Source organism: Python bivittatus, unplaced genomic scaffold (genome assembly GCF_059951505.1).
Source record: "Python bivittatus isolate LINGU-HERP-01145 unplaced genomic scaffold, Pbiv_v1 ctg000210_np1212, whole genome shotgun sequence".
NCBI classification, from domain to species: Eukaryota; Metazoa; Chordata; class Lepidosauria; order Squamata; family Pythonidae; genus Python; species Python bivittatus.
The window spans coordinates 18,224,201-18,296,289 of NW_028277053.1; positions in this window are offsets into that span (position 1 = coordinate 18,224,201).

Genomic DNA, 72,089 nt, shown 5'->3' on the forward strand with positions numbered 1-72,089 from the left:
TTTTTAAATTTTAGAGTGTTCGTGAGAAAAGTACAACATAGCCATGATTTTTCATGTGAGAAGTTAAACAAACAGTTGTGGAGCAAATCCCTTACGAAGCACTGATATGGGACTTCAGAAGAGGAGGCGTCACACACGTTTTCCCTTAAGACATACGAGCATTTCATACTCAACTCTTTCACTTCAAAGGACTCCGTGCATTCGAGCTAGGCCCATCTTTCCCAACGCATTATCTCTGCCTCTGTGTTTCTGCCTTCTGCTTTTGATTATCTGTAACAAGGGGAAGCAAACAACACCCTGCGCAAAGCACAAGAGCATGGCATAAGTTTTATTGTTAATCACAAAGCCTTAATAAAAGTGGTTCGTATTTTTATCTGTGTCCCTGCGCCTTGTTAGTGATAATGAGAGCCAGGCAGGACATACTGCTCACACCTATATCCTGAAGCAGTGGTCTGTGGCCAAAGACTACAGCTGAGGGGCAGTTAGTCAGAAAAACTGCTTAAATTAATTTCCTACAAGCTGCCAAATTGATCTAAGCAGATTAAGGATGGTAATAGCCATAAGCCATCAATGAACATTAAACAACATCTTCTAGCTGTTAGCCATACAAAGCCCCAGTGATCTCTTTGTGTTCCCTGATACGGCGCAATAGGACTCCTTTCTGAAATAAAACAAAACAACCGGATAGTACCAGCAGAAAATGCAGCATTTGTCTTAGTTCAATTAGAAAAAAAGAAAACAATAGACCCTTAATGTTTATTCCTAGTTCTGTTTCAGCCATCTCATTCCATCACAGTTAAATTGCTTTGTTCACCTTACTATAGCCTACTGTCCTTGCATGAATTTGAATTAGGGTCACCAAATATTTTAAATTATGCCATATATCATAATAACGTCCTAGGGAAGTCATTCTGATATACTGGACGAGGCTCTTATGGAGCCGTTAATACACCAACACTGTGCACTGGGAACTCAAGACCCGTACAGCTAGCGGAAAACGCTGCCTCTCTCAACGTAATAGAGCATCCTCCAATTAGGAACAAGGTTCAGAAATACCATTTCATTATGCTTCTTTTAAGATCACTGTTACTTTTTTTTTATTTATACGAAAAGCTGGAATTCTGTGACTTTTCAAAAATACAAATCACGCAACTACTCTAAAAGAATAGTTTAAATCTTATTTCTCCGTCATTGATGTCTAAAATCGATGCAGTCCTGTTGGATCTTGGCTTACAGTTGGGAATAGTTAAGGAAAACCTTTATTAGGAGCAATCTGTTTTCTCAAAAATAATGTAGCAAATTGGTGGTCTCTACAGATCTCTTTGAACTACGCAGTGAAAGAGGGAGATGATCTTCAGCTGCCATTTCTTTTAGACTGTTTAATTCAGGACAGTTTCTTGTGAAAGAAGTGATGCTACTGAGACAAAGAGGAAGATATGCAAATGGTTTTAACATTTTGTAAACCATTTCTCAGAAGTCACAGATTACCTGCAGGACTAAGGGGCAAAGTATCACCTCTTCCCTGGCAGTACCAAAGCTTTGCCTTGAACTGTGCATGAAAATGGTTACATTGGCAAAGTCCGAGATTAGAACTGGAGGGCGCACAGTGTAATGGTAGGCAAAGGGGCCTCATTGTTTAGATGCTTGGAAAATTTTTCCCGTATCAGCCCCATCACGAACGTGGCTTCCTTGCTTGCTGGCCAGGCTGGGACATTCAACCTACTTTCCCAAGAGGAGAGAGCTAGTAAGTGCACAAAGACAGGTGACCCCCAGTGTCTCCCTCTGTAAGTTATAGAGAAAATGGTGGTTGTTTTAAAACTTGGAGCAGAAGGGGAAACCCTGTGAATAGAGCTAAAATTTGGCATTTCCAAGAAAGGGGGAGATGCAGGAGGAGAGCCAGAAGATTCTTTTGCACCAGAAGCATGCTTCCTCAGAAGAAATACAGTAGGTATGTATCCAGAATGGTTATATCAGATGTTTCAGTGTCAAGGTCTTATGATCTCATTTGTCTTTACAAGTTAGAAGAATGATTTTATTCCATCTTGAATCATATCTTGGATGGATGGATGGATGGATGGATGGATGGATGGATGGATGGATGGATAGATAGATAGATAGATAGATAGATAGATAGATAGATAGATAGATAGATAGATAGATAGATACTGAGAAAACATCATAAGAGTGTCTCTGTAGTCACCAGAAGTCAAGCTCAACTTGTGGGAATCTTTATCTTCATTAAGTATCTAAACCAACCTACAGTTCATCAGATTTCTAAACAGAGAGAAGCACCATTAAACCAACTTGACAGTCCAATAATAAACACAATTTATTCTGAATAAGCTCTTTCTAGAACTAATCTCTGCATAAGGATGCTTAGGATTGGATTGAAAGTGTGTAGAATAGATACAGCTTCAATATGTATTATATCATTATCTATTTTTACTCAGCCCTATTTCATCTATTCTGATTTGGAAAAGTGAAGACAATGGGCTTTTCGACATGGATGACATACATTAATTTTGAAATTTTAAATATAGCTTGACTGCTAATATGAAAACATCATCCATAAATGCTACTGAAAGAACGCTTAATTAGTCATACGTGTTCTCCAAACACTTACAGATGGATTTGCCAGCTATTTCAACTGGCTAATCATCATGAGGCATAATTTAAAATTTCATTTATGGCTACATCACACGTCTTAAGGTCTGGAGATGAAAATGTGAGTTGACTATGGAGAATCATGACAAATTCACCGAAGAAGTCTGGCTTGGAAGTCACCAAGGTAGCTGTTGCTAGAAAAGATGGATGGGACAGTGTTTGGGGAGAGGCATCTCCACGGTTCCTGCCCTCTTTATGCCCAATGGCCAGTTAGGCTGCACTTTCTACAGATCTAATCATGGGATGGAAGTAGTGTGGAGCCTCTATACAGAGTCAGCTGCCTGAGACGAACAGTTAAAAGAGAGGGAGGGACTGTCTGCATCACAGTCTTTTATTGTAGACATACCAAGGAAAGTCTGCCACAGTGACTGAGTTCCCACCATTTTCTCACTTCAAGAACAAAAAGGAAGAAGGAATAGAGGGTTTTTGCTTTGTTTTGTTTTCTAAGTACCAAAAAAAAAAAAAGAAAGAAAGAAACCCTCCCTCCTTCTCCCAGAGAGATTGGAGTTCTATTTTTCTGAATTACCCTCCAGACCTAGGAAATAATTTGTAATGACTCAGGATGGATTCTGTACTTTGCAGCTACAAATGCAGTCTTCAGAACTGACCGAGCAGACTCTGTGTGTCCTAATAAATATGGGGAGGGGGGAGCTGTTTTTCCTCTGCACAGTCAGCTAAAGACGTGTATAGTTGCCACTGTGATTTTTCTCCTTCCTCTACGCGCTCAGTACATGGCTTTCAAAACTGTTGAAGCAGATCTCATGGGCTTTTTCGTTCATTAGGCTCCTTTCCCTCCTAGGGAGATTTCAACGTGCAGCAACTGGGATGAGGGGAAACTCGAAAAACCCTTTTTCAGAGGCCATGGAGTCATACGGCTAATGCCAAGACTCTGGAACATAGCACCCTTTCTGATATTGGGCAATAGAGTTGCAATTAAGGTCCAAACATGATGGGTTAATATCTTTTCCAGTTCCATTACCACATGGGGGAAAAAATCATGCCTGAAGGTATTTATGGAACTTACTTCCTTATATCTATGTGATGGCTGTCAAGACTGATGGATTCCAGCAAAATTTGCAGAACACAGTATTTGTGCAGAGCAGGTCCCATTCTGAATGAGGTCCTCAGTTCCATGCTCTCTAGCTCTACAAGTGAGTCATTAGGAAGGTAAGATACATAATTAGAAAGGGTGTGTATTCCGAGACCCTGAACATGTGGCAGAATGGAGGAAGAGCCGCTGCAAAGCAAAAAAGCACCATAATAATCAGGCACATTGATTTTGGAGACAATGGAAGTCAGCACTTCTGGCAGATTTACAGGCCCCAGGCATATATAAATAAATGTCTATTGTACATTCTCACTATATTTCTGTCCCTGTCTCTGAATATACATCATGATTATGTATGGAATGGAATTGGGGTGAGTATTTATGAGGGAAGCCAAGTTACAAATTTCTACAGGGCTCCTGAAAATGGTGTTTGGGCACTAGGTAAAAATACTCAGGCTGTACAGTTTGAAACTGACCAAGGGAGGAGAGAAGAACAGAACAGAACAGAACAGAAAAGAAAAGAGAAGAAAAGAAAAGAAAAGAAAAGAAATCTGTTGGAGGGATTAGAAATCAGTTCCTGTTGTTCTCTTACTATTTTGTTTTTACTACTGGCTTCTTCTATCCCTACCTGCTTCTGGCTGGCTCAACTTGCAGATTTATAAGTAAAGAAATATATCATAGGATATTATTTAAGTCTCCAATATGCTTTTCTACAAAGGAAACTGACCTTGTAAAGTTGCTCTGAAATTTCCCATGGCTTGGGGATATGCGGTGAAGCAATGCAGCTTTTCTCTCTAATCTGGCAGAGCAGGCTATGAATGATAAGGAGGAAAAGGCTGTGAAAAATAGGATGTGAAATAAAGAACTATGCTTTATTGTTGCTCAGAAAGAGCCCCTCCCTCAATCACTGGGCAGTGCAAAAGGCATGTCTTATGCTCTTAATAGAATTAGACATCATGACTGTGGTCAACGCAGACACACTGCTCAGCATCATAAAAATGGGAGAACTGTCAGAGGGTACATTCCCCTACAACTTTCCTTAAGCTTTTTGACCCCTTGGACTTATTTCCACCTTGAGTCTTGGCTATGGTAGAGAATTTAAGGTAGCTTAGGAAGGGGAGTGGGAGGAAGAGGAAGCAGACCGAGGAAGATTTAATCACTCCGAGCCCTCCTCTTGGAATCTGTTCAGTACAGAAATTACTGGGAGCACACTTTTTCCTTTTTGTAATTCCCCTCTCTCTTCGTATATTAGAAAAGCAGAAACTTGTTCTATTGTTTGAGTAGCTACAAAATGGTCAGGGTCAGTACAATCAGGCAGCATTTTGCCAAAACTGAGTCTGCCCATCTGGTTTGAATGTCTTCAGAGAACTACATGGAAGGTGCATGAGATGGGGGCCCTCTTCTGATGTGCCCTCCATGTTTTGGAACTTGCTATGCCCCCCCCCCCATCTTGTAATTTGTCAAGTAGCAAAACCAATGTTATTCTACTGAGCTTTCAGCTTCAATGTAATTGTTTTGGGTGTTCATTAGGGTGACTGATTTGCGCCCAATTTGGTTTGGTTTTCGTTTGTTTACATATACTTCGTTGAGTCTTCAGATCAGGCCAGATTGCAAACATTGTAAAATGGAATGGAATATTACAAATCAAGAGGAAGGATTAGTTAAAATCTCATTGGCAGACCTCTTCTTCCAAGGGTTCCTCAGGCCAGGGAATCTCCTCTCACCCTCTAGTTTGTCCAGCTGGGGAGTTCTGGGCCCTTTCACCAGGACTTCTCCCTTCTGCAGAACTCCAGGAAAGTAGAAAGGGAGCCATTTGGGATCTTCCTGCCTGAAGCCCAGAAATACAGCACTTAGTAAACTTTGAGCCAGACTCGAAACACAAGGAATAGCTGTGCAACTGTGCAGCCTAAATCAAGACACAGTATTGGACTCACCCACCAGGTCAACACTAAATTATATTTCAAGGGTTTAAAAGATTCTCACTAACTAATTTAATGTCACTGCAGACTCCAGTTTGTGAAGTTTATGATTAACCACCTATTGGAGCATAATTTGGAGTTTAAGGGCTTGTGAAGTTTATTAAGGGCCCAACTACCTTCCCCCACCCCATAATTAGAGTTCTGATTTACCCCTTTCCATCACAGCTCTTTGGAGGTGAAGAGCTTTAAAAATCAATGCTCCATGGACTTCCCACAATCATGTTTCAGTCTCCAGCTAAGTTAAATGACCCAGCAGTTTGATTTGTGTACTCCAGATATGCCCATCATCGTATTGCAAGCCAGTCTATTGCCTGCACACACTCACACAGGCTATGGCTGATGGATTGTACCTTGGGAGGATGGTGAGATGAGGAAGGTCAGCTGAGATAAAGAATCATGCAAAGAATCTTAAGAAGTATTGCAGTAGCTCCTAGTTCTTCTTTTTCACAGCTGCTGCTTTGTCTACCTCTTACCTTGGCTCCTGTCCAAGAACAGTCCATGAACTGATTTCATCAATAATGAAGCCTCCTGTTACACTCTCAATGTCACCTGGAAAGGAGAGTTTCTGAAGAGCGAATTGAGCAGCAGCTGACTAACAGAGAAGAAAACTAGCAACTTAGCAACTGTACGTTTCTATAAACCTTAATCGTTGAAAAGGGTCTGACTGGAGCAGGCAAAATGGAAGTGTCTGCTTCTATGCTGTTCAAGCATTTTTCAACCCTTGTTTACACAAGAGAGTGCTATTTTATTTCCTAAAAGCTACGAACACTTTAAAAATGTCAGTTAGCTTGGCTCAGATCAGAATATCTGTATTGGTGAGCGAGAGACATCTTTCAAGGAGTCGGATAATTTTTTGACAGTTTTTATAAGATGTTCACACAGGTTTTATGGATGTAGACAGGAGTGCATAAAGAGTTATTTGTCTGGGGAAAGCTGATTTGAAATAATCCCTATCCTTGTAGGATGTTTGAAGAGACCATATTAGCCAAAGAAAAGATTCGGAGAATTGTATTTGTATCCAAACTTTCTAAAGAGATTTGGGGATTGCCCCTCATTTCTCAAAGTCTTTTATTTTTATAATCCTGTGAATTGCGCTAGGCTAGGCAGAAAATGTAGGACTGATTTAATGGACTGCTGGAAATAGCTGAGAAGGGATTTGAATCATGAACTTCCCAAAGCCCAACCCTGCAAACGTTTGATCCACACAATAAGATATAACATCTATTTATGGACTTTATGGATTAGCTTCTTTCGGTGAAGTATGGAGTTTGGAAACCTTGTATCCCGGTCTCCCAACAAAATGCTGCAGACATATTGGAAGTACAGCTTCAAGATTTTCAGGGCATCTGACTTGGAATTCTGGCAATTACAATCCAAACATATCGAGGGGGTGAAAGGTTTTGCTCCATGCTTGCAGTATTCCTATATCAACTTGCTTTCTTTTAAATCTATGGGAAGGTCAGTGTCATGGGTTGTAATGTAATGTGGCTGTTTCTGTACATGTTGCTGTTGTTTTCCAATGCAAAACAACACTGGGCAATTCATGTACATTGGAAATCTTACTATACTCTTGAACTTTCAGGCTGCAAATGCACAAGCCCACAATGTGGGCAGAGGAATATACATGTTGCTTTTCATCTTGTTCATGATTGTGTCGAAGTGAGTCACTGTTTTTGGGGGGTGGGGGCAGGGCCAAATTATTTTGCTTCTTATGCAGGTGATGCCTAGTGCCTTACCACCTACTTTTGTAGCCAGCAGACAAAAAATGAATGAGAAGATTGGCATAACATTCAAATATTACTAGTTTTTGGTCAATCCAACACCTGCACTGTGCACACCTTATTATTTCCTGCATACTCATTTTCTAGCTGAATTGCCCATCTTCTCAAAAATGCCTTATAGATAACTTCTAATGCCCAAAATGAATGTTGGCATCACAGAAATCGTATCATGACAGAAAGGGAAGAACTTGGCTTCAGGAGCTGAAATGTATCAAAGTATGAAAGATAGAAGAGATACAACACCAGCTGAAATCCAACAAAAAGGAAAACGTGTTAAGAACCTCTCTCAAAATTTAAACATGCAGTTCATTATCTAATTGATACAACTTAATCGGCTCCCCAGAATCACCTCAGCTCCACACCGAACATTTCCTATGAAATGCACGTGCCAACGTTGTGCAGCCAGATCTGAACTTCTTAAAAAAAGAAGAAACTTGATAGTGGGGAGAGACGAGGAGCTGACATTTTTCATTAAAAGATCTCCTTCTCCCAGATGCAAATTGGGGTAATGTTGATCTTGTCAAGCTGCTCAAATACATCAACTATTGTAACTTGACTTCCAGCTGGTGCCATAAATCTGCATTTAAATTCAAGTCCAGCCAATCAAACTGACACAGTTGTTGTGTATGATAAGCTCAGGACATGTACAGTTCTGCATTTATAAAGCCTTCGTTTACAAGTCTCTCTGACATACATTGGATGTACCTGAAGGCAGATGACATGATACACAACCTAGCCTCTCCCTCCCATGTCTTCCAAAATAGCAATTTGCCCTTTCAGGACCTGCTATTCTGTCCCTGCTCTGCTGATTAAACAAGGGGAGTCTCAGATAATGATGTTTCATTCACTCAGATTGGCAGCAGCACAAAGAATTTAAATAAAAATAAACTCCTCTTCCAGTTGCATCTTGGACCAATTGCCAGTGGATGGAGAAAAAATACAATCTGAAACACAGGCTGACTAACATACTCAGGAATCTGCTCTGAGAAACAGCTAATATCTATAGCAATCCATTTAAAAACCATACGTTGAACCAGGATTATTGGATTGCGCTTGTGCATTGTCACCAGAGATGCATCCTCCCTGCCTTCATTACAGGTAAATCAAAGCAGAATTTTACTTTAATAGTCTTGCACGGTTAGGGTAAGTGAATGGAAGGAGCAGTTGGTGTGTTATAATCCATCGATCAGATACAACATTAAAAGAGGCAGATCTAGTTTCAACCTGAATTTCTGGCACTTGGCTGGAATGTTGGCCATGTTCTAGTTGCAAAGTGTAGTTTCTGCACTGAGGAGGGAGGGATTGACGATCAGAAGAAAAAAAATTAAGTAAAATAAAACTCCCTATTCATCCACCAGAATTACCTGTTATCCCCCTTTTTTCCCTCATTGGAATTGCATGCGATTGAATTTTCAGTATCTTTTGTTTTAGAGGTACCCAACTTTCTGGCACCCCTTTTGACCTGAGGACTTCTGTCTGTGGGATCCCACCTAGTATTTCTCACAGCTTCTTGAAAGGGCCTCTCCTGAAAGCTAATATCCTGCACAACTCAACTCCAATTTCTCTTTCTGTAGTGTCTTGAACTGCAAGAAGATATAGCCACTTTCTTCCCAAGTTCCCCTTCCTTTCGCCTCTCCAACCAGTTCTTCCCTCTTACGATCTGCTCTAAGAGATCTAGTAGCACCCTGTTACACAAGGAAAATGCCTAATCTGGCTGATGAAGAACCCTTTTAAGGCAGAGCATTCACATCGAGATAACTTTTGTCCCAATATGCTCAAGGGTGGCATAGGCTGAGAGCAGATTGTACCCTTGGGCTGGAAGCTCTGCCCTTTTGTTCCTGGGTCATTATGTCCCTTGCACAAACAAAAGGGGTGGAACCAGTGTAGGATCTTGCAGATGCCTCTGGTCAGGACTGTACCCTTTTGGATTGAGGGTCCTCTGATCTATGGACCTGAAACAGTGCTTTTGCATCTGGGCTATAACATGATGATAAACAAAATAAAATTCAAAAGGTGTAATATTCACCTATTTCCTCTTTAATTGCATTGCATTAAAAGTGTCCTGAACTTTCCATACTTTTCCAATATTATTTCTTTCATATTTTCCCCACTTCTGGCAAGTTGTAGTTTAGATAAAAATATAAAGATTAGGTCCGCTGTTCTCCATCCTGTCACGGACTTTAAAATTTTTCTCTAGTGATTTTATATGAACACTTTTATATGAACAAACTATAGTTCATAATCAGATGATCATTCATGATTATGATATAATAGATGCACAAGATGAACTACAGTTGTTATATTCTGTTTCGCCATTTTAAGGTCCATTTACTGAAAACAAAACACAAATTCTAACATCACAAGAGATAGAAAATTGAGACTTTGCTGCTAATTAAAGACAACATACATTATATTAGTTTTGAGAGTGTGACAGATTCAAGCTTCTTTGAATTCCTGAAAGACAATTCATCTTACTTAGATTATTTTGTTTTAAAAAAAACAGCAATTACACTAATTGGGAAACAAGAGCCCAATCTGTTGTTCTCTTTATTTTAGTAATCACTGCAAATCTCAAGTGTTAATTAAGACAGTTCAAGGATGGCCATAGTCTCAAAATTCTGCTTAGTTACAGACTGCAACAGGAAAACTAAGTGTAATTAAACCACAGGATGAGTTAATGATATTGGGCACAGCTTAGCCAAAAGTATGGGCCTTTAAGTGCTACTGATGTTAATGAAAGAGATTTTAGCCCATGTTTTATTTTTCCATTAAAATCTGTTGAACGAAAACATGTTCCGCTTCTGCTGATTCGTGTCTCATAATAAGAATAAAACTAGGCATAAAACGTTCCCTTTAGTTAGGCAGCTTGGACTAATTTACGTTCAAACTCAGTTAAGACAGTAACAGTGCAGAATTGTGTGAGTGAGGCAACATCTTTAACTCCTTGGTTAGCCCTTGAGGTGGTAGGAATATATGTTCTGCCCAAATCATGGCTGTTGACAAGAGCCATGGATAGTGGGAGTGCTACCCAGGTTCAAGGGGAACTGATGAGTATCTGATAACCAATTCAAGCATAAATAGCATAACCCAGTCTGGGCAGTCAACATGCAGACAGCCACTGGTGGTAGCAAAGAGATCCCAAAACCTCTATCACTGGCGGACAGCTGGAGTTTTGCAGCTAAATCTGGTCACCCTAGAAGTACGTTGTTCCGAGGTTGGCTAATGATTGTTTTGAGGTGAGAAAAGTAATTGATGGCATGGTGAGAACCTTAGCAGGGGTCAGGAACAATCTGAAGCGTTCCTATAGGCAAGATTGGATACTTTAAAAATGCCTATTTTAAGAATACACAATTGTATTTACTGTTATATTTTACCATAATCAGATTTTATGAATCATCGCATGAATCCCCAAGGATTAGGCAAGCAGATAGATCTTTCAATGTTTTCCTCCCTGCCAAATAATCTACCAGGGAGTGAGACAGAGTCTATAAATTGTCCGAGAAACCAGATCTGAATTTTCTTGGGAAACGAGGCAAAAACTCTGATACCTGGTTAGAGGAGGATGAAGAATGAATCCACTTTCCCCCATTAAACTGGCTCCAGTTTACTTACTTCATCACTCAAAGCTGCCCTAAACTAGATGGGTGTCACCAGCATAGATTGGACTACAGCTGTCTCCACAATGACTCACTCTGAAGGAGGAGAAGAAGAATTAATCTGCACTATTGATACGTTTAAATTTGCTCCCAGTTTTTATTCTTGCCCTTTGAAACCTGCTATCGACAGTTGGTAGCCTGGTTGTGGAGTGCTTCAGATTCAGTCTCCAAAAAGAGCTTTGGCAGACTTGTAAGCAGAAATGTAGCACGTGCCTTCCAAAATCTTTTCCCTAGATCCCATATTCCTGCAGTCAGGTGGTACATCTAGTGTCCTGGGTGCTCCAAAGCTCCTTTTTGAGATTAGAACTGAAACCCAGCACAGCCCTAGTGACTAGTAAACAATACAGTTTTACAGGCACCTTTACAACAAGCAAGAAACCTTGAAGAAAGTTTCTAAAAATTTCAACTACCCACGGAAGAAAACAAACAGGCTCAAAACAGAATTAAAATTGTTGCACCAGAAAATGATGGTATTTTCTCCAATGGGTCAAAGAAGGTTACTGTGAAAGTTCTCATCACCAACCTTTCCAGATGCTGGAACCAGAATTCTGAGGCTCTGCCCTCTAAAAATGAGATAAGGTACCAGTGCAATGCCACTTCTCCATCCTTTCTCGTTTGGAAGGTCTCCAGATTCGTTAAAATAACTGGCTGGAATATTCAAAGTGTTCTTTAACATCCAAATAAAAACTGGCCTTGTGATTCATTTGCAATTTACTTCTGAAAGAAAGAAAAGCTCTCGGGAGATATTTCTTGGCCTTCAAGTTTAGCCTTGTTTAATCTCAGTTATATTCTTTCGATAGACGCAAAGAAATATAATACAATATATGCTGCCACCTAGCCAGATATGTGAGAAAGTGCAGGCTCCTCATGCTTAGGGATTGTCAAAGTTTAGGAAAATCAGTCTGGGGAAAGCTTTGCATGGGTAAAGTTATCTTCTCTCACTGAGAATAGATTCCTGGCCTTGTAGCATCCCTGCTGTGGAAGGTCAGATTCCAGGAGACATTTAGAGATGTTGTAAAAGTCCTGCATTTCTGGAACATTACAATCAGCTAAATAACACACTAAGTACCTGAGCAAATTACTGTAATAAAGCAAAAAAAAATAAATAAAAATGAAGACTTTACTCTGCTTTTTGATAGTATTATCCATACCTAATCATGCCGGTTAATCAAGCGGGGAAAAAAATACATTCAAAAACAAGAAGAAATGGACCAAGTCCTTAAAGGAACTTAAAACATTAAAAATCCTCTTGTACATTTTTCAGGCCAGCTTCTCTTGCCATGAAAACCCTGCAGGTGAAATACAGAAGTAATTAATACATCCCTTGAAGACATTTTAGTTCCTATTCTGCTAGAGAGCCATGAAAGGAAGCAGCAAGCAAACTAGGAGCTCTTTGCTCCTGAAACCTGCTGGAGGTGCTGAATTCTCACAGACCATCAGCATTTTTCTTTCAACTGATTGTTAAGATAATGAGAAGTTCCATTTTTATCCACACGGCACTTCCAGAATGCCACTGTTGATCCTGTGGTCTTAATCTTTGGTAGCAATTTCATAACGAAGTCGACTTTTGTGGGAAGCGAGGGGAACTGTTCCACATTTACAGGTGTGTTACTAATGATTCGGACAGAATTACGAGCTACATTCCTTGACACAGGGCAGCTCTGCGTGGAATTAAAAAGACCGCATGCCAGAAATTGGTCTCCTTGTCTTTCAAACTGTCAGTAGTTCCACCTGTGTTGTCACCAGTCTGACAAGAGTTGGACTATACTCACCAAGTCACAGTCTGCTTTAATAATCAACTTCAGACTCATGTGGCAAAAATGGACTTCACTTCATGAAAATATGGTATGAAATGCCAATCAAGTGGAGATACTTACTGTTACTTTTTTTTTTTTCTTTAAGGGACAAGATGAAAACACAGAATTACTGGTATCAAAATTACTCTCTTATTGTGCTGCAAAGGAAACTCTACAATGGCAGGTGGTGGATTAGTTGTGGTTGGGCTATCCTTCATTTCTCAGAAACTATCCCCTCTACCACAAAGTTGGAACAATTTTGATTGCTTATCTGCCAACAACTTAGTGTCAACTTTTAGTGACCACATAGATTGATCTTCTTCAGGATCTGTCTCCAATCTGCCCATTCCCGTCTCCCAAGAGTGCACCCATTGCTGCAGTAATTGATTTCATCCACCTTGTGCTGGTTTTCCTCATCTTTATCTTTCCAAGCATTATCAGGGAGCTGGGTCTTCACATAATGTATCCAAAATATGATCATTTGACCCTGGTCATTTATGCTTCAAGTAAGAAGTCTGGATCAATTTATCTGTGCCCATTTGTTTGTTTTCTTGGCTATCCATGGTATTTTAAAGAGTCTTCTCCAATTCCAAAGTTCAAAAGTGTCAATACTCTTCCTATCTTGTTTTTTCAAAATCCAACTTTTGCTTCCATATAGCATCACAAGAAAAATCACTGCCTGCGTGATTCTAATCCTTATAGGTATAGAGACATCATGGCATCTGAACATCTTAATTAGGCTATTATTTGACCACTGTTTACTTTCCTTTACTGTTGATAGCCAACCTAAAAAAACAAAGCTATCTCTGACTTCAGTGTCTCCACTGTCAGTTTTGAGGCTGGTTGCTGTACGTGCAATCTTGGTCGCATTTTTTTCACTGTGCTCCTTGACTTTTATTACTAGACATTGCAGACCCTTTGCATTTTTACCTATCAGAGCAGTGTCATCAGCAGAGCACAGGTTATTGATGTCTCTTCCTCCACTTTTAAAACCACATCCATCTTTTTCCAATCCAGCTTCCCTTAATACGTAAATAGCATATAAGTTAAATAAGACTATGCAGCCTTGTTGCACTCCTTTGCCAACCTGGAGCCAGTCTGTTTCGCCATGTTCTACCAGCGCTGTGGCTTTCTGACCTGTATCTAAGTTTTTCATGAGGAGAATGAGATGGTCTGGGATTCCCATTTTTTTAAGCGCATTGCGCAGCTTCACATGATCGATACAATCAAAGGCCTTTTTGTAGTCAATGAATCATATAGTGACTTTATTTGGGTATTCTTTGGCTTTCTTAATTCTCCAGTGTGCATCAGCAATAAAGTCTCATGTTCCTCGACCTTTTCTATAGCCAGCTTCAACATCTGGCATCTTCTTTTCCATGTAGGGCCTAATCTGCTTCGGATGATCCTAAGCATTGTTTTGATAGTGTGTGAAATTAAGGATATTGTATAATATATTAATGTAGTACCATATGTAAAATGTATTTCAAATCAGACTTGACTCTCAGTGACTTTGTGATATGTCCTTTGTTCCCTTTTTCCTTTTTTCCCAATTTTCCAGTACAGCCGACAGCCCTGGATCTTCCAGCCAAGTAGGTCCAACACTGATTAGCTCAAGATGAGCCAAGGTCAGATAGGTTTATGAGAGACCGCAGCTCTTTTATCCTTCAGGACAGCCAAAGCTTCAGAATAGGAAGCCAAAGTTTAGGGAACATGCCCCCAAAACTATCTGCTTACTTCCACTCAGAAGTAAGTATCAGAAACTGAACTTGACATGAAGCTGGCCACCTGTTTTATAAATCACAACCAGATGGCAAAATCCAGCTGACCTTTCCTGATCTCAAAAAGGTAAGCAGGTTTGGGCCTGGTTTGACTTGGGTAGAAATTTACCAGGGAAGTTTAGGGCTGAAGACTGGACTGGGAGTCCAGAAAGATTTCAGTAGAAGTCAGTGGCAAATGTCTTCTATAGTCTTGCTAAGAAAGCTACATGGATGCAAGTTAGCCTCAGCTAAAAGGAGAACTTAATAATTATTTGAAACTCCAACATAATGGAAGCAAGTAAAACTATTTGTTGAAGCCCACAAGCAAAAACAGCAACCCAATACTATTCAATTTGTGTTTCTAAATTTTCCCAATGTTGTATGGAAACAATAAATATATTCTGAATAATAATCAGAATGATAAACGTGAATACCTAGGAGACTATTTTTTGTAAGCTACAGGAAGCAGCATTGCTTAACACAATCTCAATCTACATGAAAGCTCAAGAGAAAGATCTGGATGTCTAACTGAAGGCAGACATTTCAAGGACATGCATTTTTAAAATATACAATATACTACCCAATCAACTGCACTGTGTTACTGTTTTAATACCAGGTTCGTTTTGGGGTTTGTGTGTGTATGTGTGTGTGTGTGTTTTGCCCAAAGGAAGCAAGTATTGTCACCAGTATATCTGACATCTAATAGATTTTCATGCCAAATGTCCTCTGTAAGTTTTAGAGTAAAATCTCAGGCTGTGAAGCACATCTGCCACAGGGATATTACAGCTTAGTTTTACAGCTTTTCCAAACAAATCTGAATTAGAAGTGAAAACTGCAAAGGAGTCACCCACAGAAGATCCACTGTAGCTTTCTCGGTGCTGTGGGTAGAAAGGCGAGCACATGATTTCAAAACAGTGTTTGATCCACACATTTAATTTTTTGGAATTGGTGGATTAACTTGGAAATGACTCGAGTCATCTGAACAAGAAGCAAACTGGAATGGACTTTGTTCACCATGAAAGGATGAGCAAATGAACTCTTCTGCCTGTAGCTCTTTGTTCAGCCTCAGGAAGCATATTTTCTCAAGGAAATTGAGACAAAAGCTAATACTGGGATCTAAAGCCCCTCCCTTCGTAGTGGAAACTTCAGGGTGTAGGACTGTCAGAAATTTTTGCCTCAAATGAATCTATGGATTTTACCCCATGGATAACTAAAAACACTTAGTTCAGAAACCTTTGGTTCCATTCATCTTCCCCCACAAAGATTTACTCTTTGGATAGCAATGAGAAAAACCTATCAGGTTAGAAGAGACCCCTTTCTTTGAAGGGGTCATAGTTTGATAATTTCTCCTCTGAGGCTAATGACTAATTCTCAAATTAGTCTTCAACTTTTTATCTAGGGTAGATTTGGGGGGGGGGGGGGGTCACAGAATCCTTGAACTTTCCAGCAATTGCCTCCTGCAACTGCCCTCAGTTAGAAGTTAGTATTACATTTTTATTTCAAATGTTTTCCTATAAGCCAACTTCCCCAAATAACATCTAGACATAATAAAATACTAATTATTTTCAAATCAATGAATAACAAAAGGCAAGCCAATATGTTACCTTTTTCATTATTTCTATATTTTGCAGAACTCAGCCTATATAGCCACTCAAAGATGGGTGTGCATGAAAAAGACTTGCACACTGATTTCATCTCAATTAAGCTCGTTCTTAAATCTTTCCCACAGAAATCAATGAGCCTCATCCTGCCAGGCCTTGTAAGGGAAAAGCTTAGCAAGCTAAGATACTGTCATTCTCCGTATACATATGAGACATGCATGCAGATCCTGATGTCTCGTGTGTCTGGAGCACAAGCACAGATCTTCCGACTAATCTCTCTACTTGGATTCATGTGGGCATTTCTGGTCTTCACACGCATGCCACGGCCATGGGAACCCCCAGACAAGGAAGTTTCTCCAGTGTGGCTAGTGAAGGAGTCCAACAGTAGATCCAGGGGGGGAAACGATACAGTGGCAAGACTTTGAAGAACAAGGAAATCAAAGCACTTAGATGCATGGATTTTCAGAAGCTTGTTCATTAAGGTAGATACAGTCTGACTTTGTCTAGCTTGAGTCCTAATAAACTGATAAGCACACTGGGCCTGCCCGAGAGGAGAGGGTCATGATGATGAGATCTTTTATTTAACACCTGAATTTTCAGCGAGCCCTTTTGCCCTGAGGCTTTACTTCACCAGCCCTGAAAACTGCTAAAAGATGGCTAACAAAATCTAGTACCTGCCCAGAATTAGGTCTGAGGGGACATGGATTAAGAAAAAAGCACCAAGAATTCTTTTGCTGGTTGGGGAAATCGACTAAATCATGAAGGAGTACTGACTGTGTTACAATATTATGCAGAAAATGATGCCACCTGCTTATAAAATGATCCTTCCTTGTAGACTTGTAAATCAATTGAGGGGAAAGTCTTTTTACTTGCCGGCTTAACTTTCAATCTTGCTGCAGTAAGTCTCGATATTTTTTTTTTTCCACAAGCTCTTTTTTGTTTACATCAGTAGGGTCTCGCATTTCCTGCCAATCTATTTCACATATTCATGTTGCAGATGACATGCTTCAATTTTGCTGAGGAGCCTATAACGAGGATGAACACCCTTCGGTAGCCAAGATTAATATAGCATTGCACAAGAAAACTGGACAGAATGGCAAGTCAGCTTTTCAGGCACCACTTATCATGGGCTGTGGACAATACAATATTCACATAAATTTTACCATGGAAGATAGTACCCATGGGTGCTCATGAATTTACAATTTCTTCCTCTATAATCACATGTATCCTCTTTTAAATAACTGGTTCATTCCATTTATCACAGACCCTTCCCTAGCAGTCATATTTCTTTGCTGACACCAGAGCACTGCAGCTAAATCAGCTAAAAAACTTCCCTTATGGAATACATTCAGGGGCTTTTTTTTCTAGAGATATTCCCAACCTGACACCTGGATTCCAAAGGAAGTAGAAAACTGGAAATGTCCAAGCACCTGCTCTTCATAATAGGGAAAGGGAATTCTGTGCACTGCATAAAAGATGTGCAGTTCTGCTGGGCTTGGCCACCCAGCAGTAGTTAAAGCCAAATCCTGCTTTCCCACCACAAAGAAATAAAGAGGAGGAAGAGACAGTACCTCTCCAGGACCAGATTTCGGAGGAGATAGTTGGTAAGCATTAATAGCTGGAGATCAGAAGCTCCTGTAACCTTTTCTCCTTCTTTCAGGCTTAAAGAGCAAAGACCTTTCTCACTATGAAAGCAGAGAGAAGCAGCTGAGATTGAGAGATAGAACAAAAGGACTGCCCTGCCTAATTGAAGAAACAGGGGGTAGCAAGGGGAGTAGAAGACACTCTCCTTGGCAGATCCCTGGGAGTAGAAGACACAGTCCCTGGTTATGGTTGTTTGCAACTGAAGACCCTACCTGGCACATTTTGAACCTTCACTGTGTGACTCCAGAACTGATTGCCCAGAGTCCTTGTTCAACTATTTCTTCTAACCCCTTGAGCCTTCTCAATGCCCAAGCACCCAAATAGGACCAGGCTCTGGTCAATGAAGATGCTTCTGTACAGGTAGTCTCCAGCTGAAGAACGAGTTCCATTCCCAAGGTCTGTCCTTAAGTTGAATTTGTATGTAAGCTGGAACAGGAGGCACTACTCCTCTCTTGCAGCCCAAACCTTGTGGAATACCTTCCTCTTAGAATTACAACAGTCTGGAAGTCACTCAAGATGGAGCTCTTCCAGAGAGCATTTAGTGACTGGTACATGTAACCAGCTTTTATTTATTACTATCATTTATTACTGTCATTAGTCGATGATTGCTGTGTCTTTATGGCATTAATTATCACCATGGACATTTTAACTACTGATTATATACTGTGGATTTAACTATTGATTCCTATTGTAAACTGTCATGAGTCCATAATGGATTATGTGATATAAACATTAAAGAAGTAAAGAAATAAACATCTACAAAAGATGAGCAGCTATTTCTTCTAGATTAGCCACAGGAGAACATACTTTACTATACCAGATGTATTTAGAAACCACTGTCTTTCACAAGAAGGAAACCATCACCCAGAATGTACAACCTAGAAAGTCCAGTTAAATCCACCCCAACTGAAGACCTTCCTTGGATTCCCAACTGTTTCATTTTACATATGATGGATCGCTCCATTGTTATAGCAGGTCAACCTACTTACAGTCTTGATATGCAATATTGGGTATGCTCACAAGTATCCTTTTCAAAGAGAGGTGGAGCAAAACATTATGCCTCCAAGCTTTGACTAGTAGGACATACCCTCATTGATTCCTGGACTGTAATGTTATGTTTGTCCATTGGGAATGCTAAACATACTGAGTCCTCAATTTCTTAAAGAAACTACTTACAGTCACGTACTTAGTTTAAGACCTGGATATTGGATAGGGTCTTATATCTTCAGACTTCATTCATCTACTTCAATTATTATTTGTCCATTTAAAAGTTGACATTCTTCAGCTGCATATGTACTGTTCCATGAACTTATTCCATGTAATTTGGCAGTGGACCTTGAGATCCAGGACACTCAAAGAAAGTCAGGAATCATTTCATAATAAAGCAATGGCAAACAAGTGTTGAACAGTTGCCAGGATTGCTGTATAAATGCACCCAGGTAGACACCAGAAGTCAAACCTAACTGGAGGGAGAATTTTCCTTGGTACTCAGGTTATGTGGATCCTTCCCTGGGAAGAATATTCTTATTTTATTCATGTTTACATGATCTAAATTGTGTGTACTGTTTGTACTTTTATGAATTTCTGCTTCTTTTGTGATGGATAGACAGAAAGACAGATAGATAGACAGACATAAAGCTGCATTGAGGATGAAAGGAGGGATTAAAAAATAGATGTAAAGCCTAAATAAATAACTCTTAGTCTTCTGCTGGATGATGACAGATCAAGGAAAGAGGGCCAGAGGAAATGTTGACTTCAAGAATGGGGTCACTGTCTTCATATTTTGTTGATGCTATGGGAATTCAACTGTCCCTACTAACTCTGTCTTTACTGTAGCCAAGAAGATTATACAATGCAAACCGGAATCTCCATTCAGTATTGATATGCATACATGTGTATTCCTAAATTTTGAGGCTTCCCATAGTTAGGTAACCTAAATGGCCACAGGGCAAGTTATAATGCAAAGATAGTTGCCATACGCCAGTAATTACAGATGTTTCTCTCCAGACTGCACCAGCCTAGGAAAAATTTGGGAAACAAGATTTTGTTGCTAGTCACCAAAAAGAAAATCCCTCTGTTCTACATCTATTAGGGGAGCAAAATGAATCATTCTAATTTATTCATTGAATTTCTTTTCTTCTTGCTCATGAATTCTGTGTGAGTAGATTATGGCAGCCTCAGATTTATTTGTTGTTTGAGAGTATTCATGAAATGGTTGTAATGCGGATCTTTCTTGGCCTTCAGATTATTTGTAAGCAATCTTGATTAAAAACATATGATTCATGAAATTAAAATGAACAAAAACAAAAAAACAAAAAAGGAAAGATCCATTGGAGTTCATTAGATTTCTTTCAAAACATCCACTTTTAGACTGCTAAATTAGATATTCAGAACTTTCATAGACCAGACAGTCATATTAAAACTTTATGACTTAAAACGATTTTCTCTGTGTGAACGTTCAAAGATATTCATTAGCACATGCCAACAAGGCTTAATCATCATTACAAGCCTATCATTATTTAGGAAATAACTTAATAACTCTTAGTGTTCCCTTTATTAACACAGACAGAGTTGGTTAACATTTTCAGGGAGTGTCAAATAATATATAAATTATGAACACAGCCAAAAAAAAGGTGGGGTGGACTTCAACAGCTTAATTGTGTGCAGATTATGAGGCTTCTCAATGTTTTTGGCTTCGGCTCTTATCAGCCTTGCATTTTGCTTACCGAGTGCTGAGTCCTTCACTGTGGTTTGCAGTATATGAAGCCAATCATGTGAAACCTTTGGCTTAAGATGATGTAGGAGGCCATTTCAAAGAGGCAGATGAGACCTCATCATTCTCTTATTGTCATCTGATGCTTGCCTAATTACAAGCAGAGCAGAAAAAAACTGTTTTTCCCCTTTGCCAAGCCTTCATATAATACAGAGAACAGGTGCTTGGTTTCTCTTGGCCGAATCTTCTGTTCATGACCTTTGGACCATTTCATGGACTAAGTCATGGATGGGCTGGGAATTAACACTGAACCAGCTTTCATCTATAAGGAATCCATCCTCCACAATAGAAGATCAATTTCCTTCATTGGAAATTGGGGCAAGCCAAACCAAAACATATCTTCTTTTGGACCAGAGAGACAGATCCTGCAGGTTACCAGCCCTTAGCATTCCTTGGGTTTCATGACTGCCAGATGTTTACTTCAGGACTGACTCAATATGTCACTGAGTCAACACATTATGGAGGACATACTTTTTCTCAAGAAAAACATTATCCTGGTCAGACTGAAGTTTAGATTTATAGTAGTTTTTCCTCTCTTCTGAGGGAACCACTGAGCTGCTCCACCTCCTAAAACTCATTACAAATAGTCTTCTTTTTAGATGAAAATGTTGACTTCAGATGGTGGTGGTGATCACGCCTCTGTACCAGAAACACAGTAAATGACCAATTCAAAGATACTTAAACCATCAGAATGGGTGCTTCCATCACTTGCTGTATCATGAGAGGATGTGGATATGTGGTGCCCCAGCCACTGAAGGTATCGCTCATGTTCTGTTTGACTGTCAATTCTGTGCCCCTTTTAGGCTTAGATATTTAAAATCCCTGCTTGAAAGAAGAGCCCGCTGGGACTTGGATCGCAGACTGTCCCATTTCTTCCTGGGCTGTAACATATACATTGTGAGCAGAACTGCTAAGTTTATAGACAAGACAGTTCAGCTAAGAATCTGTTATATTGAACAGATTGGGGTATCATGTAAAGGTGATGCATTTATCTGACATTGACTCTTTGTACGTAGCACATATATATTTTATTATTATATTTTCTTTTACCTATTTTATCCTCGAAATAGACCTTATATTTTACTTTTATTTTATTTTCTTTGATATGGTTGTAAGACTAATCAGTCAATAAACAACTAACTAACCATCAGAATGTCAGAAACAAGTAAGTAGAATCATTTACTCGATAAAATCACAGCCTTTAGAAAACCCATAATAAAAAACAACCTCATATTCCAGGGCTAACCACAGGATGAGGTAAAAAAATCAAGAGGGTGGCCACAATGGTGTGATTAAAGCTGCTTAATTTTTAGGGTGCACATAAGGGACAGGCAGAGCTTTAATTGCACTTCTGTGGCTGACACCTTGACTTGACAGTACCCCAAGGATACCTCTGCCATATTCTAACAAAATTGCCACTTTTAAAAACAAATCAATTGAAGAATCCATAGAAACGAAATTCACCAGTCCAGTGTTACCTGCCTGACTAAGGCTGAGATTTTTCAGTACTTCCAAGGCTGTGATCAGCTTCTTCAACTAATACCTTGTTAAATTGTACACAGGTACAGCAGGGACACACCCATGTGGCTTTCTTGGCCTTGGTATGGAAGAGGTTTGCCATTGCCTTCTTCTGGAAGATCTATTTGACTTCTCAGTCTAGCTGCCAATTCTAAGATGTCCTACTGGTCTCCCATCCAAGTACTGAGGAAGCTGAACATTGGTTAGCATTTGGAAATCAGCCTGGGTGGGCTAAGTATTGTCACCTACTCAGACCACCCAATTATACTGAGAAGCAAAGTACAACTTACAGAACAAATTATATTCAGAGTATAATGACAATTTTTGTGTGTAAACAAAACAGTTTCATATCCTGGCATAAAGCCTTTGAGCAAAAAAGCCAGTGCCAAATTAAGGTTACACTTGAAAGATTTAAATTGGATTTTTAAACACCTAAAGTACTTCTTAGAAGTGTGCCTGCAAAGAACTAAATCAAGATTCTGGGAATAATTCCAAATAATAACCAGAATCAACAGGAGCTGCAGGTGTCAACAAAAATACAACCCTCCTATAAAATATGAAACTGCTAATCTTCTGCCATTGCCAACTTGTGTGAGAGTACTTGAAATAAGTCCTTAAAAAATCAGCATGCCAGTTGCACCAATGGACGCAAGATGGCCAACATTAGAAATATACATTTGTTTCCCTTGTTTCTTGTGCTAATGTGATAAAGAAAAAGGAGAAAGCAAAGGGAACAAAATCTGGAACTATAATTTTCCTTGTTCAGATAGAATAATCTTATTTATTTAAAAACCTGTGTTTAGAGTTGCAAATGACAGCCTGGGAAATGCTGAATTATGTCACTGACAGTGAAATGCATGCATTTAAGATGTAGGATCCTAGCAATCTGCAATAGTATAACTATATGATGGTGCTGTGTTAAATTGGGGGTTATAGACCAGAAAGCCTACGAGGAGTCTGACACCTTCTTTGTGTGATAGTTGTGATTTGATTGTTAAAATAAGTGTGCAGAGATGTGAGTGGTTCCATTTCAAATGATGTCTTGCATGCTCAGCGTTGGTGTGCTTCAACAGTGAGGTGGTGTCTATTGCTATTATTTGTATATTAGTAATTAAGGGCTTATTTCAAGTGAAACCAGAGAGGTGGTGGGTTCTCCTTCACTGGACCTGTTCAAGCAGAGATGGTCAGGTGTGAAGGCTAGTTCTGGTAAGGTCAGAAGCAAACAGCTTAAGACCATGCAAAGGAACCACTATCAGTTGTTCTTCCCATCTGAAAATGTGAGGCCTCAGCCCATTGCGCCATGCGGAAGAAAGAGGCACGGGACTTGAACCTTGCTTCTCCTATAAATATTGCTTGCAGTTGAGGCCTGGCAGTTACTGAAATTCTTCTGAGCTTTCGTACACATACTTCACAAAGAGCTGCATTCTTAAATCACTTCCTGCAACGTTTCCAGTTCTGATATTGGCTGAGAAAAGCTTTTACAACAGCCACCTATGGGATGCCTTAACTTGAATTCCTGAAATGAGCAGGAGATCAGACCTGATTACCTAAATAATATACACACATACAAATGTACACTATTGCTGCGTTTACTATTACTGTGCAGTGAGTAAATCCACATTTTTCCAATCTGGACACTCTCTAGCAATGGGCCTGTGACTGCAGAATTTTGGGAGTTGAAGCCTACTCCTCTGGAAGATGTTTAGGTTGGAGAAAGCTGGTTTGTGAATATATTGAATGGCTTGTGAATATATTGTTGAGGGTATTCTGAACTTCAGACTGGCACATGGATGTTGGCAACACAGACTATGTATCTGTACTACTGCTGGAACTAGATCTACATCCCCTCCCTCCCCAGAATAACTAGCAATATAGTATATACACTGCTGTTCTTTATTCTGACAATGTCTTGAACAACCGTACAGCAGATGCTTTGTGACACCTCTGGATTTTAAAATGGTGGCTGGCACAACTGGCCAACGAGCCTATGTTAGAGCAACTTTTTCCCTCTAGAGACCCTCAGACTGAAAGTTGCTCACCTTTGCATTGTCTGTATACTTATATCTAACGATGGTTTTTCAAAATACGTTCTGGCATAGTGGCCAACCATGTCCCTTTTTCAACTCACATGTTACCCAGAAGCTCAGGGAGAAGGTCTTAGATGAGTCTCAATTGTCTAGCCCAATGTTGAACAATGTTTGAGGAATCAGAGGCTGCCACTCAGCTTCCCAACCTTTAGAAGGACCACAGAAGACCATACAGAGAAGCTCAGACAACAAAGCGACTCCCGTTTCAACCCTTAAAACCAGCCCATAACCCAACCAACAGGCCCAAATGCCAAATGTCTACAGCAGAATCTCCAATGCTGAGAAGATACAAATGGGATAATGGGGAAGGGGGACACACAGATGAGCCTTCACTTAACCCCATAGATGGCATGTGAGATCATAAAAGTAGTGAACCTTAAACTGACCTAGGAAAAGCTACCAAAAAACAGTGTATATGGATGGTCAACATATTTATAATCATGAACACAAAGACACCGTACTCATGATTACAAATGTTGGTTGTCATTCCATAATAGGCAGTGCTTGGATAAAAGAGGCCAGAAATGATTGTTTTAATAGTGGCTTGATAAATCCCCCAATCCAAAACACTTGGTTTTACTTGAAGGTGGGGTTTCTACGTAGAAAGAAAAGGTGAATTTCTGTGTTACACCTGTGTGCTTTTCTACATTGACTGACTTTTGCAATAAAGAAATACGTTTGAGTGGCTTTCCATAGATCAGGCCATTGAGAAAATATAGTGTCGGGACAACTGCAAGATTAATCTTCTTTCGGGTGGCTGGGGTCACTTCACCCTCAATTCTTGTAGAGTTTCCCGTGTCTCTCCAGCGTACGATGCTGAAGCAGCCAAGGGCAAGCAAAGTCATTGTCCTTTTACATGGACACGGAGACCTGTCACATTCTCCAACCTTATTCTTGGCGTCATTCTGCCTATCTAATTATGTGCTGTTCAGTGGCCAGCTGGTCTGTGATCCCTGATCAGTCTGCTAATTAGCATTGTGAAGAGTAATTTCCTACCCGATATTTGCCATGCAGTTACAGTGATAAGAAATGGCAACATGCATATCTGTCAAATGAAAGTAGATACTGTCTGTAATTTTGAGAATCTGCAGTCTGACAGATCCTTTCTGTGGGGTTCAAAATGCTACTTCATATCTCAAAAATGTGGTTAAGTAAAAATGTCCATCTGGGGCAAGGGCTATTTTTCCATACAGTTATTTACCTTACAGTAAGCTTTTGCTCATTCCTTCCTAAGGTCGTTATTATCCTATGAGAGAGAGAGAGAGAGAGATGATGCCAACAAATGTCAGAAGGGAATGGGTGAGATTCACATTTAGCCCCAGGAGAGGAAAAGAAAGGGTAGTCACTCCAGTTTGGCAGATACGTTTCCTCAATTCCCATAACCTTGTGAATCAGGTAATGAATGTGAACAGTTGCACAGCCTTTGATTAGATGCTAACAAAAACAAATCAAGGTTGAACATCTCTGATTGTACAGTAAGTGAGACCAGGATGGAGCAAGGTTTAATCATCTGATCACCCTCTTCTTCCCATACTAGAAGGGTCCTTCAAGATATAGTATTTTTTCTACTATGTAACAGTGGTAGGGGAAAAAAATCCAGCTGGAGTCTGCCCTTGTAATGCTTTCTTTTAGGAAATAATTGTAGTATATGAAGAGGCAAGGGACTACAGATGACTAAAAAGTAGATTCTACAGTGATAGACAGGTCATTCTCAACATTTCATTAAATAAATGCAGTACAAAAAATGTAATTATAGTTAAATTCTCTTCTCCTTTGCAAAAAAAAAAAAATGTGGAAAGCAAAATCTCTTTATCAAATTAAATGGGTATTTTCTAGGAAAGAAAAAGCAGGGGAATTTTTCTGGATGAACAGAGACCTGACAACTGGAACCAGTCTAGTAGTAAAGAGGGGTACATAGAAGAAATGTTAACCTAGTTATCAGGACCTTAGAAGTATGCAATACTGGTTAATAATAACAACCAGACCTTCTTATATTTTCATAAATCAATTAGACACCCATAAAATTATATATCCTGCTTGTCAGATATACTTATAGCCCTCTAGAAACAAGAACCTAATAACAAAATAAACAGATTATGGAAGACTCCAAGCCAAAAAGTATGATAGTATTAACATGATAAATATGTTTAATGGTTGTTTTGCAGATGTTCTGTGATAAAATTAGTTTGATGCTATTAATCTTGTGAAAACCTGTTATGGTTTCTCTGGATGAGGCCATCAACCATGGTAATAGTGTGAATTGCTTAATTTGAAAATTCTGGGAGGCATTACAGCTGGCAAGAAGCAAAATCAGGAAAATGGATAAGCCATCACGATTGCATCCATTTCATTATGGGCCAGTCTCCTATATTATATGAATGTTTTCAGGATGCTTGTATTGTGGATTGATCGACTGATGGATGGATGGATGGATGGATGGATGGATGGATGGATGGATGGATGGATGGATGGATTGATTGATTTTTAGTGTGTGCAACAAGTATTCCATGAGGCTCAGTTTGCAGCTGTCGTAGTTTGGGGAGCTACAGTTTCCTTGGGTGCTATTCCCAGCTCAAGAGCCACTGTAAATTTATTCCACTCCAAGAGCCATCCTAGGTGGCACGCCTTTTCTACCACAGCTGCTGCCTTCTGGAATAACATATCCCTTGGAGAATCAAGCTGCCCCAGCACTGCTATCCTTCCTATGCTCCACGAAGACTGGCCTTTTACCCCAGGGACTACACTAGGGGAGATGGGCGGCATATAAATTTAACAAATAAATTAGGAAGTGTGTTCTGCTGTCAGGGACTTAATTAATGTGTTTGGTACATGAATCTCTGAATTATTGCCTTTTTTTCACATTGTATTGGGTTGTTTTTGTCTGGTATGCCATCCAGTTTGCATTGGGCAACCTATGAGTTTGGTGAGATAGATAGATAGATAGATAGATAGATAGATAGATAGATAGATAGATAGATAGATAGATAGATAGAGTAACCTTGGTGTGCTTCCTGTTTTTGACTCAGGGATGAATCCGTGGTCTTGGAATCAAGATATGTCACTGGATTCTCCCATTCCACCAGGGTCTGAATATTCATGTCTGGGGCAGGAGGAGGACAGAAAATATTGGATAGTGTTCCCTGTCATGCATGTCCCTTTGAAATCTAGTCTTGATATTTAACCAAAAAGAAAAAAGAAAAACGCAAGCATCTCTCCCTCTTTAATTTGGATCTCTGAGTACCCCAAGGTCAAAGCACTCAAGGATTGCTCCAGTTACTGTAATGTGAGGTGCCACTGTCACTCCCCTCCCCTGACTTGTCGGCTCTCTTAAGGCCTTAAACTTTTGTCCTCTAATGGTCCACTGGCCCCATTAATTCTCCTGGATGACTCTTCATCAAGGTGGAAAGCAAAACGTTTTGCTGACCGGTGTTATGGCAGCCTTCCTCTCTTTTCTCCGCTACCCCTAAGTTTAGAGAGGGATACAGCCAGAATCCATCAAAGAGTTATCAGCGTCACACAGGAAACTAGTGGTCATTCCAACTCAGAAACCCTTCACATCTGCAAAGTACTTGCTCATTCTTGCTTGCTCAGCACCGCGCAGAGTCTTTTCAGTTGCTTTACCTCCTGCAATGGGAAGCACAGTACAGTCTCATTCACTAAGATAGGCTATCCTTGTCAAAATGTACCTGAGATCTTAACTCCTTTATTTATTCATTGTACCTTCTAAATCAAATCAAGTCAAGTCACATCAAATCAATCTTTATTCCGGGCATAGCTCAGCATAGTGCCCCTTCTGAAATAGTATACGTGAATGTATATTATTGTAGATGTTTGTTAGGAGATCTTTTATCTTCTCCCAACAAAAATCAACTCTGGTTATTTGTTTCCTACTGTCAGATTGGAATCCTATCTTCCCTAATTGAGTGGCAAAGTTATTATCTGCAGCAATTTCCATGAGAAGGCATAAAATGTCCTAAACTTGAAGTGGGAACTTTTTTTTTTGTCACAGTTTCTTAGGTTTTCTATGACTGTTTCTTTCTCTTTTATTTGGTCTTATGTTGCTGGTCATTGACCATAATTATATTTAATGAAATAAAATAAAGAAAGAAAGAAAGAAGCCTCCCAGCCTGAAAAATGTACATCTAACCAGTTTACTCATAAGTTAGAGTCTGGACTTCTTTAGGTTCAAATCACGTTGGTGAGAAACCAAACCTGTCTAGTTAGAGACAACATTTTTAAAAAATTGCTTTCCATGAAATAAAATGTTTTAAAAAGGAATGGAAAATATCAAAACTGAAAGAATTGTATAGATGGCCATATAATGCAGATGATGACCAATTAAAGAATGAATAAAATGTTCACTGAGTGGTGATAAAAATATAATGCCTACATGATTTTGTTGACAGCAGTGAGATGAAAGCTAAAATAAATTTAAGAAAAGTCAAATGCAGTTGACAAAAATGCTACAAATGTAGCAAGGAAAATGGCTAATTAAAACTTAATGTGGTTGGCTAAATTATGTGACTTCCCTTTGCTTCGCTGTCTTGTATTTCCAGGGCAAAACTCCAGCTTACCCACCATTCACAGCTCCTTTCTGGTTGAATATAAAAAGTAAAATTCAGCTTTATTAAGTTCTTTGGGCATTTAAATGATGCTAGGGCTGTTTGACATTTCCAAGGGGTGAATAGATTCAAAGGAGATTTGATCAAGCCACCCTTTCAAATCACATCTTTCAATGGCTCTTCAAGGTGATTTAAGGTGTCAAGTCCAATCAGGTACCTTTGAATTCCTTTGGAGAGATTCAAAGGTAATTTCAGAGATTTGAAGGACTTTCTGGTGCTCTCTGGTTTTATAGCCTCAGATACTGTTGCAGCCTTTATTCCATACATGGACACATCTGGAAGGCTGTCAGTTGTAGGATGGGTAGTCAGACTGAATGGCCAATGGTTTGTCTTCTTTGCCCATGAAAGCAAAGGAAAGTAGGAATGTAGAATATATCAGTTGCTGTTCTGCTCTTTGCTAGAATTTCTTTACATTTTTGGGGGGAGGTGGAGGGAAGGAGAGAGAGAGAAAGTGAGAAAGAAGGAGAAAGTCACTGCTTCACGTGTCCAGGTAAGTTAGCTGAGTGACACATTTCTTCCCAGTCAATCAACTTAGCTAAGATAGATAGATTGATATTCTTTATTTCAGTCAGTGACCAGCCTATAGCAAGATAAACTACAGTAAAGTTGAAAAAGTGAATAAAATAGAAGATAAAATTATGGAGAATAAATCTATAAAATCATCTAGAGTTTTGCAATGAAGAAACAAACATAACAACCAGTAAACAGCCAGAGGTCAAAAAGCAGGAGATGGGAATGAAGGTCAGAGAATGGGTGTCAAGATTCTGAGTGTCAACACAACAGAGTTGTCAAGAACTGATGACATGAATTCAGCAATGAAACTCAGCACTTGAGATCTACCTATCGCTATTCGGCTTTTCTGCCCTTTATTCAGCTTGAAAAAAACTAGGATGTCTGATTCTTTTTCTTTTTTGTCTTAAACTGGATCCACCTCTTGCTCTCAAAACATACACTTTTTTAATTTCACAGATTCAAGGACATTGTAGAGTCTTCTAGCTCTAGGCCAAAATTAGTTAGCCAGCATACCTGTCAGCTATTCTTCAGTTAGCAGGAACATTTCTTAGGGTCTTTTTTATCTGGTTCAGCCGCATTTCAATAACAGCTGGAACTTCCCATTTATTTTCAGCTGGGCTGGGAAATAGTGACGCCTCCTTTCTGATCTATTTAAATCTGATAAATTCGCGGCATCTTCTTGAAAGGTTGGAGAATTCGAGCCATCTGCTGCCATTGTCTGGGGAAAAAGTGGAACCATTTTCATCATGTTGGTTCCATTGTTACGATCTGAGAACAAATGTATGATGGGAAAGAACATTCCTAGCTGTGGGCGTGAGACTAAAATGAAATCTCCTTCAAGATGGAGCTTGAGGTGGCTTCTCAGACATGCCTATGTTGTTGTTCCTGCTGCTGTTCCCAAGTAAGGAAGTGGTTTGCTGTTACCTTCTTCTGCATTTTCTCTTCTTTTCTTAACTTTCAGGTCTGGTCTTCACTCCATGAAATTTCTAGAGGTCTCCCCTCTAAGTACTAACCAGATCTGACCATGCTTATCTTCTTCCAATCCTCCAACTTTGGCTAGATACAAGGGCAAACAGGGGTACACAACCCATATTCCCTACCCTTTATATGCACCTCTTACAGTCTAGAGCTCTGCAATTCCCTACTATTCTCTGGTGATAAAAGAAGCAGACAAAGCATGTTAACCCTTTGGACAGGTAAGCCACACTTAACAACAACTACCCAGCAACTATCTCTACCCAATAACCCCACAATTACAGTTTAAATCTATTCTAGAACTAATTGGACCATTTGCATCTTTTCCAAGAATAGAAATGTAGTGTTATTGCTCTCTCAGTGCTAGATTGTTTTAAATGCTTAACTGTTTATTTTGGCATCCTAAAAGTTGAAATAAAAACAGCCTTTCCAAGATCCCTCATAACACACCTTTTAATTGGACAACAATGCTTGTTTGTGCTATCAGAACAAGAAGAGGTACTTACGGTCGAAGTACAGTCATTGACCAGACTTGAATAACATAACAGAATAAGATGAATGAAATAAGATTGATAAAATAAAATAGGGTTAAAAAGGAAAATGAGATAAAATAGAAGTAGAGTCAAGTTGAATTGTTTCTGGCAAAGTCCTGCCAGATCTTGCCAACTCTTGGATGAAATCTGGTGACATTATAAGAGAGTGGATCACTCTGATCCATTAAACAAAACTGAGATAAAAGGAATCAGTGCCACATGAATATTGAGATAATAAAGGTATAATAAGTGTTTGGCACAGTTTGTGGTAAGGTTGACAGTCAAGAAGTATGTGGGCCGTTGTTTCACTAGCTCCTGATTTACAACGACAAAGGTGTTCCTTGTATGGGATTTTCTGGGATCTCCTTTCAGAGTTTGCAAGGCATTAATGTGTACAAGTGTCAGAGTTCTTCAAAATGTTGGCACTTTGACTGAGATATCTGGCAGACTTGTTCTGATTTCTTGATTATCTAAATAGACATTGGTGGGAATTAGGCTATCCTCAACTTGTTGTCCCATATCAAACTTTCACTGTCTGGTGTTTTTCCTGGCTGATTCGTGCCCCGTTGTGATCAGCATGTGAGGGGAGAAGCTGTAGTCATGCAACTTCTCTGGCCAATAGGAAGAGGCAATAGATAAATATTCAATAGTGTCGAATCACAGCACAAGTCAACCCTAACAGATTGTAGAAGGAAGGGTGAACTTGGCTTTCTGAAGTGGCTGGAGCAAAAGATGGAATCATATTGATTCAATCAAGACAGTTTGACTACCTAGACATACTGCTGATATTTACACCCACTTTCAGACATGGGACCTCATGGGGTCACGTGGCACCATGCATATACTGTAGTCTGATCTATTTCACAGGGCTGTTGTGGTAAAAATGGAGGAGAAAAAGACCTATGAACACCCCCTTAAGAAAAGATGGGATAAAACTCATCATCATCATCCTTATGATATGATGGGGTAAATTATTTATGTTATTGTCATTATCACCACTAATGTCTGCTCTCATCACATACAGAGTAATTATAGTTATCTGAGAAAAATAAGATCTTGTGGCCCTTCAAATTAAAAACAACAACAGCATATTTTTGTACGAGATTCCTCAGATCATGTTCCAGCTTTGACAGTTATTTGGATTAAATTTATTTGGGCCACTTAGAGGCACATATCTGCAGATTTTGAATAATTGTGTCTCCTGCTATGTTGTGTTTTGTGATTTAAAATGCCTAAGATAATGTGATACAGGTTATATTAAGGAGACCAAAACCTTTTAGGCAACCTTTTAGTGCCATCGTGTGGATGCATAAAGAAGTATAGCAAGAGACAATTGAAAGCAGAAAGAAAAGGAAAAGTTTATTCATGCTTGGGATCCATTACACAGAACTGGAAGGAAGGAAGGAAGGAAGGAAGGAAGGAAGGAAGGAAGGAAGGAAGGAAGGAAGGAAGGAAGGAAGGAAGGAAGCTTTTTTATATCCCTCCCCAGACCCCCATAGGCCAATTCATACAGCACTTGTATTTATTTAGTTGAAGTCTGAAGTTAATTGCATAAAACGTTTTTTTGTCTATTCCCAGTTTTTATATTCTCTCCTCTTTCTATGAGATTATATTATGTTTAAACTTTAATTTAAAATCAATAAATTCCCTTATTCTACTTGTAGGCAAGATGCTGGTTATTCTAAGTTCCTGTTTACATGAAAATGAGTAATACAGTCATGTGAAAAAGAAAGTACACCCTCTGAGTTGTATGGTTTTATGTATCAGGACATAATAAAAATCATCTGGTCCTTAGCAGTTCTCATAAGTAGGTAAATACAACCTCAGATGAACAACAACACATGACATATTACACCATGTCATCATTTATTTTACAAAAAGAAAGCCAAAATGGAGAAGCCACGTGTGAAAAACTAAGTACACCTTATGATTCAATAGCTTGTAGAAGTACCTTTGGCAGCAATAACTTGAAGTCATCATTTTCTGTATGACTTTATCAGTCTCTCACGCCATTGTGGAGGAATTTTGGCCCATTCTTCTTTACAACATTGCTTCAGTTCATTGAGGTTTGCGGGCATTTGTTTATGCACAGCTCTCTTGGGGTCCTGCCACAGCATTTCAGTCGGGTGGAGTTCTGGACTTTGACTGGGCCATTGCAACACCCTGATTCTTTTCTTGTTCAGCCATTCTGATGTCGATGTGCTGGTGTGCTTGGGATCATTGTCCTGTTGCATGACCCAATGTCGGCCAAGCTTTAGCTGTCGGACAGATGGCCTCACATTGGACTCTAGAATCCTTTGGTATACAGAGGAGTTCATGGTCGACTCAACAACTGCAAGGTGCCCAGGTCCTGTGGGTGCAAACAAGCCCAAATCATCACCCCTCCACCACTGTGCTTGACGGTTGGCATGAGATGTTTGTGCTGATATGCTGTGTTTGGTTTTCACCAAATGTGGCACTGTGCATCATGGCCAAACATCTCCACTTTGGTCTCGTCTGTCCAAAGGACTGTTCCAGAAGTCTTGTGATTTGTTCATGTGCAACTTTGCAAACCTAACCCATGCTGCCATGTTCTTTTTAGAGAGAAGAGGCTTTCTCCTGGCAACCCTTCCAAACAAACCATACTTGTTCAGCCTTTTTCTAATTATACTGTCATGAACTTTAACATTTCACATGCCTGTAAAGTCTGAGATGTAACTCTTGGATTTTTGCAGTTGCTCTGAGCATCGCATGGTCTGACCTTGGGGTGCATCTGCTGGGACGTCCACTCCTGGAAAGATTGGCAACTGTCTTAATGTTTGCACTTGTGAATCATCTTCCTCATTGTAGAAAGATGGACTTTCAGTTGTTTGGAGATGGCCTTATAACCCTTCTCAGATTGGTGGGCAGCAACAATTGCTTCTCTAAGATCATTGCTGATGTCTTTACTCTTTGGCATTTTGTTAACACACACCTCAATGCTCAAGACCAGCCAACTCCTAAAACTTCGGCTTTTATAGAGGTAGTCACACTTGCTGATGATCAGTTGATCAAGGGCATTTGATTAGCAGCACCTGGCTGCTACTTAGCCTCTTCATACCTATGGAAGCAGTAAGGGTGTACTTAGTTTTTCACACACGGCTTCTCCATTTTGGCTTTGTTTTTGTAAAATAAAGGATGACATGGTACAATATGTCATGTGTTGTTGTTCATCTGAGGTTGTATTTACCTACTTTTGAGAACTGCTAAGGATCAGATGATTTTTATTATGTCCTGACATGTAAAACCATAGAACTCAGAGAGGGTGTACTTTCTTTTTCATACAACTGTATATGTAAAGTTTTTAGACTTGTGTGAGCTCTCCATAATCCCAACCATGATTTTCATGGGACCGTCTAATGCAAAAATCTTTCCATCGCTTCCAGTATGCCTCTCTCATGCATGTTTTCTTCCAAGAGTTGCCAACTCAGCGTGCCTCAACTAATTCTAGCTTGACTGCATCCCGTCAGGGCATAATTTCCTAAGTACAAGTCAAGGCCTGCAATATGCCACCCATCTCATTATTTCTGATAAATACAAATGCAAGCACAGTATTTCAGACAGCGTAATCACTTTTTATGCATCAGATTAGTTCTCATCAGTCCAAGGTCTTCTGACTGGTTACAGGTTTCTTTTTGTGAAGAAAAGCATAAACAAACCCTGAGTGATGATGCAGATGCAATCAGTACTTTTAAGAAAAGAGGCATAATCAATACAATCTTCGGAGTAAGGTCATCTACAATCCATAATGTGTATTTATATCTAGCTTCACACCCTTGCTGGATGAGAAAATTTCAACTTGGAGTTGGTCTCCAAAGTCCAATATAGGTAAATACTTTTTTTTGTTATACTAAATTCTACAATGCAAAGCTTACTTTTGAATCAAAGTTGTGTGAGATGAGTCGGCAAGACTCTAGAAACATCTTGATATTGCTCATCGACATGCAGCTCTTAATAGCTGGAATATGAACCATGACATTCTTACTCTAAATTAGTTATTTTAATAAAATCGTTAATACAGTCATCTGATTAAATTGTATATTACAACTTGGATAATAAGATAGAAAAGGCTGTTGAGGAAAGGTAAAAATCCAAAATCAGGTGATGATTACCCCCAAATTCTGGGCAATTGTTTCCTCCTGTAGCATCTTCCATTTTTGAGAAGAAAAGTTTAGAGGAGACCCATAGAATTGCAGCACACTTTCCTCCTGCAAAGTTTTTCAAGTCAATTTACCATAAAATCCAAATGGATGAACAGATGTGCAAATAGTTGTTGTAAATGGCTTCAATTTTGTTCAAAAGCCAGGAATCTTAACCTCTGCAGATTTCATACATCTTGGGTGAGATCCAGGGCTCCAAACATGAGCAGACTTTTTTTTTTTTTTTGGGCTAAAAAGAGAGGGGCTAAATACTTTCTCAGGGCCTCCCACCCACCCTCCATATATGAAGAACCTAAATTTACTCTTGCAGCATTTACAATGTGGAGCTTAAAAGCTTTGTATATGAAAAGGTTATCTCCCTGCATTTACAGTATTGATGAAATTTTGTATATATGTGTTTGTGTTGGGGGGGGGGGTTAGTTATTTTTAAACCATCTGATAGACTTGCTTCTGCTATGTGGGCTGTTTATCCCACAGACAAATGACTGTTTATTCTATATGACATCTTTGGTGAGTTTACTTCCTTTACCATATATCACAGCTTGATACAGCTACTCAGTCCTCAACCGGTGGCCTTTACTCCTGTTTTCTCTCCAGCTCCTATTCACACCCACAACCTCTCAGCTGGGGGTTTTTGGAAGAAGATCTAGACCCAGGTTCAAACATATCACAGGTCTAGAGTACTCATGTGCATACAATTGCTGAATTAGGCATCCTGGTGTGTGGCTAAACATGCCATTCAGGTATCTACCTACCATCACCTCATCCCACAATTGAGAAAGTGACTTATTATTGTTTTCTCACCAACAGGCAACATTTCGTGGGAGGGGAAGTAAAGTTGGAGAATCCATCAATTGCTTTCCTTAACTTATTCCACATTAAAACAGTGAAGACCATGCCATTCATCAGCCTCACTACTATGACAAAATAGGGCTCCGAAGTTGGAATAACAGTGTTTATGCCAACATACCTTTCTGCTGACTCAAAAGCTAGTGGGTAATACTTTAATCTAATGCCATCTGGCCCAGCCCTAGTCATGCAAATTAGGTGTAAATTTATCCTTCTAGTATTGTTTAATAGTCCTTCTCACCATCCTTAAAAGCACAAAATGTTCATAATTCTGATGATATGAACTGAGGATATAGCCAAAAAGATGATATGTATTCAAGACACGCAGTGATCAGTTTATAGTCATATTAACAATCCCATGAATTGCAACCTAAAATGTGTCAGGAATAGAAGAACTCAAACTATATAAATTAATCTTCCAATTCCTCGAATGAATCTCACAGTGGCAAGGCAGTTGCAAACCATTTTTATTAAACATTTTCTAAGTTAGATAAGAAACAAAATGTATTGCAGTGAGTTTAAGTTCAAATGAAACTAATTTCACATTTTTAAAACACCTTCCCTGATTTGCCAGAACAGGACATTTTATCTCATTTTTCCAAAGACTGCATCAATAATTCTTATCTACTTCATGAAATTCTTATAAAAGCCACAAATGATTCTTCTGGCTTAAGTTGAATGAACTGCCGATGAGCACTCAGGGTAAATCAAACATTATTATTATGATGGTGGGTCACACAGTCAGCCAGATGTTTAGGCTGGATTTGGCATTTTTATCCACTTATCGAGTCCTTCCGAAGGACTTGGGATAGGCAGATGTTGTTGTTTGAAGGTGTTAAAGGGATTGGCGCAGGACGTGAGCTGTTCCAAGTAAAGCTGGCTTTTGCAATGGACTGATGGTGATTTTGCCAGTGCTGATGGTCTTCAAGTGGTGCTCCAGATGTTTTGGGATGACACCCAAGGACCCTATTACTATTGGTACTATCCTTGCTTTCTTCTGCCACAGTCGTTCTACTTCTGTTTGCAGGTCTTCGTATCTTGTGATTTCCTCCAGTTCTTTCTCTTCTGTTCTGTTGTCTCCAGGTATTGCAATGTCCACTATGATGATGATGTTGATGATGATGGTTGGTCACACAGTCATCCAGATTATTATTGTTGTTGTTGTTATTTAAATAAATTTACTAGTTGCAGAAATTAGGCTCTGGATGAAATCAAACCTCATAATTTTCCCAAATAATTTGTGTTAGATGGTTTTAAAGAACAAAATAGTAATGATAAAATTTGATTTCTCTCCCCTCATACAGGGAGAATTATTTGTTCCTTGGGTTGTTCAACCAACTTACATTTTCTGCCATATGCATTTTAAAAATTCTTCTAGTATCCCCCCTTTTTAACTTTTCCTAATTTAAATATTATCTTTGCCACCTTATGAATTAGTATGACACTTAACTTTTCACACCTTGAATTTTTAGGCAGGTTTTAAGTGGAGTGCTGAGATACAAAATGGAGCTTTTAGAACTCACTTTTCCCTTCCCCAAATGCTTATTTATTTAATCATGATATGCTCCTGAAAATTGGAAAAAACTAAACAATGGCATTCAGTATTGAACGAGACCATAATCGGATGCAATATATCCCACTTTTTCATTGTTACATGTGAAGCTGATCTTTCTATTTAGCTTAAACTTCTTTAAAATATTACAAATATGAAGGTAGTTTCTTCTTCAAGAAGAAGGGAAATCAGCTGTTTGCTGGAACAGACCATATCGAGCGCATGTAATTGTTTACGGGTTCTGACTTCTGTAACAGTATTTTGTATAAAAGGCAGGCCAAAATCTGCCATCAGGATTGGTTTAATGGAAAAGTTATTGGCCAGATTTGATTTGAGGGGAGAAATAGGATGAGAAATGGAGAGTATGCGTGGGTATTTGCACTTACTCCAGTTACTGTACAAGACGGCTCAGAGTGGAGTTCATGATTACTGAGATGTTCGTAATTGATTTTCCAATAGTCCACAAACTCTCTGGCTTCCCACACTTCAATTAAATCTTCAGGAAAAACACTGGGAAGGAATTTCTCCCCTGGAGCTTCTTCAGATCAGCAACCCTAAAATGCAATAAATAAAATTCTAAAGCACATTGAGGAACTTTTATTCTGTCACAAAACCACACAAGGCTTTCAAGTTCTCAGAATAGTTCTCCATAGAATATATTATTATTATTATTATTATTATTATTATTATTATTATTATTATTGTTATTATTATTAAAGTAACTGGCTGCATGGGGTAGAGAGAATGCTTTAAAAATGCAGACAAAATGCAGGGGAAAACAAGAGAACCATTCATTCTCAATGCAATACATATACTGTAACTTAGTCTCACTTTCGGTTTAAAAGTCTCTTCCTGTTCACAGTTGGACCTAATGGAGAAGAAGAAGAGAATGGAGCTGGTATTCAAACATTCTCAGTGATTTGTATATATTTGTGTAGGTATGTGTAGTAGATTTAAGATTTAGGAAAAAGGGAAGATTAAAATGTTGTTCACTCAGTAGAGACCCTGATGGAAAGGAACTTTAGAGAGATGCCTTCATCTTTTATAGCTGCTCTTTCTCCACACTCTTCTCCTTCCAAATGTTCTTCTTCACAATGTGGAAAACATCTGTCCAGAAATCCTGTGAGGAGAAAATGGCCGAAGAAAAAGGTTGTGGGTAAAGGGTTTAGAACCACCTTTCCCCAATTCAAACTGGACCTTCTCGTGTTCCTTTCCCATTCTGCAACACAGCTTATATTTCTTGGTTTAGGGGTGCAATCTTTTCTGGCCTAAGGGCTACCCCGCATGGAGAGCATCCTGGGGCCTGTATTCGAGAAGGAAAAGTGAAACAAGATGGAAAACTAAGTTTCATTTCATTTCATTTCATTTCATTTCATTTATTTATTTATTTATTTATTTATTTGGCTTGTATGCCACCCATCTCCCCCACGGGTGACTCTGGGCGGCTCACAATAAAAAAGAAGAAATACAATTCTCTCCAAGATGGCTAAAAACTATAAATAATTTAAAAACATATTAAAAATACCCTAAAAAACCTCCTCTAATTTTGGCCCTATAAAAACCTGTAAGATGCTGGGGGGGGGGGCAACCCATCATCCCACCAGCCATCTCCACAGGTGCGGGCCCCCCTCTGGGCCCCAGGCCTTCTGGCAGAGCCAGGATTTGATCCCTTTCCTGAAGGCCATGAGGGAGGGCGCAGGATGTTCCATAGGGCGGGCGCTGCAGCAGAAAAGGCTCTCTGCCTAGACCCCACCAACCGGAATTCCTTGACCGGTGGGGTCTGCAACCTGCCCCTTCTGCTGGACCGAGTGGGGCTGAAATGACTGGGGCGAGGCGGTTCCTCAGATAACCTGGTCCTGTGCCATGAAGGGCTTTAAAGGTGATGACCAACCCCTTGAATTGGACCCGGAAACAAACTGGCAACCAATGCAGCTCGCGCAACAGCGGTGTTATATGTACCCTCCTAGGGGCATTAAGAACTCTCCGCGCCGCCGCATTCTGCACCAGCTGTAGCTTCCGGATACTCTTCAAGGGTAGCCCCATGTAGAGCGCATTACAGTAGTCCAACCCAGAGGTGACCAGGGCGTGAGTGACCGTGCGGAGGTCCCCCTGATCCAGGAAGGGGCGTAACTGCCACATGACACGAAGTCGTGCAAAGGCCCTCCTGGCCACGACTGCCACCTGCTCTTCGAGCAGGAGTCGTGAGTCCAGGAGAACCCCCAAATTATGCACTGGGTCTGTCTGCGGTAGTGCAACCCCGTCAAGAACCAAAGATGACAAAGTCCTAGATCTTTTTTTTTTTTTTAATATTTTTTTATTTTTACAACAAACACAAAACATACATGGACAAACAAAACCATAAAAAGGCATTAAAAAAAAGCATCTTCCATTTTATAGCGTGTGTCAACCAGTTACCAACTCGTTGGTGCCCCTTTCATAATCTTAAATTCTCATATCATCTATTCAAAATATACTTGTATACTTATCAATTAACAATTATTAATCATTCATAGCTAATCTATAAAATCATTTATTACAAGAAATTTTAACTTTCAATAGGATTAGTAATACATTTTCATCTATCGATTATATGTGTATATATATAATAATTAATATCAAATTTCTATTATAAAGTTTCCTAATCCATTACATTACTATATTTTCTCATCCAATCATTAATAAAAACAAGTTACTTATCTTCTTACTCTAATTTCAAATCTCAATTTAACTCATCTCTGCACATTTCATAATTTTCAATAACTTCCTCCTGCATAAGTAATTTTTAATTTTTCCAATTCTTAAAAGTTACAGTTCTAACCAGTATCAGTTACAATATCAGTTACAGTTCTAACCGGGTTACAGTTCTAACCAGATTCTTCACTACATATTTCAACAAAAAAATCTCTAGTTTAAAATCTATATGTTACTATATTCAACCATATGTAAATGTCTGATCTCTTAAAACATTTAGAATCAAATACAATTTTTAACTATATATCTCAGATTTATACTTTATTCCAGCGCTTGCATAATTTTGAGTTCACCCTTTTCATTCAATATCCCAGAATATCTAGCTGTTTATTCCTTTTTCTATATTATTGGATAAGAGAAAGCAATAATAAATGTCCTTTCAAACATTCTGCTTTTTGAAGCTTCTGTCAGTTCCATCATTGTTGTATTCCCCTCGTTTGTTCTTTAAACATCTGAAGTAGTTTCTTTCAATATTGTTTTACTTCTTCTTTTTGTGCATTCTTTTAGTACGATTTTCCATTATAATCTTGTATAATCTTTTTCTCACCCTCAGTGCCAAGAACAAGTCTGTCCCTCTTCATTTATCAGTTGATTAACCCTTTTAATTCTCAGTTTATAAGCCTCACAATAATTCTGGTTAATGTTTCTGATTTCTTGTACTATTTCTTCCTTTTCCATTGATCCCGTTTTATGTTTAATTAAGTCCATTTTAGCTTTAGTATCTTTTTTTCTTTTCTTTTTTTTGCGGGAATTTCTGCAGCTCTTCTTCCAGTTTTTTATAGTCATCCTCAATAGTTTAAAGATCTTTTTCTGCATTGTGTTTCTCGTATAGTTTATTATCTTGATAAACCTTCATTGAGTCAAAGGATTCTTTATCTTTGTTCTTGCCAAAAATAAAAAAAAAATAAAAAAAAACAAGAGAAAAAAAAGAGAAAAAAAAAAAAGGAGAGGAGGGGAGAGACTAAGTCTCTTTAAAAAAAATCCAACTGAGGGGGGAATGGAGAGCAAAGCAGAGCTTCTAGCAGAAAGAAGAGCTACTGCCACTAATCAGGGCTCTTGTGACTAGCTCAAACTTTCCATCTTGATATTTTCAAAATCGCTTTCAACTCCACTTTCTTGTTTATAGTTACGGATGGCACCTGTATAAACATGCACATCCCACTATCTTTTTAGAAAGCACAGGGTCCTTGAGCATGCGTCACAATAGAAGAAAAAAAGCACTATGTTGAGCCTCTAGATGGTAGTGTAACTTTCTTTCATTTACTTTCTCTTAACTCCACTTTCCCCATTTCAAAATCAAAAGGTATAAATTTCTTACAACAATAAAGAAATCTTAGTCAAAAAAAAGGCTTAAGATAAAGAGTTATTGAGTATTAAAAAGAAAAAGCCAATCCAGTTAAAAATATATATTTTTTTAAGAAAAAAAACATCTTGCCAATTCCACTAAAAAGGGAAAGTTGAAAAGAAAAAAAAATTTCCCCCCTTTTTTTATAAGGCTCGATCTCGCCGCTTAATCCACTTTTCTTCACTTTTAAAAATCTCTTTAAGTTACTTAAGGTGTTCTCTAAGAATAGTTAAATAGTAAAAGTCCATCTCACCCAGTTGACACCCTTCTCTTCCTTCTTCCTTTGGAGCTGCCCCGGCTTTCGCAGCCATTTTGGCTGGCTCTCCTCCGCCGGCTTCAAGAGCTTCTCCCCGGATCAATCTGGGACTTGCGGCGTCCCTGAGATCCGCGGGACGTGCCCTTTGCGATCGCCATCTCTACGGGACGGCTTAGGTCCATCGGGACCGTCCGGGGGAGGAGATATCGGCTGCCATCCTGGGAGCCCAGGATCGCCCGCCGTATCGCCGCGACACCAGCTCCGCCCTCTACAAAGTCCTAGATCTTGAGGCTCCCCGTATCCACAGCCACTCCATCTTACCAGGGTTCAGCTGAAGCCTGTTGTCCCCCATCCAGGCCCCCACAGCCTCCAGGCACCGCGAAAGGGCAGTCACAGCGTCACTTAAGGCACCAGGGATGGAGATGTATAGTTGGGTATCATCAGCATACTGATGACACCTCACCCCATGGTGCCGGATGATCTCACCCAGCGGCTTCATGTAGATATTAAATAGGAGCGGTGAAAGCACTGACCCCTGTGGCACCCCACACAGTAGGGGCTGGGGGCTGGTCCTCTCGCTCCCTATCAACACCGATTGGGTTCGGCCTTGGAGAAAGGAGCTGAACCAGCACAGCACTGTGCCACCCAACCCCAACTTCTGCAGCCGACCCAAAAGGATACCATGGTCGATGGTATCGAAAGCCGCCGAGAGGTCAAGAAGAGCAAGGATGGATGCACTACCCTGATCCCGCTCTCGCCAGAGATCATCTAAAAGTGCGAACAATGCTGTTTCTGTCCCATAACCAGGCCTGAATCCTGACTGATAGGGGTCCAGATAATCCGTTTCCTCCAGGATCCTCTGAAGCTGCAGCACGACCACCTTTTCTACCACCTTCCCTAAAAAGGGGAGGTGGGAGACTGGACGAAAATTGTCCAGGAGGGTGGGGTCTAGCGATGGTTTCTAGAGGAGAGGGCGGACCAAAGCCTCTTTGAAAGGCTTCGGGAACACCCCCTCCTGCAAGGATGAATTAACCACCGCCAGGACCCACCCTAGGGTCACCTCCTTGGTGGATCTAACTAACCAGGAGGGACACGGATCTAAATCACAGGTGGTCGTACTGACAGCCCCGAGGACCCTGTCCACTTCCTCAGGGACAACAAGATCAAACCGCTCCCAGATAACTGGGCAAGAACGCTCCCTGGGCAACTCTTCTGGGCCTACTCCATGCTTGGCTTCCAACTGAGAACGGATCTGAGCAATTTTATCCATCAGGTGTTCAGCAAATTCCTCTGCAAGACCCTGCAAGTAGTCCTCCACCCCCCCTTTTCCCAGGAGGGCCCGGGTGCCCCTAAACAGGGCTGCAGGGCGACACTCTGAGGATGCAATAAGAGCAGAGAAATATTTAGCTATATTAACTGTTCATGGATTAAAAAGTACATTTGACCAAAGCTGTTTACCTTACATTAAAATTAAATATGACTAACAGGATTCCTCTCCAGCCACCTTGTTAAAAAAAATCCCCTTATTGCCAGATCGAAAATCAGAATTTGGTAATAACTTCTGGATGTTTCTACAGACACCTGAGGCCTCCACAAGACATCACAATATCTGAAATGACATGTCATTTCCGCCTCATCATGTGAATTATGCATCTCTGATCTGACTTTGCCCAAAGATTCACTATTCTACTTAGCAGAGGTCAAACCAAAAAATATTCATTTTCCTTTTATTCTGTCTGCTGTTTTTTCTTTATTACTGAAATCCCCTGCATAGTTAATATCCCTGGGAATGTCTTAACCTTTGAAATCTTCAAATTCATTTTCCAGTGCTGTTATCTCTTAGCACTATCTATGAAATACTATCTGGACAAAGCATTATTATTCTGCCATTCAAGACAGAAGTTGTATCTTAATTATAATTAGTCAACTGAGATCCTGAGATTCATTAAAAAATGAACTTTTTACCTTCAGGGAACTTTCTATCTTCAGATAACCTTTTTCACATTCATATTTACTTTCCCTCTGTGTGCTGTGAACACCTCTGGGGAATGTTTTTGAACTGTTGCAAATACGTAAATAAACCTCTACCAATTTCAGTCTAGGGATGGGGAAATAAATTACTCAGTCTTCCTTTCTAAGTGAACTCACTTAATTTGTGCATGGAATTTGGAATTCTAGGCAGATGAGAATGTAGGCAGGCACATTGCAACTCACACACACACGTGCGTGCACACACAAACACACACATATATGAAAAACCTTGCCCAGAATGTATATAATAATGCCTAAATTGAGCAAACTATTTCAGGGAAAATGCACTTGGAAATGCATATTTTTGACGGGAGGAACAAATACCCTAAAACTTAACATTGTGGTGTTAGCTTTCCTTCAGATAACAAAAACGAAAAGGTCAGAAAGCATTGCCTCTAGAAAGATGTAAGATTGCTTCATTCCTCTTTTTCTGACTCAGCGAGATTATTTCTTCAGTACAGTATTGAGGGAAGATCAGCCATTTCTGTTGTTCCTCTATGAAACCATTGAAGCGTATTCATCCTGTTGGGAAGAACAAATGAGTTCTATTAATCCTTTGGTGAAATCTCTCTTCCCATCTTCACCTGGGACTCCCAGTCCAGGAAAGGAAACAATTAGTATGCCAGGTGCATCTGGGCAGAGGCCTTCCTGGGCCCAGCAGGTACCTATTCAACAAGCAAGAGCTATGAATCCAGGAAAAGCCCCAAATTACGCATATGTTCTATCAGGAAAGAGCCACTCTCTTCAGAAGTCTCAGCCCTTGGAAGAAGTTAATGGCAAACCCCTTCTGAAAAATGTTGCCTTGGAAACTGTATGGTCTTGTCCACCTAATTACCAAGAGTTTAAGACTGGCTCAAAATAAACAAAAAAATAATGATCTTTGCACTGATGATACCTGACCTCCTGTTGATGGATGTTATCACCCTCTAGCTTCATGAAGATATTAAACAGGAGGAGTAAGAACATTGAGCCCTGTGGCACACCAAAAACCAGGGGGTTCAGATTCAACGTTCCCTCTCCTGTCAACCAGCTGCAATGGAGAAAGGAAGAGAGCCACCATAAAACAGGGTCCCCACTCCTAATCCCCATAGCCAGTTCAAAGAATACCCTTATGACATTGAAAGCTGCTGAGAGATTAAGGAGAACCGGATATTAAGAAGAACCAGAATGGTGGTACCACCTCCATCCTAGTGGGTCTCTATACTATGTCCTGAATGAAATGGGTCCAGATAATCTATTTCTTCCTCTGAAGCTGTGACCCAATCATCTTCTCAACAGTATTTCCCCCAGATCTTCCAGAAAATTGTCCAGGACCATTGGGTCCAGTAGTGGTTTCTTAAGGACCACTGTATGCAGCCTCCTTTAAGTCCAGCAGGACTGCCCCCTTCCCAAACTTATATTAAGCCAACCAGGAGAGACCAGGAGGGACATAAGCCTAGTAAACAGGTGGCCAGGTTAAGCAGCCCAAGGATCTTGTCCATTTCTTCAGGATCAAACATTCCTAGATAGCAGGACAAGAAGACCATGCATCAGTCAACTGGACCATGCAACTTTATCCATCAGATAGAAGGTTTCTCACACTGGCCATGTAAATGGGACATAGGGAACAGATCACTTTAAACAAGGCCACTGACCAATTATTTGCAGATGTGATAAGAGTGGAAAAATAATTATTGTTTGCCACTCTTATTGCCATGATATAATCCCTAATGGTGGCTCTTACACATGCTCAAACTGCCACCATATCTGGGAGGAGGGGCAAAAAAAGGTTCCTCTGAAACAGATCAGGGACTGCTAGTCCTGGGACGAATAGGTCCCACCCCCCTACAATGGGAAGGGAGAGGGCACAGCACCTGCAAGCCGAAAAGCTACCAGGGTGTGATATGACCACAACAAAGGACTGGTAGTAATGTCTGCCACCTTCCAATCACTTTGCAATTGCTCTGGGATACAAGTTACATCTAATGTATAACCATTGGTGTGAGTTGCACCCTCAATAATCTGGGATACTATCCTGGCGACCAGGAACTCCTGGGCTGCTCCAGACTCCAGTACCGGTTAGCCTCCCAGAAGTATCAGTCTTGGAGGTTCCACCACCAACCAGAGACAGAGTCTTGGAGCTCAGGCAGGGAAGCCACCGTGCAACAGGGAGGCTCGTACAGCAGTAACCAAACCAACAGCTTCCTAGAGTCCAACCTCAGCCCCAGGGTCTCACATCCAATTACCAGCAGGGAGATGCCTCTGAAGGCCTTTAAAGGCTTCCTAGACATCAGCTGATACCCTAACGTCCTGCCTCGGGCTCACAGCTAATGGCACACTGAGATGGACTCATTTCCAAGAGTTGTCCACCTCTTGGCCTCCTGAAGAACAATTCTATGTTTTTTCAAGCGTGTACCTGGATATGCAACAGTGTGCTTGTGTATTCAAAACCCTTCCCCTTCCCCCATTAAATGCTCCCCATACCATATATAAAAAGGCCTTCCACCTTCCAGTACCCTGAAGCAGAAAGTGAATTGGATAAGGTTATTGTTCAGCTGCTTTTCCTGCACTGGAAACTATGAGGGAGGAAGACAAATAAGGAGAACGTGGAAACAGAGAAACTAGTTCTCCAAAATGCCAACAGTTAAGCTTTATTACAGTCCAGAGCCTTCTGGAAGCATCACCAACTTCTTTAGGAGCATTAAGCATGGTGATCATTTTACACATTCAGATCCTCAAAACAAGGTGAAACAACTTGCTGGAATTATCAGTGACAACTACGGAGCATTATGGTTGTTCATTGACATGGAGTTTTATTAGATATACTTCGGACAGCTCCCATCCAGATAGCTTCGTAATAAATGTACTATTATATAGGTAATCCACCTAGTATTCTACAGAGTGGGGATCCTTCGTCCAAGGCAACATATCACTGTCCTGGGTAGACTTCACTTTATAATGCCCACATCATTACTTGCTAGAAAGTGTTAGCAAAATGCCACTGTTCACTGTTCCAAATTTTCCAAAAGTGATTAAGTCTTAATCCCCGAAGTTTATTAGTTGAAACAAGCAGCTTAGCACTTTCAACGCACAACTGCCTTTGGTGTCTGGCACACAGCTGCAAATTTTTCTTCTGCAGCAGACATCTTACAAAAGACATCTGAGGATCAGCTTTGATCATGTGATGGAAACACAGTATTGCCAGGCTGACTCACCTAACTTTAATCTGCTGCCTTTACTTTGGCAAAATCATTTTAATTATAGCAAAAAAATTTTAGAAAAATACCCAGGGGCCCTCAGAACTGCATGTACTTGGACATATTTTCATTTCTATTTCATTTAGTTTTATAGTGATTTTTGCTTATTTTGGGAAGTTTTTATGGGTTTTATAAAGCTTTGTGATATTCTTTTCATGAAGAAGTAGCACAAAAATACTTTTTAATGAAAAGAGAATGCCTGTATCAAGTCAAGGTCAATTCTTGGCAACTACCCAAAGACACTTTAGGTTTATGTGAAGCTATATCCAGAAAATGTTTCAATTCTTTTTTAATGCCTCTGGGCTTTTTCCTTTTCTTGGTGTTATTATTCATCTAATAAAGAAGCAATTTGGGTCTTTTACTCAATGCTTGTAGTAAAACATGGTTGCCACTAGAGGTCGGGGTTGTACCTTGCTAGATATGCAATTATGCTTTTCTAGCATGGTTGACATTCTTCCTTCTGCTTGAATGGATCTAGAGATTCCAGAGAAGAATCAGGAGAAGAAGGAAAATGGCGAGGGCAATGTTGCTTTAGTAGTGGGGCTTACAAAGCAAAATTCACCTTTGTGTGGTTTGTCCTTCCAAACTCTTTAAAACTGTTCTCAACTTGATGTCCCTCAAACACAGGACTGGGAAAATGAGTGATAATAATGGTTCTGTCATTCTCCAAAGGATTTGGAGCATCTGAGTGTGATGGTTCCTCGGGACTTCCCCGTAGTCCTTTCAGAATAGGGAAGGAAGGAAGACCCATTTCCCCAAAGAGCCACCATGAGTCAACGGGTGGATACGGCGTATGCTGTACATATGTGTAGGCATGTATGGTGCAAATGGCACGCACGGTGACTTATGCACTTATCGCCACTCAGCTGGATTGCTGCAATGTGCTGTACATGAGGTCTGTCCTTGAAGACGACTCAAACTGCAGCGAGTATCGTCAGCTCTTTAGAATGGCCTGCAGGGACTGGATGGCCACCAGTGCAGGTCCTGCCTTAAAACAGATTTGCTTTTTAGGTGGCTTCTCTGTTTTTCTCATGGTTTATGTTTTTATGAGGTAAACACTACAGGGAGTTGTTCTGGAGCCCAGCAGAATAAAAATATAATCAGGAAAATAAAGCAAGTGTGTAAGAGAATTGAGGGGATATGGTGAGCGTGGAAATGGTGCATACATGTGAAGGCCAGAAGGACGTGTCTGTAATGGAGGAAGCAGCCCCATTTTGATCTCCCCCAGCCTTGCTAAAGAGCTCCCATGTCCTTGCACAGATCCAGTTCCAACTTTGCACTAAAAAAGCTACTGATGGAGAAAGGAATCTTCCGGCTCCAAGAAAACAGAGCTGCTCCTTAAGCTCAGTTGAGTTGAAAAGGTGGACCAAATTTGGACTTCTTTGCATCTGCTAAATCTGGGTGGATCAGGACAGAATTTGAGGAAAAGCAGCAGAAGGAACAGCAAAGACGTAATGCGGAAGAAGATCAATTTGTGATTTTCTGTGTCTGCCACAAATTTCACACAAGGCAAATTTGGGTTTGCAAAGCATTGTCCCTGCCCAGAGCAACTGAATGGTACTTTGAAGACTTTCTGGCAATAGAAATACATTTTTCTTCACTCTGTCATTGTCGCAGCACTATTGTTGGTAAATAAAACCACAGAAGGTTATGCTTTCAAAAGGATTTAATCCATATTCTGAACTTCTTGTTGTCATACACATATGGCTGAAGGAGCTTAAAGGCATTATTTTCTCCAAATAATTTTGCCTTCTAAAATATTTTCCTTGTATATCTAATTAATTTTCCATTGTTATTCCTATGTGCGAGCTTCAGACATGTGCTTTTCCATAAAAGAAATAATAAATATTTCTAAATGCAAGACCATGTGGATATTAGAATAGAAGGACTTCTAAAGAGAAAATTCTCTACTGCACAATAACAGATATTTTTTAGGTAAGGCATGTCAAGGATAAAAGTAGAAGTAACTTGAAGAAAGAATATGCTCAATGTTTGCGTCCTGCTAAGGGTTGCTTATGCTGGGGGAACATGGTAGCGAAGAAGAACGTGTTTGCCTCCTGGATAAGTGAAATGGATGAAAATATTACATTTGTTTAGCCCATGTTGGTTTTGCTTACCCACAATAGGGACAACATCAGTAGCTTTGGATAGCATAAATAAGAGTATTTCTTTGGTGAGAGGCAGGGAAGACTCAGTCCAAACGGTTGAATCTTTGGTTCTGTTCAGAGAGTTGAACTGATTCAACTGGAATCATCCCATTGTACTGATTTAAAGGTTCCTTTTGACCACCTGTATCTAAGCTTTTATTTTCTGTGGTTGCCTTGGTGAAAGGGGATGTAGGTGCATGAGCGCAAGGCCCCTGCATATTCTTGGCAAGATGTGACACGCACGGAGGAGGAAATAGCATGGAATTCCTCTACGACTCCTTTCTGAAATTCTCCCTTCCAAGCTCTATATTCTTTTAGTTACCCCAGAGGACTAGGGCATGTCCAGCGAGGATCAGATTTTGTTTAAACAAGTATTTCTCCAGAGACTAATCACAGCCTAAATTGCTTAGCCAAGTTCAGCCAAGTTTAGCTGGGTGCTAAAACTTAGCCAGGCAATTTTTATGACTTAAATATAAAATACAAGTAAGTATCAGGCACTGTACCAGGATCTGAAGATGGAGGAACATTTTATCCAGAGTCAGCTAAATGTAAGCAGAGCCTTATCAAAGGGGAAGAAAATTATCTTCTTCCTTTCCTTTCCTTTTCTTTCCTTTCCTTTCCTTTCCTTTCCTTTCCTTTCCTTTCCTTTCCTTTCCTTTCCTTTCCTTTCCTTTCCTTTCCTTTCCTTTCCTTTCCTTCCCTTCCCTTCCCTTCCCTTCCCTTCCCTTCCCATTTTTATTTTTATTTTTCCCTGCTTGCAGTAATCGAACCAGTTATAGGACCAGCATGCAACAGTTATGAGACCTGGACGATGTGGTAGAGAACTAAGGGCTGTTTTGCATCATGCACTGGGAGTGGGTATTTGTGTGTTTGTGCATGCGTCCATTTCTGAGCATCGCTGTGTGTGATACAGTATCTTCCTCAACCCTGTACTCTCCAGGGATGCTGGGAAAACAATTCCCAAAATCATTCAAAACATGACTGAGGGGTGTACTCGCTAGGAATTCTGGGAATTGTAGTCCTAACACTTTTAAACAGCATTAGGAAAGAATAGGCTATAAATATGTTTACTAGTCCAAAATGGTCTAGGACGGATAAGTCTTTGGATTTTGGTCAGGAATAACAGAAGATGGAGGAGGAGGAGGAGGAGGAGGAGAGCTCATATACCTTGTCTCACGTGGGCCACCTGAAGCAGCTGTTTTATTTTAAACATGAACTTCGTTTGGTATTTCTGAATGCCTTTCTTTTTTAACTCCAAGCTCCTGACAGGGAACCGTTTTGCCCTATATATGCCTCATGCATAATTCCCAGCATAATTCCCAGTTTCTCACCACACTTCTAGGCTTAATAAGTTGAAAGAAGACCAAGCACGGCACGCCATTTGATATGAATTCTTGATAAGAGTGATGTTCTTTTTAACATATGCTGTGTTGTTTGAGGAAACGTTTTAGAGGCTGGAAGGAAGAGTCCTTGAAGGCCGGGCTTGAAATAATGTGCTACTTGTGTAAAATAAATCTGAATCTTCAAGTGCAGGAGCTGTTTATTGCTGCCCAGGGTGCTGTGTTGAACCGACATCCGAGAGGTCCTTCGCTGGTGATTCTCTTCCTCTTCCTGAATGAGTCACAGATGCTTCCTGCAGCCCCTCCGTTATCCGATCACAGGCTTGTTTACAGAGGAGCAAACTGCCTTCCAGTTCAGTGGGGGCACGCTCCCAGGTAAGTTGTATTCCTGAGAAGAAGGGCCGAAATCCCACAAATAAATGAGCTTGGGTGCCATTGCAGCCGAAATGGGTCAGTCTCTTGACGGACCGGCGAATTGGGGAAATAAACAGCTGCTCTGCGGCTGGATCGGGTGGGTTGCTCAGACCTGCTGAGGTCTATCGCAGCTTTTCAGGGTTGTTCGTGGCCTTTTTGCTGGAATCCTGTCAGCTGGAGAATGTGGGTCCGGGGCAGTCGTTGCTAACATTTCATGTTATGAATTTCTGTAGTCCCATTTTGACAAGCCAATATATAACCCCCGTGTTATGAGTTTAATTACAAGCAGCAACTCGTTTTTCTACACAACATTTAAAAAAAAAAAAATCTGGTTGGAAGCTTATGAACTAAGCAAATCTGAGAAGGAAGAAATAAGTGAGGCGGTAAAAAAAATCACAGGGAGGTGAGTACAGAACCGCAACATTTAAAACTGTAGTTTCGAAAGTGAGCCTGAGGGATTAGCGCTTTGGGTCAAAACATTTTGTTCTGAAGATCGCTGGCTCATTCAAAACCTCTGCTTAACTGAGTTCCATATTTGCTATAGTTATATGATGTTGGTTGTGTCCCAAACTTTCTAATCAAACATTCCGTTCTCTCATTTCTGTTGCCCACACATATATGTTAAAGCACAGCTGGGCACCAGCAGAGCCACAACACGGCTTCTTTCCTTTGCAGTGTCTCCAGAAGTGACAGGGATGAAGATGGGTTTTAGTGGGTGGTGGGTGTGGGGTGGGAGTAGTTCACCTCTCAAGGGCCTTGTCTTCACAGCATTTAAACACTGGGCATGTTCGACACCGAGGTTCTTCCTCCCATCTCATTCCATTCTTGGCAGTTGCCTTTGGAGTGAAGCTTAAAGGCGTCCGGGTATTCAGCGCAGCGCCAAAGAAGTCTACAGTCCCTACTCTCATCTTTCCCAGGCCTTGTGAAGAGCAGATGTTCCACTGCAGGTGGCAGCAACTGCCTGCATCTCAGCGAGGAAACCTCTCGAAATGAAGAGATCTCGTCAGGAAATTATCAGTATCGTAACAAGGGACATTCTCTCAATAATACATGAACATTATTTAACAGGAACAAGGGTGTCAGTAGAATATAAACAATGCCTCCCCAAACAATCACCTCCAAAAACCCTCAGCAGGCGGAATGAGAGTGTCCCTTTGAGAAAGGGCTTTTTCAATGTGCCTGCATTTTAACAGGGTGGGCACAATAGATATTGATAAAAATGGGGAAAAAGTCTTTCCCCATAATAGCAGGGCAAGACAATAGCAAGAAAAGGGTGAATGGGTGATGGCCATTAAAAATGTATTAAAACATGGATTCAGCTCTTTTATTTCTTGCAACAACACCCACCACAATAATAAAAAAAGGTTGGTAAAGCTGATAAGCAAAACCCTTCTGTAAGGGCAGAAATAAAAGGGGTGGCAGAAGGAGGCCACAAGGTTTAGAAAGATGAAAATAAAGGAAAGAGGCCTCGGGGACAAAAGACGAGGCTTGGGACGACCGGGGTGAGCCAGTGGGAGAAACGTAATCAAATGAAAAAGGATCACAGAGAGGCTAAGCAAAATATTATCGCCAGCAACTGAATTTAATAGCCTGGACCAAACACAGCTCTTTTGCTTCCTAGAATCCACAGCCCTGGGCAACAGGGAAGCTCTACCGCCATTCTTACCTTTGAGTAGATGCCCTGAGGATAACAGGGTCCTCCTAAATACCTATCAAGTGAGTCACGGCGTTTCAACAGACAATAGAGAAATTGTGGCATAGATTTTTAGTGATGAAATCAGCCCAGCATCTCCGCATTGCCAGCCCATTCCCCCTTGTTAAAAGTTGCTTCCAAGTTAGCAAATGCAAAAAGAAAAAAGAAAAAGTCCTTCTCTCCAGCAAGCCTCCCCACACCCGTTTCTTTCTCTCTTTTTAACCTCAAAGGGAAACAAAAGAAAGCTTTGAGCCATTTCAGGACAACAGCAGCATGTGCAGAGAAGGGTAAGATTAAAAGGCAGATTATTACAAACCCTAAGAATGTGCTGATAAAGGGAAAGGACCATTTTCCTTTTTCAGGGTTCTGGGCAGGTGTTTCAAACCTGCTCGCAGATGTAGGTGGTGCAAAACGTTGAGTTGGGGGCTTCACTTATTTTGCTGAAATGTTCCTATCCTTTCAAACTGCATCTAAGTCCTGCAAATCCTCCTGAGGATACCGTCTAATTACGTTGTGCACTCTGTATACCTTCTCATTAAAATCCAACCTCTTATTTTAATGACTTGATTTTAGCCTTTTGAAGATCTGACTGAAATCCTGGCTCGGTGTAAACAGTGTAGATGGCCACATATCAGCTTTTCGGGGGGGGGCATTATTACTTTAGAAAACTTCCTTCTCTTCTTTCTCACCCTCGGTGAATTCTTCCCAGGATGTACCCAAGGACACTATTTTTGTGTAGATTCTGACAGCCCTGGTGCAGAAACTGCATTAACCCTTCATGCACAAAGGGGTCGGGCAAAGTTAAGTGCTTTGCTTGCTCTCGCTTAAGTGCTCAGCAGATCTCTCCAGCCGGAATTTCTGCTTCTGAGGGATGTTTCAATGTACCCAAGTTGTGGCATCAGCACCTTTGAACGGCAGCAAACCAGCAAAAGAGAAAAGAAAGCAAGGGGAGCCCCTTTCTGGTGACTTCCTGTGGCCACGCGAAATTGCTGTCAGACGGAATCAGACCATTGGTTCCCCAGCCACGCATTATTTACTTCCCCTGAAAATGATCTCTTCGACACAAATCAACTGACCTGCTGGCTTGGAATCCCATTAAAGAGAAATGGTGGTAAGAAAACTCAGGGCTAGGCAAAATAGGTGGCTTCATCCTTCAGCTGTGCCCCCTCCAGTAGCGTAACTATTTCTCTTCCTCTCGGTTGTTGAAGCAACGTTCTTTTGTCATGCTGTGTTTGCAACCGGAACTGCTACTCTCAGCATCTCTCTGCTAGGAGAGAAAGAAGAACACATCATCTTTCCACTCCACTTGCTGGTACCATTTTGTAGGCTGTGGGTTTACCTGTGGCTGAAGCTCTGGTTTAACTCCTAGAGCCAAACGCTGTCATGTTGTGGCAAAATCAAATGCCTGACACAGAAGTTTAGGGCACGTGGTTCTTGCTGCCAAACCTCTCCGGCTTGCATCAGCTTCCAGTTTGCTTCAACTGCACCAGGCCTCCCATATTCAACAGAGGGGTCTCCAGTGCCATCGGCCAGGGCAGAGAGGAAACTGCCTTAATGGAAGAGCTGCTGCTTGTACTTCGCTCTCTCCCTCTCCCTCTCCCTCTCCCTCTCCCTCTCCCTCTCTCTCTCTCTCTCTCTCCCTCCCTCCCTCCCTCTCTCTCTCTCTCTCTCTCTCTTTCTACTATAGGCTGCCCTAAGCATCATCAGTGGCTAGAAATGGAAGATATAAATCACAAGCATAAAAACAGTGTTGCAGCTGCAACAGGATCCTAGGGTTAACATCTAGGGTTCCAAAGAACAAAGATTGTTTCAAAGAACAATCCAGAGGTGCAAGAAAGGGAATCAGGTGAAAATGGCCTGAGTGTCAGATCCTAGGCTGACTGGGGTATGCTGGACTCCATCAGGGTGGACCACAGCATTCCTCCTATGTTGAGATGGAAATGGAGGCCGAGACAGAGAGAGAAGATTTAGGGCAGCTGGCCATGTACTGGGTTGTAGCTGGTTGTTTATAATCGATTATTTTCATCGTTAAAATAGCAAAACCAAATACAAGCAAGGGTCATATCCTAGTAAAGTGGCCAAATTCAGATAAACAGAAATCCATAATTGGGATTGTTTGCAGAAGAGTGTGACCTTGGAGTATTTTTGTGGTGGTTGCTATTATAGTAGAAGAGCAGAAATATACTATATATTCTATATAATCTATCTATCTATCTATCTATCTATCTATCTATCTATCTATCTATCTATCTATCTATCTAGTTAAAAACTACTGAACTATTAGATAAAATTGAGAAATATTTTCCCCTCATGATATTCTTCAAGGGGAAATGTTGAAGAAAACAAAGTGGCAGAACTTCCTGGTATCACATGGCTTGTTTTGCCAAGAAAGAGATATCTTTGCTAGCCATCACTGAATGAAGAACAGTACAATATTAATATCTCAGTTATTTTTAGAGTTAGAGATAGACCCGTGCATCATGGTTAAGAGCTGGAGACATACTTGTTTTTGATAAACTGGTAAAATGTGGGTGGGAAGGTTCCACTACCAGATGGATTCACCGTTGGCCAATTGACCATGCCAACGCATGATCCTTAATGGTTCTTTGCCCACACAGAGGGAGGTATGCAGTGGGGTACCTGCAGGTTCTGTCCTGGGCCTGGTACTGTTCAACATCTTTATAAATGACTTAGATGAAAGAATAAGAAAGCCTGCACCTAAAATTTGTGGATGACACAAAGCTGGGGTGGGGGGATTGCTAATAATATCCCTGAAAACAGGCTCAAGATTCAGAAGGATCTTGAAAAACCTGAACATCGGACCCTATCCAATGAAATGTTGTTCAATGTTGAGAAATGTAAGGTTCTGCACATAGGCAGGAAAAACCAGAACCACAAGTAAAGATAGGTGGTACCTGGCTTAGCAATACTTAAATACTTAGGACTCGCAAGAAGATCTGGGGTCCTGGTAGACCACAGACTAAGGATGAACCAGCAATGTGCTGCAGCTGCCAAAAAAGCCAGTGCAGTTTTGGGGTGCATCAATAGAGGTTTAGTGTCCAGATCACAGGAAGTGATAGTACTGCTCTACGCTGCACTGGTCACACCACACCAGGAGTACCATGTCCAGTTCTGGTCACCACAATACAAAAGGACACCGAGGAACTGGAAAGAGTGCAGAGAAGAGCACCAAAGATGGTAAGGGGCTTGGAGCCTAATTCTAAAGGAACTTGGTATGTTGAGTTTAAAGAAGAGAAGGAGAAGGGGAGGCATGATAGCTGTCTTCCAATGCATAAGGGGATGTCCCAGGGAAAAGGGAGCAGATTTATTCGCCCCAGCACCTGAGGTTAAGACAAGAACCAATGCATGAAAGCTTTACAGTGAGAGATCCAAACTTGAGCTAAGGAGGAATATCCTGACTATGAGAGCTCTCAAGCAGGGGAACAGCCTGCCTTCCAATGCTGTGGGTGCTCCATCCCTGGAGGTCTTCAAGAAAAGATTGGACAGCCATTTGTCTGGAATGATCTGAGGACCCCTGCACTGGCCAGGAGGTTGAACTAGAAGACCTCTAATGTCCCTTCCCACCCTAGGATTCTAGGATTCCCCCAGACAGACCAATCTTACATTGGAGATTAGCATATTTTATCCACATCATTCATTTGAAGCAATGATGATGAATGTCTGAGTCATCTCAGGTTCCTTCACTTTAATGAAAACCTCAAAGTGCCCTTCTCAAAGGTTCTACAAAGTGCCAGCCCACCCTCTTTTGAAGCTGTTGTGGTGCCTTGCTTTGCTCACAGATGGGTTGCCTCTCAGCACTCAATAGCGAGAACACTGAGGCAGACCACGGTGTGCTGGAGCGTAACCCCTTCACCTCACACTGTTGCAGTGCTATTTTATGTATGTCAATTGTTAAAAGTCTTAGAGAGGGACCAGGAAGCCCCTGTCTGCATTTCTCTTCTCCTGTCAGTTCAGGAGGGAGAGTTGGCTTTCTTAGCCTTAGTACCCCATCCTAGACATTTGTAATGTCAGAGTGATGTCACAAAAGGCACAGCATCATAATGCAAATGACTCAGAAGTGTGATCTGTGTCCTCCCATGCAGGACATCACTGCCCCTTCTCAGAAGTGCCCATGGACCTCATCCGCACTCTGTAGACCATCATGCTGACCTTCAGGAAAGGATAGGTGGTATTTTGGGGCCCCAGACGGCAGAAGGTCTGCTCCTAAAAGTGTAATGGAGGAGAAAAGTAGGTAAGTTCAGGGCAGAAAAATGGCCCTAAGCAAGAGAAATGTTTAGTTTTAAAACATTTTTAAACACATTTTTTTAAAAATCAGAATTTAAAAAAGGCTCTTCAAAACATTACCAGTCTGAATCAATGGGTCTTACAGGACTTTAAAAACTGCCACTGAATTTTGGTGAAGGAATGAGGTGGAAATATCAAGGATTACATAAAGGCCCTAAATGAATCTGAAAGGGTTTGTTACACTATGATAGACAACCTGTAATCCTCTGAAACTCTTTTTTTCCTTTTTTCTTTTTGGTGGTGGAGGTGGTGTGCTTACCAAAACTTGGTGGTGTGGTTTCCAACCATTCCTGGATGAGAAAGTCACATGAAACTGTAGAGTGAGTCTAAAATAGGGGTAGCAATTTAAAGAAAAGAAATGATCAGCCAATTCCCCTGATTTCATGACATTACCCTATCTACTTTATCCTCCCCAAAAATTAGTCTGACCCAACCACCCAAATTTTGCCCAGCTGGAGAACGCATGACCAGCCCTTTTGCCAAATTTGGACTGCAAAAATGCAAATGAGCACTAGAGAGCATCCAAGAGGTATAAAACAACCTTAACTCTGCTGCCATCTAGGGGTGTAGCCCTAATGCTTGGAACTGCTATATAAATGTTAATAATATCACTGTTGAGCATTTTTCTTGTATAGAACATTATGCTGCATTTCACTCTGAACAGAATTGTGAACACATTTAGAGAAAAGGGACATATATATATATATATACAGTATATATACACACATACCATTTTGCCCTGCGTCTAAAATAAAGTACGTTTTTTGAGGAACCTTGGGGGAAAGGTGCACTTGCCAACTACAATCATGAATTGATTTATTGAAAGCCAGGACCCACAGATGTAAGTAATGTTTCTATACTGCAAAGGACAGGGGTCAGAAACGTTGTTTTCTACCCTAGTGGTTCTGGCTGCATATCAATAAAGGAATAACCAGTGTAAAAAAATTCACCAGACTGCAAGGGAATGAAAGCCATTGTGGAGGAAGGAGACATTCTGATGCATTTTATTTACTCCAGGTAGACAGCCCACCCGATCGATCACTGTTGAGGAAGGCTGAAGGTGAGTTCTACCTGTAATATGGTAAGCAGCATGTGACTTTGGACCCCGAGGGTGTTGGGTTCTTATTTGGCTAGATTGGACAGGCTTTCCAAAGTGAGTGTGTCAGCTGCCTGCCCCCCAGCTGGGAAATATATATATAGAGAGATAGATAGATAGAGATAGAGATAGAGATAGAGATAGAGATAGAGATAGAGATAGAGATAGAGATAGAGATAGAGATAGAGATAGAGATAGATAGATAGATAGAGATAGAGATAGAGATAGAGATAGAGATAGAGATAGATAGATAGATAGATAGATAGATAGATAGATAGATAGATAGAGATAGAGATAGAGAGAGAGAGAGAGAGAGAGAGAGAGAGAGAGAGAGAGAGAGAAATAATAGACGATAGATGGATTGATGGATTAATGGATGGATGGACGAACAGACAGACAGACAGATTGATATCCTGATTTGGAAAGTTTGAAAGAGCTGAGGTGGGGGAGTTTCACTTGTGCAAGTTAATATTTCCTAATTGCTGTTCTCTCTCTCTGGAATAAAGCAGGGAGTGAGTGAATTCTTATTGGAATGCCCTACATCAAAAATACAAATAATTTTCTATTAGCTGTGTCAGCAGGATAAATAACTTCTAGGTGGAACTAAGGCTATTATCAGGAAATGTATGAACATTCTTCAAAACAACCCTGACCTTAATAACTTGTTTAAAGATCTCCTCCTGATGGTTTATGGAAGGAGCCCAACTTAAAAGACAAAAGTGTCTTAAGCTTGCATTGTTAATCACTCTCAGCCCTCAGTGGCACCGTTACCTGATGGCAATTACTTTTGTGAGCCTCTTACTCTGTAATTCAGGCCCCCAAATAGAAGTGTTTTATTTTATCACCCTATTAGAAGGAAAATATCCTCTCCCATTTAATGAATATAGCATGCACTACAAAGAATATACAGTAGCCCATCTAACCAAATGTCCTTGTACTGCAGTTATGCAGGGATCAGACCACAAAAATGATGACTGAACCAAAAAAATAAAAATAAAACCCTCTCCATTAGTGGGAATGATGGAAGCTCTCAGAAAGATAAACACATTAATACTCAGCTTACCACCACTAGCTGTAAGAAATGGTGTTTTTCAGTGAAGTTAGAAAAGGGCATAACTCATTCCTGAGCTTCTGAGAAGGTTGGTGGGTATTCAAAATAGCAGACAAAGGGAGATTTAAAGGATACATGAAAGGAGAGTCCCAGAATTTCACTAAATGAGATTCAGATCATTACTATGAAATGTTAAACACGCACAATCGCAAGACAAAACATCAAAGAAAGCTGTGTCAAGGACTGAGGAGAAATTTGATGGCAATTCAACCAAGTCTCTGAACCAACAATTCAGAGCAAATCATCAAACCGACAAATCCTTCTGGGGTAGAGTTACACAGTAAACAAAGGAAATCAGATGCCTCTTCACTGACGTGATACCTGCATAACGATCCTTGTTTTTCAACTTCCAAACCAACCCAATTCAATAATTTGATTCAACTCCAATTATGGTATGATTGGCCAAATCAGCAATGATCTGGATCTTGGATCAGAACCAAGCCCCACACATCTCTTAGTCAACTCCTTAAAAATATATATTCTTTCGGTGGTTACACCAAAAATATTCTTACTGTGTATTCTTCTGGTTTCTTTTTTCTTTTTTAAACTAGTATCCTGCTGCTTTTGTTGTTTACATGCTGCTTTGAACATTTCATGATTTTACATAATAATAGATGTCAACGTTTTAAATGTTGCCTTGAGGACCACCGTTCAGGTTACTCCATTCCATTTCTTCTCCTATCTATTCCCCCCTTCCCCCCCCTTCAAATGTCTAATTGTCTTGGTTACAGAACATGTTTAGCCAACACTGGCCTGTTTTTACTTTTTGCTACTCTCTTGATAACATTTCCCTGAGACCCCACAAACCTCAGGACCTCCCCCTTCTAGCCTTGTGAGATCTTTTTCTTGTGCATCAATATCAATATGCATAATTAATAATATTATTTGCAGCCTGACCCTCAGAAATAAAGGGAATGGCTTACTATGAGGATTTTCATATGTCTCACTCGTTTGCACCCTAGCACCAAGAACTTAGAGGGGTAGACTTAGGCTGAATATGAAATTTCACTTCACTTCAGTTTCATCAGCGTAAGAGTAACTGGTATGCAAATTCATACATCTAAATGAATGGCCTTCCCTGAACTGCATGATAACAAATTCCCCAATTTTGTATAAGGCTGCACCATCGTTCAGGGCTCGGCAGGCAAACCTAAGAAGACTCAAGACAAAGCCTGATTTATTTTAAAATTTGGATTGTTCTTAATCAGCCCCATTCATCCACCCTCTCCCCCTCCCTCCCTCTCACTTCACTCCTCCGTATGATTGTACTAACTGACAGAGAAGGTGGACTAAATGTTTTGACCCTTTCATAACATCCTTGCCCTTCGGCTCGGCTGCTGTCCACATGCTGAGTTCAACAGGACTTCTGAGACTTAAGCTTCCACCCAAGGACCCCTGCATGGGAGGAGGCCCCTTAGCTCAAACCTTCTCTCTGAGCTCATCTATGTGTGCAGGACAGGATGTGAAGGATACAGCATGGAAACTGAAGCATAAACCATCCAGTCTTTCATGCACGGCAACCGTCTGAACAAGCGCTCCCTGAATAGACCTTGTTTTCTTTCTGTTCGGCTGAAGCCTGAATGTTTCCAAACAAAATCTATCCGATGTCATCTGAAGGCCTGAACATATAGGACATGTAGTGTACAATCGACCTATGATTTGTAGCACTTACAGAACATGTTAAAAGAGTATCATCCATTGCAGAAAGAAAGAGGGATGGAGGTGAGAAAGTGAGAAGGAAAGAAAATGGGGTTATAGACTATACAACATGCATTATGCAATCCGTAAATTAAGCAGGCAAGCCTTTTCCCACTTGCCTGCCCCTTTCATATTTACATGCAAACATTAAATATAAACTGTTATATACTTCTGTCTTTATAAACATGCACATCTACCAGCTTTTCGTCACCTCCAGTCATTGACTCCTTGCAATAGGAAGATCTAATTCAGCATCTGATGGTGATTCACATTTTTGGCCATCCCAGGAGTGATTGCAGACAAGAATAAACCATGGAGGACATATGCTATATTAAGGTTTAAGGAATTAAGCCAAAAAAACTGTCAAAAAGAGACAAACCAGCGTCAGTGTTTTTCCAACATTCCCGACAGCTTACTTTGGCTTGGCTTTGCCAAACTCCTATATTCTAGAATCAACATTTTAAAAAATGGTGCTCCTTTGTTGGGGGGGGGGGCATGTGGTATATTCGCAGCTTTTTTACAAAGCATATTTCATGCTTAAGCAGCATAATATATTAAGGAATTCCTGCATATTTCTTTTAGGAATTATCCATCCTCTTTCCAGTCTTAACAACAATTATTCCTGTCTGAATCACAGACAGCATCCTGATGATGTGATTCAAATGAAGTAATTCATATCATTGGTATGATGATGTCATAAGGCACATGACATCATCATGGCTCAGCCTGGATACCAGGGCCATCACAACCACTAGCACTGCATCTGCGTCTGTAGACTTTTCATTTAAGTATTCAGTTCTTTTTGGTTTTGGCTCTTGTCCCAAAGTCCCAGAATTCTGAAGCCTGATTTCTAAGCTACAGTTGCAAGCAGCAAAGTTGCAAGAATCTCATATAATTCTTGGTGTTTGAAGATATTTACCAAAAAGAAGGAGAATAGGTCCAGACTACACCTGCAGTGGTGAAGGTAGGCAGACCGCGATCGACCATAGATGAGCACTTGAAGAGCTGCAGTTACAGGTTAGTGGCTAGTTTTTCTTTTCAAGGATTCTAAGCAGACCCACCTGTGGAGTCTGAACACTTCCACATGTGGGGAGAAGAATAAGACAAGGGGGTGTAGGCAAAGGGTTTACAAAGCCAGTAACTCCTATAAGGGTTCTTCTGGCCTGACCCTTTGAGACGTAAGAGGGTCGGACCAGAAGAGAGGTCAAAGTCTAGACAAAGTTTAAAATAGTAGTGGTGGTAGCAGTAGCAGAAGTAATTAAATTTATATCCCCCAAATCATTCTGACTCCCAGGATTGCATCCCCAATGCCCTCTGGAAGACTTCAGCCTTTGCTACCATCTGGAAGGGCATTATTGAGGGGCCCAACAGGGAATAAGAGAATTCAGTCTTATGTTCCACTGTAGGAATGAGAGGACACAAATGGCTAAATGTCCAGGTACTACTTTGACATTACCTTGTAAAGTTTCTTGTTGGGAAACCATTTTCCCAAAGACCCTAATATAGCCGCCTGATGCTCCTCAGTTCCTGCCCTCTGCTATGGCTCCCAGCTTAAAGCCTGAATGTCAACGATCAGAGCATCAACACCTGCAAAAAGGGTCAATGTTGGCAAGATGGTGGACAGAGGGGTGCCTACCCTTTTGGAACATCAATGTGTGTCAACACATTTTCAAAAGGAGCAAAGCTTGCCTTGAGATGCTCTGTCTACCATCATGCTGACTTTGATAGCGCCCCCCTTCCGCAGATGCCATTGAATCAGAGTTACCAAGTCCAAGGATGTCACAGAAACTGGTTCTCCTACATCTTCCTTTCCTTGATCTTTGCCCAGCATACAAGAGGTACTCCCTGACTCTTCCGCCAAGGAATATCCCAGGGCAGATGTGACAGAACCTTCCTTCTCTTCTCTCTTTCTAGGACCTAATGAACATACTGTCATTATAAGATGCTAGAGACTCAAATAAAGCAATAGCTTCATTCTGATGAAATGTTGGGCATTTTGCTTTGCAAATCTAGCTTAATCTAGACCCAGTTTTATGCAAATTGAAATCATTTTTAATACCATTCTGATTTGTGAGAAAATGCAAGGGCAATCCAGTGACTGCAATATGGTTAATGTCTTTCTTTTGTTAATTCATTTGGCGTTGTAGCTGGCCTTCACCCGAATAATTTCAACTATGGCAGATCTTTCTCAAGCTGGTTAAGGGAGAGTGGAAAGAACCTTGAGAAATGGGGCACGCCTGACTGCGGGAAACTGTTTCAGTCCAAGCTAAGCCTAACATGGCCATTTCAAATTAATTTTCTTGATGAATTGTGATTTAATAGTACTCAGGTTTGATTTGAAACTCAGGGGAATGCCACCGAGATGATCAAAACAGTTTAACGTGAATCACTGCAAACTGGTATTGACAAGGGTTATGTGGCTCTAGTGACATGATTTTACTGCTGACTTTAGTCTTCTTGAATTATCATTTTGGGAAAGATTAACCTAATCTGTTTCAAGAACATATAAATAACCCTGTCACTGTCCCTCATAAAAAATCTTCAGAAAAGGCTGCATCCAAGAAGATATGGTAATCATTTAAAGAAGCCCATTCTTTTTGGAGAAATGATCCAACATTCTTCAAGTGGGTGACCCCCAGATGTTTTGACATTACAAATCCCTGAATTTATAGTCAACACATCTGGAAGGAAGGATGTTGATAAGACCAAGATAGCCTACAGGGATCGCCTTAAGTAAAGGTTTTCAGTATCTTTAATGGATAGCAAAATGTATTTATAAAAAAGACCTATGTGATGTTTCCTTTAAGTGTGTTCACACACTAGGTTCTAGGTTTTTAAAATAAATTTCATAAAATTGAATTGTAACCTACCATTTACAGCCTAGTGGGTTCCCCCCCCCCGCCCCATGCTGTGAATCTTGTTTTAAATCTATCTCAGTTGACAATCTTTATGCTCCAGTTTGTTATTTTACTGTATTTTAATATTTTATGCTTACAGGCTGCCCAGAGAACAATGTTATTGTGCAGCCTGTACCATTGCCATAAATCAATACCATAATGCCCATATGCCCTAACATCAGAAGAAATGCAGAGGTAGTGCGGGGGCATAAACAAATGATGTGAATGGTGCACTGTGCAAAATCAATATCCCAATTTGTATGTATCACCACCTCAGAAGAGAATCAAATGTGTGCCAAGGGGGGGCATCATTTGAATCATTCTGTCCCAGATATCAAAATGTCCTAGACCTTATATTTACATTTACTATTTATTCCAGGGGTCCCGTCTAAGAAACGGTTGCCTTTGTCTGCCGAGGTATTTAATCAGATAGTTTGCTGAGGCAATTTGGAGATGCCTGAATAGAATTTCAGCACAACCCTCCGTGTGATGCAAAATTTCATGAGACCTCTGAAAGAGATCAGGCATTACAGGAATCACCAGGAAACCGATGACTTCCATTTCCTCGTGCGTCAGATTTGAAGTGCAATCAAGGGAGTTTGATCTACGAGGACCATATGCAGATTCAATTTGTCTTCACACTCCTCTTTCAGTGTAACTCAGTCCAAGGTACTTATCTGCATTTTGGAAATAGGAAGTATATTAATCATATTTTGTTTGCTAAAATCAGATGAAACATGACACGCATTGATGTAGCAGAACAATGCTTACACTAACCTTCTCTTCTATTGGTTACACTAACATGGCAGAGAATAAGCAACACTGTTATTTGTGTTCAAAATCCTTCTCCCTATACGCTGTCTCTTTCCTTCAGTGAATGCAGGACTTCATCTCCTTCCAAAATGGAAAGTATTAACAACCTCTTCAAACAAGGCATTTAATCGTTCAGTATTTCATTTTAATATCTGCTCCCATTTGTTTTATTTATTTAGATATCTACTTCATGTCACAGTTAGTTTAACCTTTGCAGAATACATTTGCATCGGACAATTTAACATTTTAACATCAAGGATTCGTAGAATTGTTTATAGTTCAAATAAAATACATTTATTTTAATTGCTTTTGGCTGAACTAAATACAGCTGAGGGGGCTCTTTGGACTAAAGTGTAGATCAGAATCACCCATCTAGCAAAGCTGGAATTTATTATTTATTTACAAGATTCAGAGATTGCCGGACTCCAAAACATCTCTGCTTACACTAAAGTAGGAAATGCTGAGAAGCATAACCAGTGTCCTACTCCAAGGCCTGGCTGGAGTGAACGGCCTGAGAAGAAGGACAAGGCAGAGAAAGTCATCATTGCATGAAGCTGATGAGGTCCTCAAAATAAGAGAGGTGGGAAGTTTAAAGAGAAGGCAACGTCTTAGTTGGCCAATGGATGTAGAGGGAGCAGAGGTGGTCTGCAAGAACAAAAGCTGCAGAGTTATGGTGCTGCTCCAGAGTAGACTTACCTGACTTTTCTTTGCTCTTCTTTCATTTCTTTGCTGTCAAACTTTTCAACAGCACAGTCCTTAAAATGTTCAGTGAATTTGGATGACCCTCCGCTCATAAATGAAAGGGGTGATTTTACTGGGTTTAGAGTAGGGCAATAAATACAGATACCTTTATGCTTCCTTGACTTAAATTTTTCTCTTATCCTCTAACAAAACCTTTTCCCTTCTGAAAGGTGAGAAATTTAAAATAATGGATAAAAATACTGAACTTCACTTACAGAGTAAGTGTTCAAGTGCCCCTCAGAATTATGTCTTCTAAAATCTGGCCATTAATTCCAATTCCTTCCAAAGCTGTGGCTACAGAGCATCACTCGGGAAGTGCTTGTAAGAAATTATGCAACTTGTCTGACCCAAGAAGAATTTTTAAGAAGATATAAAGGGATCTATAATTTCTGAAAGTCATTCTTCTAGTCATTGTGACTGATAAGTTCTGAAAATGAAGACAAGAAGACACTTTATGTGGTCTTCATCTAGAAGCTGGCAAGATTTAAAGGTTTCAGAAGATGCCAAGGGAACTGGGTGCTAGAAAAATGATCAGGAACACATCCTCTCTAATATCTGGCTACCGAAATGTAGCTGAAATGTTTTTCTTATACCTAATACTGAATCTTGGTGGATTAAACCCAAATGAATGCTTTCATCCGGGGGATCTGAGCTAGCACCCCACCTCCAAAATTGTCCAGAGCAGTTAGGCAAAGGGAAGGAACACCTTATGACAATCCAGTATTGCTTCCTTCTTCAAGGATGTATACATAATGACAGTAATAACAAATGATGAACTGTCATGACAGGCAAGGGGAAAGGAAGCAAACTGTCAGCCACTCAACTCCATTACTGAATCAAGTTTTAGGATACTTGAAGTTTTGGTAATAGATCTTAAGAGGCAAGAGCAGTCCGGTTCATTGAGGAAGGTTGACTAGTCAGCAACTACTTAATTCTTCTTAGCACTCCACTCCTCATTATTATCACATCTTCATTTCTACACCCTGCCAAAGTCTAACAACTCTTGTTCCCCTAATCTTTCCTTATAAAACACGTACCCTCTTAGCAAATATACAGATTTATGGAAGTATAACCCAACTATGTAGGATTCTTCAAGCTGTCAATAGGATTCAGGTATGTTTCAGCAACTATTTCCACCTGGTCACCCTAACCTTTTAGAAGACATTTGTTTAAGAATCACCACATTAGGAACCTAAAGCCTTGCGCAGAAGGAGCTCCATGGGATACAAGCTCTAAGTTCCACACTCTTCCCAACTTTCCAAAAATCTGAACATCTCAGTGAAATTGTCCCTCTTCAATGTGATGGAGAGACAGGCAAATCAATAAATAATAGTTGGCTACCACCTTCCAATATATAGATCTCAATTTTACTTCTGCCCCTACCCTCAGCAGCATCAGTCACTACTGGCAGTCTTTTGTGAAATGGAAGGGAAGTGTCAAGATGAACCAGGTAGCCTTCAAGGTACCCCAGAGCAATTTTGATACCGAACTTTTCATCTGCTACGTCTTCCTTTTCAGCTGAACTGGGACTCTGTACCACATCTCCAGCAGTTCCCCAAAAGTGATCCTGCAAGTTTGGTAACCGTTAGCTTGGATGGTCATACTACACTTTTAATCAGACTGTGTTCAGGCTAAGTGTTCATTTAACTCTAACCTATACTGCAGACGTGTGTTTTGAAACTTAAAGAAAATCCGCCCTCTGTCATTTTTCACCCTTCAGCTTCAGTAAATTGGATTTCAAGTTGCTTAACTCTGGCAGGATCAAGCCCAAAGCCTTTTTAAAGAACATTGAACATTTGAATGAAAAAGAATTGATTTGGAACATTAATATATTGTGATGCATGAAATGCTTTCGATATTAACATTTCCTTTCACCACATGGTCCCACTGCAGTCCCCTGACTCCGCACAGATACATGGCAGATTCAAACAAAGCAAATGCAGATATTTTCCCCCAAGCAGCTGCCAGATCTTAAAAGTGTTAGTCCAGCAAGATACCTTCCTAATGCATGTTTCACTCCGTAATTCTGTTTCTCCCGAATCACAACAGATAAGTCTGCCTTTCTTATTTGTTTATTTATTTTTTGCAGATCACTGTCGAAAGGAGAAGAGGAAGAAGAAGAAGAAGTCATTTGGACGATAAATGTCTTTATTTGAAATTAGCATTTTAGGCTAAATTTATTTTAATGAGATTTGCAATGATGCTGCCCCTTGATCTCCTCGTCTGAAATGCTGCATGTTGTTCTATTATTCCATTATCCATCTGCAGATAACAATGCACCAGAACTTGTTTTTTTCTTTGCTGCAGAAACAATGCCCTTTAGTGGAAGAAGGACATTGTTTTGACAGATAAAGTAGGCATTTGATAAATTGAAACTGGTTCTGAATTATTTTGAGAGGAATGCGTGCTACATCTGTCTACAGCATTTTCCAGTGAAGCCACGCTTAACTTTCTTGTCTGTTTGTGATTTATAGAGCTGCAAGAAAGGTTAGGAAAATTTCATGCCTCTTCTCTTATAATTTGTAAGGGAATCAAAAAGCATTTGTTACTGTTTAGGATGCTCAAAAAGGCAAAATTGGAAATCAAAGGTTTACACAAGTAAAGGCAATAGCGACAGCCTCAGTCATAAGACCAAGACTTGGTTCTTTAGTTTAACAGAGAAGGCAAAAATGAACTGAAAGTTTATATGCATACTGTACATATGTACACACACACATATATAGTTATGAATGTATATATTAAAATTAGCCTGACAGGCAGAAATCTTCAGCAACAGCTAAGTAAATTTGAAAATGACAGATTCAGTTTACTGCATTAGTAAAACATGAAGTTGTTGAGGAGGAGAAAAACTTTTAAATTCCATGTTAGGAAAATACCCTTGGCTCAGAAATCTTGCACACTATTTTGTGATATTTAATTGGTTTTTGAAAGTTATTTAAAGAAAAGGGGAAATATATTAATGAGCATTCTCAAGCAAAACCTATGATTACTTAACATGGGAATAGTCTCCAGTCACTTAGATGTATTTGTTTATTATTCAGTGCTAGACTTATATATTTTATTGACTTAACAGCTGTTCTGTTTAGAAAATATTAGCAGAATAATTGACCTACTGTATATCCTATCATTTCTCCAAGGGGGATAGACACAGGATGGGTCTATGGAATACTGATTGATTGATTGATTGATTGATTGATTGATTGATTGACTGATTTTATATTGTCCATCCATGTGGTTTTCTCAGCAAAGTAAAGGAGTGGTTTACCATTGCCTTCTCCTGTACAGTATGAAGTAATGCCTTTGCCAATGTCACTCCACCTCCAGCATCTTCCACTTTCAGTCCATTCCATCTCCAGCATCTTCCTTTATTGCTGCTGTCCAATAGAGGTGCCTGTTTGCTTTAGCTGGGCAGCTGGGATGACCTTCATGCCTTGGGTGACCCTGCTGGGATCATATCCTCTTGGCGTACACTCCTGGCATTCTTTGCTCATCCCACTCAGGATGAGTGCCCACCATTATGAACCAGCAGAGTGGGATTTAAGAGGAGAGAGGTGGTATGGAATAGTAATTGCCCCAAATAATCTAGTTTATTGTTAAATAAAATTTGCTTCAAACATGAATATCCACAGCTGACCTATCTCAATATGGAATTATGTCTTGCAGATGTTGGCCATCAAAACTCAAACATCCAAAGCTAAGACTTCCATATAACCTTGACTAAAGAATGAAATACTCTGACATGGTTGGTCATCCACTTTCATCAAGCGCACAGCTTCAGGAGGGATGCATGTGGGACATTGAGAGAGGAAGGAGGCCCTCACCTAGCTAGCAGATCAGCTGGCTCAACCATGGCAATCAATGGAGAGGCAGATGCCAACAGGCATATTCCTTCGTATTGTTCACACATCCCATAATCTCAAATGCAAAGCTTCTCAAGAGAGTCAGTTCATACATCCAGCTGTCAGTTGTCACAATGGCATCTATCAAATGATGAACAGACAGGTGAGAACCCACTGTTAAACTAATATGGCATTCCTTATTGCACCATAGCAGCTGTTGGATCAACTTCATTTGTAGCTATGGGGAACTCAACCCTCCTTATTTACCACATGCTTTATAAATATGAAGTGGCTTCATAGTTGACAATTTTTACCTGCTATTGAACATCCACTAAGTTTCATTTAAGGTCCACTCTGCTTGCACAAGATGCTGAGGCAGCAACTAGAATGCTTGAAAGCTTTTTTGTTCTTTAACCACCATTTAAACTGTGTATGATTTGTCTGATACAGGAATAATATCTCTCATGCAAAATGTTACTCTCAGACATGAGAAAAAGCACTTGGGATATATGTCTGCTCAAGAGAAAATCATTCTAAATTGCCTTGCACTGAAACTGATACCATAGCTGCAACTAGGACACTAAATTACTTATCCCGATCAAACCTTTAAGTCATTATCTCATAGCTCAGATAATACTTCTTCAAAAAGCAGGAAAGTGTTAGAATATTATTTTTGTTCTAGTTCTCTCTCCATCTTTATTCAAGTTCTCTCTCTGTGCGCTTCTCTCGACCAGCAAATATGCCATAACAAATAGCCCTCTTTTGTTTGACAGAGCTTTGCCTATCTAAATTTGCTCCTGAATTCATCATGATATGAATGACTAGCTCTTCTTTCTTATCTATCTTACTTTTGCCATTAACAAAAAGATATAACAAGGTATTTCATACATGTACTTCATGAACAGTGAGTTCTTTTCCACTATATTTTTATGGAAGATAAGTCAGTCTTTTAATTATCATCATGTATTTAATAATGTGTTAAACTCTGGCACTCTATGGCAGAAAGGATGGCATTTTTTCAAAACTGGTATTTGATAAAGAAACCTGAAAGTTTATTTGAAAAATCTAGACCAGCCCACCTAATCTTGGTTCCCTCCAGATTTGTGGATGTCAATTCCCAGAATTCTCAGAGAGAGTTTTGGTGGCTGGGAAATTCTGGAACTTGAAGTCCACATCTCTGGAGAGCATCCAAGTTGTCAGCTGCAGTTCCATTATAATCAGCAGCTGTTTTCTGAAAATATATAGTAGGGACATGGACCCTGTGGTCTTCAGGATGTTGTTGAAGGATTCCCAGCAGTCTGTCAACGTTGCTGCGTGGATGATGATGATGATGATGATGATGATGATGATGATGATATCAATACATTTTCATTAACATAAAATCCAATGCAGACATTATCAGCTGACTCTAGAAACATCAACTATTACCTATCATTAACAAATGAGTAGGGACCCAATCTCCTTTCCCTAGCTTCTTGCAATGTACATTTTACTTTCCATTTTTCACATTTTCACATAATTCACAGCCTGAGTTAATTTGATTTTTCTCCACCCCTGCAATCTTAATATAACTCCACTTCTATGCAATTTTTTGTGCTGTAGTTTCTAAGTTCTTCTGCCCCTTCTTTCTTTTTTCTCTAACCTTCCAAGTCACTTAGTTTTATATTGATGCTCTATAGTCCTCCCATTCTATTGCAATTTGATGTCATCTGTAGCTTAAATGAATGGGCTATTTTCTTCTTACTTTCCAGGTAAATTATAGATACTTATTCCCAGTCCAACAGTCAAAACACCATCTGCAACCCCTCCCCTCCTCCTTTCTCTCCTTCCCCTGTCACATGTCTAAGCATGCTCTTACATGCCTTCTCTATCATCTGGTTTCTTGGGAATTAGTAGCATTCAGTTATTAGGAGATCGGTAGTTCTGAAGCGGAGAAGGAAAAGGTTTCCTCCCTACTAGGTGGAGCTCAATGGGGTAACCGAGAAAGACAAGGAACATAACTACCAGGGCCAGTGTGGGTAGTAGGTGTGCACTGGATGTAGGACGCTTAGCTTTAAATGCAAACATTAGAAGCTTTAACAGTTAAAATTTAATTGGTGGCCTTTGGTCATCATATTTTTAGTGGGCTGGAGTCACGGGTTATATCTCACATATTATTATTTTCATGTTCCCATTGTTATCACAAACCTTGTTATTATGATTCCCAATGGAAAAGAAAAGAAAACACATTCAGTTTGAAATAGCAAAGGTACATAGTTGTGTCTTAAGGTAGTCCTTCCATGGAATATAAGAGAGGAAGTCATTTCCAAGGTAAAATGAGGACTTAGGTGAAGACATTCATTATTTATGGATGTGGGTTTCATAAAACTGATTGCTGCCTTTACATTGTAACAACAATCCCGGAGAAGAACAGACTAAACCCAAACAATTGCAACAAATTAAAATCATAAAATTAAAATATATTAAAATAAATTACCAACTGTGACTATTTTCTCAGATCTAGCATATGATCCCTCAGTTTCCAGTCTCAAGCAATGCATTCAAAGCTTTCATTCCTATGGAAGTGGGTATAGAATTGAATCTCTGATTTATATATTAATCTAAATATGATCATGGTAATGCCATTTTGATAATATTGCAACAATATTATCAAATAGCACTGATAGCATATCCTTTATATTTAAAAGCCCTCAAAATTTAGTGTTCTGTTAGGAAAGTGCAAATTTAAGTTGATTTTAATGCAACTTATATCAAAGAACAAAAAATAATGTAGATGTTCTCTTAGATATGCCATTAAAAAATCAGATTGTCAAATCTATTTTTGATCCAAGGATCTATTTTTGATCCAGG